Source organism: Lutra lutra, chromosome 3 (assembly GCF_902655055.1).
Source record: "Lutra lutra chromosome 3, mLutLut1.2, whole genome shotgun sequence".
NCBI lineage: Eukaryota > Metazoa > Chordata > Mammalia > Carnivora > Mustelidae > Lutra > Lutra lutra.
In genome coordinates, this window is record NC_062280.1 from 54,416,688 (window position 1) to 54,488,776 (window position 72,089).

A 72,089-nucleotide genomic window follows, 5' to 3' on the forward strand; every position below is an offset into this window, starting at 1 on the left:
GTCCAAACGCTGAGCCCTAGGACACTTATGTCAACAGTCTGAAAAGAAGAGGAGAACCAATAAGGGAGACAGAGGAGTCGTTTCAAATAGGGTAGGAGGAAAATCAGGAGAGAATGGGTTCCTGGAAGAAAAGTGAAGAATGTGTTATAAGAAAGAAGAAACAAGAAAGGGGCAACAGGTCACAGGAAGATAGAAAAGATGAGATGAGGACTAAGACTTGGCCAACCTGCATCCGCAAGCAGCACTTACTGCTTTACCAGGTTGGAATGCATGGAGACAGGACCCATCTTAAACCTGTATTTAGCACTTCTGTGCCAGACGCTGTGCCATGTCCTGGAGAATACAAAAAGTATACAGCAGCAGAAGTCCTAGAAATTGTATATTGGAGCTTTTGATGTGTGGGAAAAGAGCGAAGACAAGGAATACAGAGTGGCCCTAGATCTCAAAATGCACAAAAATGCTTAAAAATAATAGAGAGGAACGACTCAAAAGCAGGTCCAAATCCAAGAAGGAAAAGCACACACACAAAATTGACAGATTCAGAGAGAGCACATTTCTTAGAACAGGGGAACGTGACAGGGATGCCCCAGAAAGGGAGGCAGAATCCCACTCATTCATTCACTCATAAAATGCTTCGAAGCACATGGTAAACTAGGTGCTGTGAAGTAGGCATACAGATATGTGGCTGGGTTCTGTCGTATCATATCATATCCACGTACTAGCTGTTTCATATTTTCTTCTTTTGTTCTTTAAAATGATAGACTTTTTAAAACTTTGTGTCATTGACATAAGTGAAAACCAGGAACACTTGCCAGTATATAACTACAAATTCAAACATTGCATACCAGAAAGTAAGTTCCTCAGTGAAAAGCATAGAACTATTTATGACCAACTGTTAATTAGAGACTATTAACTGTGATGCCACTTATTTTGGCACAACATGAGATAGTCTCTGTCAATAAGATTATTTGATTTTTTACTCCATATCAAGAAATCCCAAATCCTGTGGGTATATGGAAGACAAGTTCAAAAGATACTTACCTTCCTTCAATGAAATGTGAACTGCTGGGGCACCTCGGTGTCTCAGTTGGTTAAACGTCTGCCTTCGGCCCAGGTCATGATCTCAGGGTTCCTGGATCCAGCCCCGAAACTGGACTCCCTGCTCAGTGTCCCCGCCACCTCCTCCCCTCCCACCCCCTCTGCTCCCACCCCCCATTCCTGCTCATGCTCTCTCTCTCTCAAATAAATAAATTTTTAAAATCTTTAAAAAAAAAGAAATGTAAAATACTGAGAATTAATTTCCAACCAAATTAGCATTGCTCAATAAACTAAAGGCTATCTAAAATGACCTCCAGAATTTATTCTTCTTTGAAAATGTTACATATTTTAGAACTTCCCAAATTGTGATGGGAAAGGGCTTCTTATCCATTCACAGCTGTCATTTCATTTGAAAAAATACTACAATGAGCTTTTATCAAATCTTTCAAAATATTTCCAGTGAGTATTCCAGATGGCTATAGAGTCAGGATGTTAAGATGATCAAAAAGTTTCAGTGTTTGTTGGTTGGCTGAATGGAAAAAGGGCCCACTTCTAGGACTCATTTCCATCTGGATGCATAATGTCTAAACACAATAATAAAAATGTCTATCATTTATTTTCTGCTAACTATGAATCAGACACTCTTTTTATTTTAGTAGTAGTAGTAGTAGTAGTAGTGAGAATTGTTATTTTCACAATAACTGTATAGAGTGGATATTACTATCATCCCCATTTTGGAGTTAAAATGAATTGGTTTCACAGGAGTGAAGTGATTTGCCCAAGATAATATGGCTAGTAAATTGTAGAACTTTGACTTGAACAAAGATCTGCTCCCAGAATATCTCTTGAGCCCCAGCTCTGCTGTATGGGAATTGGAGGCCACAGCACTTCCAGGCTTCTGACTGCAGACTTTAAGTACCTGATCTTGGCTATGTATCATGCCCTCCTCCTTAGGCACTTGGGCACTCTGGCCCTCTAGAACATTCCTGGGGATTATCACCTGTACAGGCTCAGACCACCCAGAAATCTCAAGTGTAGCCTAAGCATTTGAAGTCTCATGGGAAGGGTGTGATGGAAAGAGGTTGCCATCAGTACTAAGGATCTGTACTTTCCTTGCAAGGAAAAGAAAAAGAAACCACTACAGCAGCTGCCTGCCAAGACCCATTCCCTCATAACACTCCTTTACTTCGGTTCCATTTTCCTCATTTCCTCTTCTCCCAAGAGCCTCCCCAAATCAAGTCTGCCTTTACTTCTAGCCATCTCCACCTCTTTTCCCAATCTTAAACTAACTTAAAGAATCACCAGTCTTGCAGGGCCTTAAATAGTATATAAGCCTATCATATTTGGGCAACAATACACCAAGAGAAGCTGTCTCTCAACATCAAAGTAAGCCACATATTTGTGGATTGAAGAAATACAGTAACCTTTAATACATTATTAAGGAATAATTAATAATCCTTAGTGATAGATTATAGAAGATAGAAGTGCTAGCTTATAGATTATAGACAGCTGTGAATGGATTAGAAGTCTTTAGTGATAGATTGCAAAAAAGAAAATACAGACAAAAAGACATGGGAAAACCATCCAAGAAGGTGTCCTGGGGTTGAGCTGATTTGGGAATAGGTAGGGCCAGTATACTGGCATGCATACTTAAACATGGTTTAAATAACAACATTAACATCTGTATTCTAAGATTTTGTCCCCAAAGCTCTGGAATAGTGTCCCATCTGTTTTATTTTCAAAAATTAAAAAAAAAAAAAAGCCTTTAACTTTCCAAGACTTGATTCATTTAGCTAATGCTGTAGCTTGTTCTTGCCTTGTGATGTTATGACATCTTGGCTTATATGCAAAGAGTAGATCCACAGTTAGTGTGAGCAAAAACTCTAATCCAGAGCCCTCTCTGCTTAACCCAATTCTAGTCTTGTGATTTTAATAAAACTTTCTTTGGGAAACTTTATTCTTGAGGTTGATGATATGTATGCTATAACACAAATCTAACATGAAGTACAAATTTGAAAATCAACAATCACAGATTAAATGCTTTGTATCTACACCATACACATTAATGAAGAGTCTGGGGGCACCTGGGTGGCTCAATTGGGTAAGCATCCGACTCTCAGTTTTGGCTCAGGTTGTGATCTCAGGATCGTGAGATGGAGCCCGACATTGGGCTCCGTGCTCTGTGCAGAGGCTGCTTGAGTCTCTCTCTCCCTCTCCCTCTGCCCCTCCCCTTCCTGCTTCCTGTCTCTCCAAAATAAATTAAAAAGTCTTTTAAAATTTTTTTAAATTAAAAAAAAAGAGTCCGAAAGCCTGTTGTCAGTATTCAGTTAGCTGCAGTTTTTTGTTAACAGATTCATCAAGATAGAATTCACATTCTATACAATTCACCCATTTAAAGTATATGGTTTTCAGGTTATTCACACAGATGTGCAACCATCACCACAATCCATTGTAGGATATTTTCATCATCTCAAAAAGAAAAGCGTACCTTTTAGCAATCACTTCCCAGTTGGCCTATAAGCCACTTTCTGTCTTTACATATTTGCCTCTCCTGGACTCTCATGCTAAGCATTCTTACCACAAGGGAAAAAAAACAAGCAAGGGGACCGAAGAAATCTCTTGGAGGTGATGGATGTATTTATTATATTGTTTGTGGTGACAGTATCATGAGTATATGCATAAAATCCAAACCCAAAATATATACATTAATGTATATATATTAAATATGTGTAACTCTTTGCATATTAAATATACCTTAATAAAGTTGTAAAAGTAAATAAATATGGCTTTTAATTAAAAAAAATAAAGACTTTGTAACTATTGAAAATTAAAGGGCATTAAGAACCATAAAACCTACCAGTAATGTGTGATCAATAAATCAATATCCTTTCTATAAAGGATATTATTACAACATTTGGCCACAATTTGAATAAGGTCTGCTGATTAGATAATGACATTATATCATTGTAAAATACTAAAATTGTGTGTGTGTCCACATTTGGATTCTTAGGTAAAGGACGGAACTTTCCTTGTTGTAGCTATTGGACCAAAATTTGATTTATCGATTAATAATTTTATTTTTTAGAAGGACTGTGTAAATGTCATCCTTTCTCTTATTATGTGTAATTGTTACCTATTGCTATAAAACAAGTTACCTTAAAACTTGGTAGCTTAAGACAAGAAACATTTTATTTATTTATTTATTTTAATTTTTTAAAAGATTTTATTTTATTTATTTGACAGAGATCACAAGTAGGCAGAGAGAAAGAGGAGGAAGCAGTCTCCCCACTGAGCAGAGAGCCTGATTCGGGGCTCAATCCCAGGACCCTGGGATCATGACCTGAGCCAAAAACGAAGGCAGAGGCCTCAACCCACTGAGCCACCCAGGCGCCCCAAGAAACATTTTAAATCTGAGTTTTTCAGGCCTACGTGTTAAAGAACAGCTGAATTGATGGTTCTGCCTTGAAGCCCTTCATTTTGTAGGGATCAACATGATGGCTGGGGCTGTGATTTGGGACTTGGGCTGGAGAATCATTCTCCAAGGTAGTCCATTCACATGAGCTGAAAAGTTGGTTCTAGTTGATGGTGGGAAATATAGTCACTCACCAGGTGGGCCTCTCCACAGGACTACTCCATTGCTCCCACGAGTTTGCTGCCCTCCTCCCAAGTGAATGATCCAAGACAGAGAGAAACTCTATCCTTTCAATGACCTAGCCTCAGAAGTCACTTGGCATTCCTTCCACTTCTTATTCATTAGAAGCCAGTCCCTAAATCTGTCCTTTTTCCAATTGAGCCAGAGGCAAATGACATATTATGCAGAGGCCCATTAAACAGATTAACTTGATTGGAAAACTAATTACTTCACACATGGGCTCCACCTTTTGAAGTAGGCAGTGGTGGTCGAAGAAGTGGTGGACATACTTTAAAATCACTGCATGATCTATTTAACTTCCAAGCCGAAATACTTTATTTGAACAATCAAAAAATCATGATACTAAGTATAGTTCCATTCCTCAAAGAATTTATATATAACTCAAATGGCTCTAAGCATACTTATTTGGATTATGGACAAAATGACAAATTTTATGGAAGATGCATAAGAAGGTGTTTGCAGGATTCTAAATATAAAGTGACCAGGATTTGCAGATGGTTTGGGGATGAAAATGAAGCAGAAAAAAAAAAAATCCTTGCAAAATACTCTGCACAAAAATCACCAAACCTCACTGGCTTTTGAGGCTTTTCCACCCCAACCTCACCTTTATATAATTCATCTAATCATTCCACCACCTATCACATTTTATAGTTGAATTTTAATTACATACATAATTATTTCCTTGTGTATCAATTAGCCTTTGCTGTTAGCTTAGTGAAATAAAACAAAAACAATTTATTATTTCTCATGTTTCTGTGGGGGTCTTGGCAATTCTGGTCTAGGGTAGTTAAGCTGAGGGCTGGGTGGTCTAGCTTAGCTTCACTCAAATGTCTGGGGCTGTGGCCATGATGGCCAAAGTGGCTGAGCCTCTCTCTGCATGATGTTTGAATGAAGAGAATGAAGTGCTTGAGCTGCTCTCTCTCTCTCTCTCTCTCTCTCTCTCTCTCTTTCTCACGCTCTCTCTGGTCTCTCACCTAGAATAGCCCATGCTTCTTCACTTGGAATTCTCAGGGTTCCCAGAAGGGAGAAAGAGTAAGCCTCTACAATGGGGTTCTCCAGGAAAACTGAATCAATAAGATATATAGAGATACATATATGAGAAGATTTTAATAATAAGAATTGATTTATGTGGTTACAGAGAGGGAGAAGCGCCACAGTTTGCCATCTGTAAAATGGAGAATCAGGAAAGCTAGGAGTATAACTCAGTCTGCATCTACAGGCCTGAGAACCAAAAACAGGAGAGGATGGCTGTCTCTGCTCAAGGAGAGAGTCTTCTTTATTGTTCAGTTAAGGCCATCAAGGGTTTGGATGATGCCCACCCACATTGAAGAATGCCAAGTCTTCTGCCAATTCAAATGCTAATCTCTTCTGAAAACACCCTCACAGACACACCCAGAAATAATGTTTAACAAGATCAGTAGACATCCCTTAGCCCAATCAAGTGACCCACTAAACAGCCAATTGTCATAGGCCCCAACATACAAAGACTTTTCAAACCTCTGCTTGAGTTACCTTTACTAAGCTTCCTTTGTCCAAAGCAAGCTACAAGGGCAAGTCCAGATTAAATTGGTGAAGAAATAAAGTTCACTGATTGAAGGGACCAGCAACGTCACGTCATAAAACCATCTCCATATAGGAACAGGAGGAGTTTTTAATTATCTACTATAAATTGTTTCTACCTTAGTGATTATTGCAATTTTCTAATCTTCTATTGAACATTTTCCTTACTAAACTTTAACACTCTGGACTTAAGAGAATACTACCAGCTACCAACATGTGCCTGAAATACAATGAGTGAGCATTCGAGAAATGTTCTCTGACTTGATAACTCCCATAATTTTGCTCCAAGTTTTCTATGAGGATGCAAATGTATCCTTTTCTAATAGCACTCTTTAATATATACCTTTTCTAGGGGCACCTGGGTGGCTCAGTCAGTTAAGCATCTGATTCTTGGTTTGGGCTCAGGTCATGATCTTAGATTGAACCGGGTGTTGGGTTCCACTCTCAGTGGGGAGTCTGAGATTTTCTCTCTCTCTCTGCCCCTCCCCCCTCAAATAAACAAATAAAATCATAAAATCATATATATATATATATATATATGTATGATTATGTATGTATGTGTGTGTATATATATGTGTGTGTATATATGCATGTATGATATAGAAGATATATATATCTTCTATATCATACACCAAGCAAACAGGTGAGCATGAAATGGATTTACTTGGTTATTTTCCAACAAGTGATCCATACTTCTTGGCTTCATTTACCTACTTGAATTAATCAGCCCTCAAGTTTCCTACCTTTGAGGATTTAATGAATAACATGTATGTCCATTTTTCACTTTCTTGATGATGTGGTAATACTGGCAAGCACATAGGCACACTAGCTATTTAAATGCTTTATAGCTTATTAATGAGGTTGTACTGCATTCCATTTAAGATTTTAATTATGTTATTTTTCCTTTTTGCTTCCAGCTTGTTTTGGCGAATAAAATTACCCACAGCTGCTTCAGATTGGTCATTCCTTCTGGGAGGAAAACCATATGGAATACTTAGAGCAGGTGCTTGGTACTTGACCAGCTTCTTCCATTTAAACAAGCTTGACTGTGGCACCTGACGTTGGGGCGCCAACATACAGATGTGTTTGCAAGAATTGGAAAATTGCCTCTTATATTACAAGAACTGGTGGACAATGGTTAAAAAAGAAAAGAAAAGAAAAGAAAGAAACTTTGATTCCATATAAGAATTTTCTCAGTCAATGTGAGACCACAGTGCAGTAAATTTGGAAACATTGATAGTATCTAAACTGGCAACTGTGTATGGGGAGAAAACAACACTCGGGTCCCTCGGCCACAACACTCGGGTCCCTCGGCCCTCACATTACCATAATGCCAGGCACGTTAGTCTGTCAACCAAAGGGCAAAGACAGAATTGTTATTGTCCAGGAAAGCCTGCAGTAATGGATTTTTACACCCTTGAAAGAAGCACTTGGAAGAACTGGAGATTATCCAGAGAAAGGCAATTAGGGAAAAAAAAAATGCTGGGGGTTTTCTGAGGAGTTACAGCTTCTTAACCTAGAGGGGAAAGTGAGTCTGAGAGGTTTCTATATTAATGAATTGAAATTATGAAAAAAAAAAGTGTTGAGTGCTGTTTTCTGACTCTATGCAGCACTGCCCTAAAAATAATAATAATAATAATAATAATAATAATAATAATCATCTTGACAGGCAACAATAAATATATCAGTGAAACATAATACAAAAAATCCTGACTCTAATTATTGTTAATCAGTGAACAGTACCAAAACCACTTAGACAGCCTCAAAGACTAAAAGAAAACAGAACAAAACAAAAAACAAGTTGAGTTTTATAGTATATAGTTCTGCCTCAAGGACAGTGGCTGGACTCTATTTCTTCATTTACTAATCAAAATAATAGGTTGTGGAGCCTCTACCATATGTCAGACACTTCCTGTGAGCACAGAAGAGAGGCGTGGTCTCATTCCCAGGCTTCTCCCTGGAGCACAGATGTCTTACACACCTCAGGTTTGTGCTCTGCACCCAGGGATCTCTAATCTCCTCTGGGTCAAACATTTCTCTGACTTCTTGGCTAGAATAAAATTACAAGCATATGTGCATTAATGATCAAATGACAAGGAGGCAGAGAAGGAGGCAAAGCACTGGCATGTGGGCGTGTTTGAGGACAATAGCTGGTCTTTATTTTCTTCTCCTTGAAATACTAATGAACCAGAATAGACTACCTTCTATTCTTGGCTGCTTTTCTATTTCAATTAATTTAAAACCCTGAGCTTTGGAGATCAAAACTGCTGATTTCTTGCCCAGAGAGATCATTTGGCTTCTAACTCTGGCCAGCAGACCCATAGGTACTGCTGGTCACAAGCAAGAGTGAGAGAGAATTAATGAACTCAGGCACAGCCATAACCTTTCATTTGGCCCAAATTTCACAGCAGAAATATAGGCCAAAATATGAGAATGTTGATAACAGACGATTAGGATTATATGAATCTAAGAATCCAAAAACACATCATTCCTTCTGTTAAATGAGTAGAATCCCCCCGCTTTTTTAATCCATGCACACCAAAGAAGCACTCATATCAATATTTCAGTAATTTTTCCCAGGCTTTTGATAAGGAGCCAAATTTTAACAAACTTTTTTTTGACTCATCCAAAATTCTAATATGATTAGTATATTATTATAGAATATAATATAAAATGTTAGTGAAAATATTTTCAAGAGGTTGAGGCTTATCCTTTCAAGAACACTGAAATGTGGACATACTACAAACATTTTCTTCAGGAATATCAATACCTTTCTTCAAAATATTATGTAAGAAAAGATATCTCTGACTTTCAAATGAAGACAGATAATTTTATTTTAATTCAACTAGTGTTGATCAGATGTTTACCAGGTGACTACAGGAAATCAGTGGGTCAGTGGTTATGAAAGATGAGTACAAGGCACAGTCTTTACCCTCAGGTAGCTGATATCTAACAGAGGAGCTAAAAAATTGCCAGTTCTGTGGGGCACCTGGGTGGCTCAGCCAGTTAAACATCTGCCTTCAGCTCAGGTCATGCTTCCCTGGGTCCTGGGATCAAGCCCCACATCAGGCTTTCTGCTCAGTGGGGAGTTTGCTTCTCCCTCTGCCGCTCCCCTGCTCTCTCTCTCTCTCTCTCTCTCCTTTCTTTTGCAAAAATAAACAAACAAAAAATATTTTTAAAAATTTTTCCAGTTCTATGATACACTGTACAAATTGGAGTATAATATAGACCATATATCAGGACTACTGCAGATGACTAAAACTGGCTTAAGAAAAAAAAATGTGGAGAAGAGAAGAATATATTGCTTCACAAATGGCAAATTCTTCAAGCATTAGGAAGTTCACACCCAGCTGGCATTCAAATCATGTTAACAGAAATCTGTCTTTTGGTTATATCTTGGCCCAGAATTGGCTTCATTCTCAGGCAGGCTCCCCTATGTGGTGGCAAAAATCACCATTCCAAGTCCCATACTTTTATCCTGCCAGATCATCAAACCCAGAGATAAGCAAGTCTTTTTCCTAATAATTCTTTCAGTAAACCTGGGGTCACTAATTTATTCACTTAGCAAATATTCAGCACATAGTAAGTATTAAGCAGTGTTCCAAGCTTAGAGGAGACAGTAACTGTAAACAAAATAAACAGGGTAGCTGCCCTCCAGGAGCCCATAGTCTAGTGGGGGAAGCACACATTAGACAAATACAGAAATAAATATGTAAAATTATTCATGATAAGGGATATTTAGAGAAGTAAAGCAGGGTAAAGGATCGAAAGTGACTCACCCACCCAGCTTGCATCATCTGTTCATCCCTGAAGTATTTAGCAGAACTGTTTGGGCAAGACTAGAATCCATGACTGTGTCTATACTAAAGAGAGTGCTCTTGGTACCCCCCAAATCACCCAGGAGAAGAATATGGAATACAAATAGCTCCCCCACGAGAAACTCCCGATGCTGTTATGAGAAGGAGGCCTAGCTTCTCAACTGACAAAATGAACCAGACCTCACTGGGTTATAAGAACTATCCAATGTAAACCCTTCTCACGGGCATGAAATAGTTCACACGGCCTGGGGATAATAAAAGTTATGTGCGCCAGGTTTGAACGCCCATGTGAAAAGGGCCTGGAATGATGGTTAGGATTTAGATAAAGATTAGGAAGGAAAATAGAGTGATAGGAAAGGGACCCAAATCTGAAGAGTTTGGTGTTTGCAGGAGTGGGTCTATAGGGAAAATGAGCTCAAGATTGTAAATGAAGATGTGGTTTTACTTGGAAAGACATTGAAATGTTCATCCGGTAGGCAGAGAGGAGACATTAAGGGGTTTTCGAGAATAACATTACTGACATCTGCTTCAAACTTCCAACAGTGCCCAGGACTGGTTGGAAGGGAGAGTGAAAGGAAGGAAAGACAGCCTGAAAACCTGTTGTAAAGGTCTAGGTGAGTGTCTAGGTGAGAGTCAGAGTTACCATGTGGTATATGGGAATACGGGTCATATGTGTTTTTGATGTTTCAAGCGGGGGTCGTTGGGAAATGGTGCTGCTCTTCCCCGTGGAATGCACACGAAAACCAGGAATGAACTGACTAGTACAAAGGGGTTGACAGAGAATCAGCAACATAGTATATCGGGTTAGAGATTCTGCCAGAACCAAGTTATAAAGCCCAAATAAAAGCGAAAAATGCAATCCAGGGCTTGGGGAGAGGTTGGAGCTGGTGACTTAGCTTTAATAATTACCTGAAGAAAAATAATTGTTAGAGCCATCAGAATGGGATAAAATCCCAGCTGGCTTCTTAGGCCGTTGCAGCCCTCAGCTCCCCAAGCTCTAAAGGTGAAAATGTCCCAGCGCTCAGTCTTTGTAACCCTTCTCACATCCAACCACACTCTGGTGACTTGATTCAAGCCATACGGTGTTTTGTTTTTTTTTTTTTTTAAAGATTTTATTTATTTATTTGACAGACAGAGATCACAAGTAGGCAGAGAGGCAGGCAGAGAGAGGAGGAAGCAGGCTCCCTGCTGAGCAGAGAGCCCGATTCGGGGCTTGATCCCAGAAACCTGGGATCATGACCTGAGCCGAAGGCAGAGGCTTTAACCCACTGAGCCCATAACCCATAACCCAGGTGCCCCCAAGCCATACAGTTTTAAATGTGATCGATCTCAGACCATGCCCCTGAATACCAGAATAAGATATCCGACTACCTGCTCAGCACCTCCCCTTGGGCATCAAATAGGTCTTTTGAACTTACCTCCAAAACCAAGTTCATTTTCCCCCAACCCTCCTCATCTCAACAAATGGAAACTCCATTTTTCCAGTTATTCCAACCAAAGATTTTGGAGTCATTCTTCACTCTTCTTGTTGTAATATAGCATACATAAACCATCATCAAATTCTATTACCTATGCTCCAGCCAACTTAGGCTATTTCATATAAATGGAATCATACCAGATGTGGTCTATTGTGTTCTTTCTCCTAGAATCATGCTTTCAGGGTTTATCCACATGGCAGCGTTGTCAGTACTTTGTTCCATTTTGTGACCAAACAATACTCCATTAGGCTGATATAACACATTTGCTTTATCTGTGTATTCCTTGATGGACATCCGTGTGTCTTCCACCTTTTAGCTATCATGTATAGGGCTGCTATGAACATTCCTGTACAGTTTTGTTTGAACACCTGTTTTCAATTCTTTGGAGCATACACCTAGGCATGGAGTTGCTGGATCATATGGTAATTCTAGGTTTAACTTTTTGAGGAACGGTCAAACTGTTTTCCACAGTGGTTGCACAATTTTAGATTCCCACCAACAAGATACAAAGATACCAGTTTCCCCACATCCTGCCAATGCTTACTTTTTTTTCCCACTTTTTTTTTAAAAGACTTTATTTATTTATTTGAGAGAGAGACAGTGAGAGAGAGCATGAGCGAGAAGGTCAGAGGGAGAAGCAGACTCCCCATGGAGCTGGGAGCCCGAAGCGGGACTCGATCCCGGGACTCCAGGATCATGAACTGAGCCGAAGGCAGTCGTCCAACCAACTGAGCCACCCAGGCGACCCTTTTTTCCCCCCTCTTTTATAACCATTCTAGTGAGTGTTAGAGATTTCACTGTGATTTTTATTTCCATCTCCCTAATGATTAATGACGCTGAGTATCTTTAGTTATAGTGGCCGGCAATTTGTATATCTTCTTTGGAAAAATGTTTACCCATTTTTTAACTAGGATGTTCATTTTTTTTTGTTAAGTTGCAAGAATTTTTTATATGTTCTATATATTAGACACTTATCAGATATATGATTTGCAAATATTTCTCCAATTCTTTAATTATATTTTCACTATTTTGATAGTGTCCGTTGATGCATGAAAATTTTCAACTTTGATGAAACCTAATTTATCTACTTTTCTTTTATTGCTCGGGTTTCTGGTGTCATATATAAGAATTCTTCACCTAATCTGAGGTCATAAATATGTATTCCTATGTCTTCTACTAAGAGTCGTATAGTTTTAACTCTCACATTTTTGTTTTTTGATCCATTTTAGGTTGATTTTTTTTATGATGTCAGATAGGAGTAATCATACTATATCCTGTAATTTAGTTATTTACTCAGTTTATGTCCCATATCTTCCCCTAGAATATAAGCTCCACTAGGGCAAGAAGGTATTTTGTTCAATCCTCTAGCTCTAGCCTGACCAATAGTAACTTGCACATAGCAGAGGCACATTATTTGTGAAATGAATAAATTAATTGGCCAAGGAATGTTCCAAAGGGATGGCAGCTAAGATGAACTTATATCAGTATATTACTATGTAAAAGATTATCCCCGATGGAAAAAGTTCAATACATTTTACCACAGTTCTACAATAATGTGCTATAAACACAATAGCTCATTTGATTTTTGTTCTATAAAAAGCAAAGTCACTTGAGATTTTTTTCAAGTTTCTTTTTTCTTATAACTTGGGGGGGAAAGAAAAGAAGATAAAAAATCTCATACAACATTTGGAGTTTGCGTCTATGTATTTTTTTTTATTTAACAGTTTATTATAATTTATAAGTGTCATTTAAAAAACATCATCAAACGATGCAGAAATAAGTATGTAAAAAGTCTGTAAAAGAAAACATACTTTAAACATGTTTAAGCTGGGGGATTCTCTGAAATTCCAGATTTTTCAGTCCCTTTGTTATTAGGCTATGGAAGCCAAGCAATGCTTAACTTCAATGGGAGTAAGCCTCCTGGATCTGGCATTGCAGATTCCCACCTCTGTGCTGTCTTCTGTCATTTGCCCTTAGAACTTTCCTTTAGGGTTAATCTGGCTGTATGATTATCATTTTCAAGTTCCAGGTCTTCATTATATCTTTTCTAGAGGAAAGTCTTCCCATTGACGTAGTTCTTTCCCATTGCTGTGGCTTTCCAGGCAAAATAAGCTCCAGATAGATCTGACTGAAATAAATATGGTTGCCCCCGATTCCAACCACAAATTAGTACAGAAATTCCAAATGGATGAACACTACCTTAGTGTATTCTTACATCGCAGAAGCTACTCTCTGTACCAGTTAAGCTGTGGGAACAGGTTCTTGGTAAATGAGATAGTGTTGCTGAGCTAGTTTTCGAGCTCTGTACACGAGCACTCTGTCATCTGGGCCCATGCCACTATACACCAAGCCTATACGGCTGGTAATTGGTTCCATGTTGTGTATACTTTACACATCTTACAGAATGGATTTCTGTTTCTTCTCAGTTGCTAATACCACACCATTTACAGCTTTAATTCCCACCGAAGGAGCTCCTCAACCTACACCAGCCAAAACATTTTCAGTCTGGACAGGTCTACCAGATGGGCTGAATGTAGTCTGAGAAAAGCTGTAATGCACTCCATCTTTACCTGGAGTGCCCTGGAGTTTGCTTTTAAAGAGCCTTGTCAAATTGCATCTTGATCACCTTGGATCTTCAAGTGCCCTAGAAGGATCCATTGGCCAATAACTAGACGAAAATTTGATGTTCAGAGTCATAAAGAATGAATACGTAATTTTGGAATTTCATTCACTGTAATTTTTTCATTTACTGAGAATGTGTCAGATACTGTGATAGGTGCTGATGGGAAAACACAATTCAAGCAATCCTCAAATTTTGTCCTAGTGTTCACCACAGGGAAGACAAACACATGCATTATTAAGCTATGTCCTTAATGTTAGGAAGAATGAAAATATGCAGTCCATTACTAAAAACACTACACTGGACAATAAGACATGCAAAGTGCCCAGGAGCCGGTGCAGAATATAGATGTATGCTTGCCATTCCCTCTCAGGGACAGTTTCCTGTGGACATTGAGGATCACTTCCCTCTCTGAGCACTCCTCTCCTTGTCCTCTGAAATCTCCTTGCACTTTATTCCCTCTGAATTCCACCTAGGTTGAGCCTTCCTCCACTATGCTTTGACCTGTGTAGTCTATCTACCAATGACCTGAAGAAAAGGGAACAGACTTCCAGATTCTGGAAAGGACACAAAGGAAAATTGTCCTTACTAGTCTAGCTTCCATGAAAATAATTTATAACACAAATCAAGCCCTTTCCTGCTGAGATTGGTTGTCCCCATTATATAACTCCTCTGTTATTATACTACAACAATATCTTTCTCTTTTGTCTGCATTAGCAAGCTAAACAGAAAGCAAGCAAAGAACTCAATTTTCCTAGTTATATATGGCCCAGGACCTCGGAAATTGATGGGTATGTGAGCCTTTCCCCAAAAAGTAAGTAAAGAGTATCAGAAAATCCCGTTTTTCATAATAATATCAACTTTTGGTGCAACTTATGTCAACTCTAATAAACAGTAAATCAAGCTGAAGTTATTTACCCCAAACCAGGGCTAATGATCTGCTGGCCCTAGTCCAGAGAGCCATATTGGTTCATTTCAGTCTATGGTGACTCTAACTGATTGCTAATAAGACGTAACAGTTGATAAACATTTTAAATACTGCTTGTGGATCACCTTAAGAACACAATTTTTGGACGATAGTTCTCCAAAGAATTAACATGAAAGAAAAAATGAAACCAAGCCTTACTAGGATAAACTAAATTTTATTGCTAGAAATTTAAATTTAGTTTATTGTAGATACTAATAAAAGATCTCATTTACCCCATTTTCTATGGAAAACTCTAAAGCAATTTTGTTGGCACTAGGTAACTAACCCACTGAGGCCATGAAAATCTATCTAGGCCTCTACTTTCTTTACACAGTGGAGAAATTTAATGCATTTGGAAAACAAAATGGAATCCAACTCTCAGTAATAAAACTAATCCCTCTTTAATTGTTGAAACCACTATCTCTTCAAAATCCAAATGAGTCTTAAAAGTTGATCAATAAGGCATAAAAAGCTCCAAGTACCTAAATTAACTGAACATCTATTGTGGAAACTCTTTCTTAAAGTGAAAAAAACAAAAGCAGCTCACAGATTTTAATAAAACTAGATTACTTCCACCTATAAAGAATCTGGTTTTCCTCTGAACTCAAATCCACTTCATTAAAACTTTGTTAGATATCTTGTGTTATATTTAGTACCATATGCATATATGGAGGTGAAGGGGGAAAAAAAGAAACTGATTTTATTGTGAGAGGGATCCAGAAGGAAGAAAGGAATAAAACACTCCATCTTACCAAATAATATTAATTTCATCTCCTCTGGTTCAGAATCATCCATTTCTGGTAATTATGAAAATAAATCAACCTTCAATTCCCTTTCAAGGTATCTTTTCCTTCCCAAGATGGTAGCTGGGTGCAAAGAAAAGCTGGCCACCCCTCATGGCATTGTAAAAAGGATTTTGTGCTCTACTTCCCTTTTGGTGTTTCATCCTACTAGCCTGTAAGGAGCAAGCAGCCTCTGTCCTCACTGGTTCATGCTGAAGCGGCTGCAGTTTAATTTGCCTATTCTGTTCCCTCCTTAGGGAAAGGAATCGTAATTTCTCTCAGGAAACTTGTCCACTCCAGGATCTCCTTCTTTTCTCATTGGTGTTAAAAATCTCCCATGGCCTGGCCCTGATGCCCGTTTAATCCCCAACATTAATATCATCCTTCTGCACTCCTCAATTGGAGATATGTGGAATTTTTCAAATCCTTTCCATCACATGTGAAAGAAGGAGACTCATGAGAATTATTTTTGGTCCCTCTTTACCTAAATATCCTATGCAACCATTTCTGTTCTGGGATGAGCAGGTAGTCAAAGACACTATATTCAAGAATTACAGTTGAGCAATGTACAACTCCAGAAATGCACCTGAGATAGACTATAATTTGACTAATATCCCCTAAATTTGTGTAATGCTCACAAGTACATGGTGACCTATAGTGACAGTCTTATTCCCAGAGTTCCCAAGAGGAAAGGAGGCACAAAACTCCATAATTTTGGTTTCTATCTCAATTATATATTGTCTTCATTTCTCCCATCTTTCTATAAGTAGGACCAAGGCTAAAGAGAGCTGCCTGGGATATATCTCTTTCCCCTGGTTCTTTAAGGTTTCTATACTTTCATACCACCAGAACAAAAAAAAATTTTCCCCTGCTGTTTGGATAAGAACTTTTTTTACATGTCTTGTAATCTCCATACACTATCCTTTATAAGACTCTAAGATCTCCAAATATATATATATATATATATATATATATATATATATATGAAACTATATTTACATATATATATGAAACTATATTTACAGTTATATCTAGGCAAACTTCTGAGACTTTGAACACTATTTTCTTTCTCAACAAAGTTTGTTTTTTAATACTATTTTTCCTTAACTTAAAATTACTTTTGAAACTTAAGCATGAATTATTACTTCTTTGTTTTCTCTGAGTAGTCCACAGGTTCCAAAGATAGTGGAATCACAAGGCAGAATGATTGATGGGATATAAAAAATAAATAAAGTAAATATTTTTTAACATTTATTATACTGGACTTTAAACTTCTTGAGGATAGTGTTTATGATAAATTTGTTTTGATGTTAACCTGAGTATGTATATTGATTAAACCTGGATTAGTGTTCAAGGGAATTAAAGAAACATGTTCTTTCTTAACCTAATCTAGATTCTGATCTTAATAAAGACTGAATATAGAAAGAATTTTTTTCTCAGTTAAATGCTGTGGAACCTTTGTATGTACACCTATAGGAGAAGAATTTGGATGAGAAAGGCTAGAGAGAGAAATTTCATGTGAAATAAAAAAGGACAGAAGATACTCCAGTACCCAGGACTTGCTGATATGGGGAGAATGAGAAAATTGAATAGAACTTAAGAAAGAACTACTTGTTATTCCTCTGTGCTAGATCTCTAAGCAGACCAAGCTTTTGTAGGAGAAGGACTATACTTGAGACATGGCTAGCAGGATTTCCCTTTTCTTTTCATCAAACCCTCCAAGCTTTTGCTGTTTTAGGAAGTTTGCACTAGCCTTTGCATAGCTCACTGCTATTTATCCTACCGGTTTTCCCGCAAATGTCACCTCCTCCTAAATTCGTCCCTAACCACCTGACACATTATAATCTCTGCCCTCCTGTGCCCAAATTTCATTATTCTGTCACATCACTTATTTTGATTCTTTTTTACATGTACTAGTTTTTCATGTACTTGTTATTTGTTTGCTGTCTCTCAAACTCCTCAACTCCTACACACATCATTTATTAGCATGTAATATAGCTAATTTAATGTCTAAGCTAGTTATTTTATCTGGGAGAACATGGATAATAATAGTACCTGTCTCAAAGTGTTGTTTAGAAGACATTAAGGAAATAATACATGTAATACAATTACACATAGTAATTTGACACATAGTAAGCTCAAAAAACAGCTATCGTTACATAAAAGAATGAACAGATGAATACTGTTTATGTCCATATCCAATAGTTCTGTGGCAGAGGGCACAGTCTCTGAATTTTTCCTCTGTTGGGTGTTCCTCCTCCTAGTCATTTTGGTGAGAGGCAGTTGAGGGGATTTATAGCTGAATATATCAACCATGATCCAGGTAAGCTGCGTCCTCTCCACTGATGTCTTCTGTCCCTGTAGAGATCCAGAAGTGTATAATCTTACATGTTAGGCTGATTTCGTGGGTGTTCAGACTGTTCCGGTAGATATTTAGCTCACTTTAGGGGACCGGTTGAAACAGGGTCTCCAACTTCTCCGCCATCTTGTTCTTCCCCCTGAATAGATGAATAAACAAAACAAACAAACAAACAAACAAAAAACATTGGAACAACAAACTATACGTTCTGAAACAATATGAATTAAAAATTGTTTAAAATCTTTACATCTCAAACCAATTTCTCTTTTTTATAACATCCCAAATTAGATTCTAGTCTACACAAAATCACAAAGACAACAAAACTGTAAAGTTAGTTCTTTTTCTGCAGCTAAATATGATCTTTCTCTTCAAAATACAGAATCTTCCTCTTCAAAAACCCTATCCTTTACCCATACCCTCTCCATCTCCCATACTTTTGCTGGGTTCAAATGTTAATGGTTCTGTTAATAGCCATATGTGTTATCCTCACAGGACTTTCTAGGAATAATGAGCTAATGATAAGGCACCCCACTTGATGGAAATTATAGTGCTTATTTCAAGAGACTCTGTGATGAAGGAAGTTTTATAAGTCCAGAGGGCCATTTGGATGCCCCTCAACTATAGCACATAGGTTCCTGCTCATAAAGTCAGTGTAGACTAAACTGTGGAAACAATTCATGAAGAACTGAAATGTAGTGTCTAATTTAAAATTCAACATAAATCTTATAATATCATCTTAATTCTGTATACAAAGTACTCCAAAATTACATAGCTTTTGACCTGAGATCATTTGAAAAATGATTAAGAAAGCAATAGGTTACCCAGTTTGGCACAGTTTAGTAAAACACAATGACTTGCTGAAAAGAAATACTGTGTATTTGTAATAGTAGATCAAGAAGGAATTATGAAGCATCATTTACAAAACAGATTTATAACCCTGAGTGTGTTCAATCATACCAAGATCACAGAGACTTCACTGTTGTTCTAAAGTATAGAATTTAGAAAATCTGGCAAAATACTGCTGAGAATTTTAATGGAGGAACAATTTCTTTTGCTAGAAACAATAGAGTATAAATATAAACAATAATTTCTTTTTTTAGTAGTAGTTGCCAAAGGACAGAGCAAAGGTTCCAAACAGAAGTAGAACATATAAAAGACTTTCTTCATAACTTACAGTAAATTTAAGTTAATTTATTCTAGGGCCCAAAACTTTCAGATGCTATCTTTTACTTAACTCATTAAGTCACATTAAGAGTCTAAAATGAGGGCGCCTGGGTGGCTCAGTTGGTTAAGCAACTGCCTTTGGCTCAGGTCATGATCCTGGAGTCCCAGGACCGAGTCCTACATCGGGCTCCCAGCTGTATGGGGAGTCTGCTTTTCCCCCTGACCTTCTCTCCTCTCATGCTCTCACTCTCTCATTCTCAAATAAATAAATAAATAAAATCTTTATTTTAAAAAAAGAGTCTAAAATGAAAAGCTGCTTAATATTATTGATGAGATCTTATATCTGAATATTATTTTAGCTAATCTCCTGAAACTCATCAAAGCAATCATTTTTCTTCTCTTTCCATTCTCATTCAATAATGTGATTTTATTCCTGACATTAAAAATAATGTCCTCTAGGGGCAGTGGAATTCAGTGTTATGTGAGCAATCAGCATATGCCCCCAGATGAAGAGTCAGCTATATGGGGAAAATGAGCCCCTTTGGTTCATCCCCAGCCTTGACTCTCAGTTGCCTTCAAAACCAAAGCCCACGTTAAATTAAAAACAGGAAAGTCTATGCTGGTTCCTTTCTTAGTAACCAAAATTTAAAAATAAATAAATAATGTATTGATCACATTTCTCAACTAAAAAAATTGAATATATTCCAAAATATTTTGTAAGAACTGGATCTTTAGAAATGCTCTGCGGTTTTGGGCACAGCAGTAGGATACACCCTTCCAGTAAACTCCAGTCATTTAGTAGATATGATTGGAGCTTCCAAAACCTTTCATTCTTTGTAATCCTTTTCTTAATATTTCGATTTCTTCATCTACACTACTTCCAATGTCATCTATTGTTCCTGTCACCCCCAAGACCCATTTCTTTCCTCTGCAAATGTATCTTTATGTTTCCTAGAGAGTCATCTTCCTTCACACTCAGTTCTTGTGGTTCAGTTTATACTAATCCTCCTTCTGAGTCCAAGCATTAGGCATAGGACTCAAGACAGAGCACACATTCCATTGACAACACAAATTGAATTAGGAAAGGACATGTGATCCAGATGTTACAACTAGGGTATTTCCCTGTCTGGCCAGAGTCAAGGATGGGCACAGGACCCTCGCAAGTCAATGAAACTCAACCAGAACTTTTGGTGGCCTTATTAAAATGTAGATTATCTTTCTTTTGGATTGAGTTTAGTAATAAAGCAGCCTTGAGTGCCTGAGAGCTATCTAACCTTCCTGTTGGAAGGACATTGTATCTAGCTATTCCTGAAGACCTCCTGCCCAATTTTTGGTTACATATATGAACTAATATTTCCTTTTTTCTGAAGACTGATTCAGCTGAGTTTGTATCATCTGGGACTAAAAGATTATGTCAGTACATTGCTCCATTTATTTTCCAGAAGGTCCAGATCTCATGTCGTAATATTCAAACAGACAAAAACAACGTTCACTGAATTATTTTGACAGAAAGTAGATTGGAAATTTTACCTGTTAATCCAGAGATTAGTGAAGGAACAACTGCATTAACTTGGTTAGTCATGGCCCCAGAGCGAGGCTATTACAGTCTCCCTGGGTAACAAGACGTATAGTAATAACATTAACATAATTAAATAAGTGGCCACATATGATTAAGCCATGTGCTTATTCTTTAAAGACAGACATAAGCCAATCAAAATAAATGCAGCAAATTTTGAACATTATAGTTATTTTAGATTTTAAAGTTACATAGGTCAGTCAACTCATACTTCAGTGATATTTTCAGTTGTCTGTTCACTCATTCATTCATCCATTTAAGGAATATTTGCTGGATACCAACTGTGGGCCAGTCATTTTACTTCTTGCTGAATGAACAATATCTGCATAAATTAATAAGCACAATACTTTGCCTCTTAAAACCAATGGGTTATTTAAGTATTCATCGGTACTTTCAAGATGAATAAAAAAGAAAAAAAGAGATGAAAATCTTTTCAGTTATATGTCATCACCTGTAAATGATTTTACTGGTGGCTGAATGGAAAAGGACTTTCAAATGAATGAACAATGAGAAATTTGGAGATTATTTGTCCTTTCCATTTTCCTCTAATTTCCTTCTCACCCATTTTAATAAATCATTGATAATTGGCCATATTCCAAGTGACTAGATTTGTCAGAAAGCTTCAGTTATGATGTTCCTTAGAACTATTTAAAAAATTGTCATATTTTTTTCTACACAGGAATTGGAAAGTGGGCAACTGTATATAACTATCTGGATAATTCAAGTCAAGTGTCCTAGTTATTGATGCAGAGTAAGGTTTTTGATGATCATAACATCATAACAAATTTAATTTGGGGAAATTCAATAAGAGGAAGCAGTTTGAACATTTTACCATGAACCATGGTTCCAGGAATCCAAAATTTGAATCTTCGTCACTTTGCCCCCAACCATTTGAAGAAGGGAGTTACTTAATGCTAATAGTTGCAATCATTACGTCTAAAGGCAAAGAGAAAATACTGTAAACAAAGCAGGAAAATATTTTTGGTGTATGGCATAAACACACAAACAATTATCTTAAAATGTAATCTTCATGTGACTTATTAAAGTAGATTACATTTTAATGTGCATTGCAATTTGCACATTATAGAAAGCACTCTATATGCAGCGTTAACTGTGTGACCAGCCTGACAACCTGCACAACTGAAGATATAAAAAGAGAAAAAAACCCTCTGCTATCTTTCTCTAAATGGATGTATTTGGTGTTGATAGTCAGATACAGTTTTCACCTTTATCCCAGCTTGTTTCTGACCCAGTGGGTTAGTGTTAATCACCACGGTAGGCACCAATAATTTCCCCATATGTGGAATTTGATAAGTTAGAGCACCCACTTCAATTCAAGAAGATTCCAGCTGACTATCCAGTTATCGCTATGGACAGCTTCAAGCACCTCCATGGCTGGCCTTGTATTCTTAGCTTTATCAAGTGCTTTGCACTTTTTGTCTTTTATCTCTTAATTGAGACCTGACTGCAAGAAATGCCTATCTCTTCAACTAGGTTGCATTAAGTATTAACTTTAACTGCTTTGGGTACTTGAGGTACAGAAGAGGGGGAAAAAAAAAGCCTTAAGAAGCTGTGTAGAGTGGAAAATCTTCCCAAATCTCTATTTATAAATTGTGTAAATGCTACAGTGTTTTTTAAAAAGTAAATAAATCTTTATCTCTTTTCCAGATTTAAAAAAAAAAGTGTTTATATTACCAACTGGAGGAAAGTTTATGAATCCTCCATCATATTTGGCGGTAATAATAATCCTACAATTCTGGCCAAAAGAGATAATATTTAGGAAGAGTAAATAATTCAGTAATAATAGATGAGAAAGAACTTTGTATTTATGTCTCTAGACTATCTAGGGACTGACTATTCTCCAAAGGATATGGAAATAGGTTTTATTTGAGCCAAGAGCACACCAACCCAAGGATTCGGGATAGCTGGTATAGGTTCCAAGTCTTGCAATTTCTTTTTCTAAATATTTCCCATTTCTGAATATCACCCAATTTGTACTATTTTGTGAAGTCCTTGAGGGCTCTATCTGTGCCCTTTGCATCTTTTCATCCCAGTTTCATGTATATGGTAGACCTTCAACTTATGCTTATTGACCTTAATCACATTCACATGGGGTCTCTCTCAGCATTTATGGAACCTCCCTGTGACTCCTCTCTGTGTTTCTCTGCCAGAGATCTCTAACTCCCCTGGCTCTGTGGCCCCTCTGGTTCGTCCTCCTCCATGACAGAAACAGAAGCATCACTTGGAAAATGTATGTCATGAACAAAAACAGTCGCTTTAGACAATAGCCCTGAAAAACTGAAACCCAAGAAAAATGGTGATTTATTCATGGGACAGGGGCCTGATTCTTGCTTATTGAAATGGCACTCCTCATTTTTTTTTTTTTACCAATACCTAAAAACCAAGAATAAATGCAAGATAGTAGTGTTGAGAAATCCCTTCAGTCAAAATGTCCTTAACTAAATCCAAGTCTAGACAAGAAATATTTCCCTAAGGGTCAGATTAAAGACAAAGCTCTAAAATTAATTTAGACCTAGGAAGATGCACAGAAACATGGAATAACAAGACTGTTAACTCACAGTACTTACTGCAAAACAAATTAATGCTACTAATTGAAAGTAAATTTCCCATATTATATGTAATACCAGTCAAAAACTCAGTGATAGACCATACGTTAAAGGGTGCGTGGTGAAAGGCATCTATCTTTATAAGGCTTATGTTATGTTTTGAAATTTTCATATATACCAATTAGTACTCTAGCCCACGTTCCAAGTAGATGTGTTGGTTACCAAAAAGCTGTCTAGATCTGAGAAGGGAAAAGAAAAAAGAAAAGAGACTCATAATTCTAAAAATAAATGAACGTTAAGTCCAAATGAGAAGAAACTCTATCCCCCACGGCTCATGTGATACCAGAGCACCGTAGGATGAATTAAAGTTTCATTCATTCATCCATTCATTCATTCATTTCACAAATTCCTGAGGACTTTCTACGTAGAGGTTGTAACAGAATGAATAGACTCTTTGTGCTCTCCTCTAAGCATGGTTGGCAGAGCACACTGCTTATTTAAAATTGAATCATTAAAATTTGAATTGGAAGGGCGCTATGAAGAGTGTTAACTGACAGCAAATAACACAATCTATTCACCACCTATACTACCTACAAGGGAATATGGGTTTTCCTTCAAGATTCCTAATTCATTTGCTGGTCAGAAACATTCATCCTCTCTTATACCCACACCAGGTCTCAATCCCTGTAAGAATCACAGTGTATCATCACCAACATTTATAAAACCTACACTTATTTTGAGGATTAATAATATTATTAATAAGAGTTTAATATTCTGCTTTTCTGTAGATAAGGAGAATATGTAAAAAGAAGCATGTTTTTCCTTCTATGCTTTTAACTTCAACTTCTAAAAAAGCCCCCTCCCCACTTAAAAGGCAAGACAAAATACTCTCATTTTATTGTTTTCTTATAGGCTCATAAAATTTTAGCTTTGTGTTACTTTTTCAAAGACTCTATTAAACTTGATACATGAGACTGGTAGGCTGCCACAAACTCATAAAAATCTTTTCAAAGAATCACTGCCTAGCAGTGGAAATTGAATGGCAATTTCTAAGAATCAAGCTAATGGCTTAAACTATAGAAAATGTGAAGCCCACTAATAGATAATTTAGGATTTCCCATCTCCCCCCCCACACCACCACTGTAGAGAACAGAACACGAGCTTGAATAAAATTGCACCAAGATCTTATTAATCTTCAGTCTGTAAAAGCTCAATTTTCTTAAGCAATGGGCTGTGGTACACATACCACAGTAAAATCTATGCTTAAAATGTTCTCCATATTTTGGAGCTGAAAGTTCTGCACCTTTTGACTATGTGGACACTTGTATTATTGTCAGTTTCAAGAGTTAAATATTCCAGCAGGAATTTGTTACTACACAGCGGTACATAATGCCTGAAAACCCCCTGCACCAATATTGCTCTCAAATTGGCAGCAAGTGAACAAGGGACATGAAGGATGCTTCAGCCCAGTAACCTATCCTTCCTTCTCTCCTGGGAGCCACTTGGCCAGCTTTCATCCTCATAATTATAATAAATTTGACATTTCATAGATAATATTGATTTCTGTATTTTAGCATTTCACCATAGGTGACAGTCTAGCGTCAAGAATGAAATTTCTATTGATCTCCTGCGCATTAATCTCTCATGTGTATGTGATCATTTTTATAAGACCTTTTACTGCACATAAATCAATATTTCATATTTCCAGCTATGCCAGAGGAGATGTCATATTTGTAAACTGTGAGTTGACACCTGCAATTCCTTCCTGTTCAGCTCCAACTGTTCAGTAACAGTCGATTCAGGGTTGGGAAAGGATCAAGCTCAAGAAACAAGGCAGATGAAAGGCACGAATGTAGACTAGAGTAATTAGCTTAATGAACAAAGAAGCCAGGTAGTGAAATAAAGTGAAATAATGTTTCTTCTGCAGAAACTGCTTCTGTGGATATAGCATCTGAGAGTGAGTTTTGGCTTTCCATGCTTGCTAGGGAGCTGATCATAGATTTAAATGTTTGCGTTAGTAAGGAACACTGAAATACTTTTAAATAATTGCTTTTAAGAGAATAACAAATCTTGCTGGGTAAGAAAGTCACCACAATGTCATGAATGTTTGACATAGAAGTGTACGATCTTCCTACCCACAACTCCAACAGGGTGCCAATGCTAAGGTAGTAGTTTTCAGCACTGTGATCAGTTTCCTAATTTTGCGAGGATTTTAGGAATTAAGTAAATCATTTGCATAGTCCCATCTTTACCGGTTTTCATATTCCAAAAATAAGATCTTAGAATTATAGATGGAGATACTGATGAATCAAAATATAATAGTATTATGAACAGAATGTGAGCTCTTCTTTGTATGAATTTTAATGAAGTGTGGGAACCAGCAGGTATTTTTAACAAGTAAATTCTTCATTCTAAAGAGCTACTACTCTTATAACTACTTAGGGATCTACTAAAGTACTTATTTTGCCAATTTCAGTGGCAAGTAAAAAAATTAGTGTGTATTTGTATATATATGTAATCTTGTTGGATTATTATTATTATTAAGCATTATTATTTTCAAAACTGTTTCCTACCTATTACATAATTGGAGTTTATCCATGACATATTTTAAGAACTTTGGGAGTAAACCACTGGACAAAGCTAATTTATGTGGATGTTTATGCTTCTCTGTATAAAATTTCTTTGCCTATTCTTAACATTTGCTGAGAGGTTACTGAATGCAAAACTCAATTTGGGTATGGTCTAGTATAAATGAAAAGGTATTGAGAATAGAATGTTATCTCGTACACCATTAACATTTATTCTTTAAAAGCTTGCTATTCCACATACTTAGAGAAGTTCAGAACCCAAGCTTTGCGCATTAGACGCTTTCAGAATCTGACAAAGATGCTTTTAATTCAATAAAATATGTTCTAGTTTAAAAAGAATTACTTCAATTTTTTTTTAAAGAACTACTTTTTCTCAGATAAAAGTGGACTTGGAAATGTCCACTTTCTAGCAATTTCCTATAGTCACTATTGACACACTATTATTTCAAATTATATGTCGTTTCACTAGAAGGAAATGCTACTCTTGCTTATTTTTTAAAGGCCAATCCTTTTTGCTGGTTTCTGAAACATGTTCATGGCCATAAAATATGTCAGCAAATGACTGTTTTAACATGATGACAGACACATTATCGGAGTGTGACTGACTAGTGTATGAGTGACTATATTTTGACAGTTGTGTCAGCTTTTGACTGAAGGAGCACAATTTAAAAGAGGGGGGGAACACCTAGACTGAATGGTAAGGTATTACTGAAGAAGTCAGCAGGTAGAATATATTTTTACAAATACTTTAGTTTCTTAAGTGCCAAAAGAATTAGGTGTGAACTTTAGGGATTATAAAATTTATTTCACTTGAGAACCAATTAACATAGCAAAGAACCAGGCAGCAGAACTTTGTGTCCTCAAAACTTAAGAACTTTGACTTGTAATGTCCAAGTTGACTGGATCTAATGTTCCTATTTTGTCTTAGTTGACTTTCGCTGTACATTTTGGCATTTTATTTCTTTAAGGTGAAAATTTCTGAGCCCTGAAATCTCAAAGCTGAAATGACCAACCATGTTCCTTACTAATCTCTATTCTTTAAGTAAATAGAATAAAGAAATACAGATTAATTCTCTTAGGGGAAAATACACCTTCAATTTTGTGAGCAAAAACTTTTAGCAATAACGGGGCGTATGAGATGATGCTCCCAAAATTATGGAGGGCATTTTTAAAATGTGTTTTAGCTAGCGCTGAGGATTTTGCTACTTCTTTGTGTCTTTTTCTTCACACTTGTCAGTTGCCTTTTATATTTCAGAATCCGTAGAGATTTCTCCCGAACAGAAAGTATCATTAGCTCTGTTCTCATGCCTCTCCCCTCAATAGCCTGAACCTAATATTTGTATTCTTGGTAAGGCTCGATGCACATCTCCTTAGTTACTATGACTCTCATGGACACTTTTGTCATTGTACTCAACTGCACTATTATTTTAAGCATTTATATTTCTTTCTTTTCCACAAGTTGAGAAATCTTTTCTTTTTTCCTGTGAGTATTCCCACTGTCTTGTACATAATATATATTCAGTATATATCACTAGATGAATAAGCAAATCTTTATGGAATGAATGAATGAATGAATGAATGACTAATACAATCAGGGTGCATTTAAAATATGATGTTCTACAATGAGAGGGGTCATTAATTCAATGATCTGGATTACCCAGAAGAATCCACTTCCTTATTTTAACAATACTATAAATTTCAGCTCTTTAATACCATTTTTTTTAAATCAAAAGACACTTAGCATCTGGCAGAAGCTCAGTAAATAACCTGCACAGTGTAGTAACTGTTTAGCTTTTGATTCATACAGAAATATTTTTTTAATTTGTAATGCACAAAAAGTTGTTCTGTAGCTTCCATATTTTAAAAATATGCATGCTGTTAGTGTTTTAATACAGGAAGAAATGAAGATTCTAAAATCTTTATAGTAGCAACAATTTTTTCTAAATACAGTATGAAAAATTATCCATTTTCTTTATGTTAACTCCCTAAATATTGATGTTGATTGAACATCATACATTTTAGGGAGAATTTGGCTTAATTTTTCAAATTAATTTTCCATTACTTAAAATGTCATATTTCATAAGTCAAAATTTCAAGGTCTAACTAAAAAATTTAAGAGGGGGGCGCCTGGGTGGCTCAGTAGGTTAAAACCTCTACCTTTGTCTCAGTTCATGATCCCAGGGTCCTGGATAGAGCCCCACAACTGGCTCTCTGCTCAGCAGGGAGCCTCCTTCCCCCTTTCTCTCTGCCTGCCGCTCTGCCTACTTGTGATCTCTATCTGTCAAATAAATAAGTAAAATCTTTAAAAAATAAAAAACAATATGGGGTGCCTGGGTGCCTCAGTGGGTTAAGCCTCTGCCTTCGGCTCAGGTCATGATCTCAGGGTCCTGGGATCGAGCCCCGCGTCGGGCTCTCGGCTCAGCAGTGAGCCTGCTTCCTCCTCTCTCTGCCTTCCTCTCTGCCTACTTGTGATCTCTCTCTCTCTCTCTCTGTCAAATAAATAAAAATCTTTAAAAAAATAAAATAAAAATAAAATAAAAAACAATAAAAAATTTAAGAGGAAAAATGTACATGACATTATTTGAAGTCATGCTTCAAAATTTCAAATCATGGTGAAATTTAGAACTGCCTAGAAAGCAAACATAGATTACAGAATTTTAAAGCTGGAATAATTTTGTTTATTTGGAACCAATTAGTTGTTTCTATAAATTATACATATGAAGTAACTGACAATAGTCCAAAAGATTCAATTTTCAAAACAAACTTGATGTCCTAAAATTATGAGATTCCCAATGACAACACGGACACTGAGAGAAAGAATAGCTTCTAGCATAAAATCTGAAAGGATGAAATTAATATCATGATAGGCTTCATGATATATGAAAACAACTAAAGTATTTCAATGAAATTCAAGAATTTGATATGCTATAGCAATAAAAATTCCCAGGATTAATATTAAAGAATAAATTCACCTTAAAAGGAGTTGATTAAATACATGTGAATTGAAATATATGGATATGTGCTATATAAATATTTTTACTAATGGATTCTTATGGGGACACATTTACCCAAAAATGTCTTCACTGTTGAGTAATTAATATCAACTACACATAACAAATTAAATTCAGAGTTCTGTGAGTTTTTAAAAAAATGTTTTAAAATTAAAATACTGGAGCATGTTAGGATTAAAAAGAAGTATTTAAAGAGACAACTATATGAATTAAGGATTCAGTGGGTATATTTTTGTGGACGTTTTTACCAAGAATAATATGGAAATTTTTATAGTGCATAAAAATGGAGAAAAAGGAAATGATTCAGTTGCTTCAGTTGCTTCTTCAGATCTAAAATTATAAGTAAAAGGAAGAGCTTTTATTTTAATTATAATCAGAACACAGTATGGAATTTTTTTGTTCATGTCATACTCATAGAATCTTTTAAGAAATTCTCACATTAATTCTGGTTTCCCAAAATTTAGAAGTCAAAAAGGAAACCAAACATGGAGGATTTACCCGTGAAAGTCTCAACTTAAAAAATAATGACAGGGGCGCCTGGGTGGCTCAGTGGGTTAAGCCTCTGCCTTCAGCTCAGGTCATGATCCCAGGGTCCTGGGATCCAGCCCTGCACCGGGCTCTCTGCTCAGCGGGGAGCCTGCTTCCCTTCCTCTCTCTCTGCCTGTCTCTCTGACTACTTGTGATCTCTGTCTGTCAATAAATAAATAAAATCTTTAAAAAAAAATAATGATAGGTCTGGAGAGAACCGACAAAGTATGTATTACTTTTTCAAATGTATGTGCCAAAATGTAATTAAAAGTGGTAGTCAAACCTAAAGAATGGAAGACTTCCAAAAATAACAATCATGTAATTAGACCTCCTTAATGTAGTTTAGCTTATATCCCTCTTACTTATAGTATTTTCTTGGGAAACTGAAATCTATTATTTCCCTTATAAAGTCCTCCCTGCTAACTTTTTGAGTGAAGTCAGGTACTGTGATGAGGGGAAGGGAAGTTTTCAATTTTCATTTTCTCCATTTGGAATCATTTTAATTTTCTACACATACTCAATTACCTCTTCTATAATTTTTTAATAAAAGAATCAATTGTTTAAACAGGATAATGGTAGCTTTTGTTTTCCCATCCCTCTCTGAAAATCTGTGTCTAAAAGCTTTCTTTAAAAGCTAATACATGTTAGGACATCCAGGTGGCTCAGTAGGTTAAGCGTCCCACTCTCAGTTTTGTCGCAGGTCAGGATCTCAGGGCCATGGGATGGAGCCCCACATCAGGCTCTTTGCTCAGCAGAGAGTCAGCTCTAATTTTCTCTCTCCCTCTCCCTCTGCCCCTTCCCCTGCTTGCACACACTCCCTCTCTCTCTCTCTCTCTTTCTGTCTAAAATAAATAAATAAATAAAGTCTTAAAATAAAGCTAATATATGCTATACACACACACAAGACTGAGAAACAAAAGGTCATATATATATATATATATATGCAAATATTAAATAGAAGAAATCTTCTATACATATATGATTTTATATGTGTGGGTAGGCATGCATGTATATATATCCAACCTGTCTAGATCAATGTGTGCAAACATGACAAAACAGAGTCATCACAAAGTTAACCTATTTTTCCTTATAGTGCCTATCATGATATACCCTTTTTTATCCTGGGTCTCTTGTCTTTCAATATTGAAGCTAACATATTTCCAAACCCCCATTACTCAGATTGGAGAGACAAAGCAGCACAGTGAGTTAAGAAGGCAAATTTTAGAGCCGAGTTCTGCTCTAGAGATGGGACTTCCCAGCGAGTCATTTAGTTTCTCAGTGTTTTGGTTTCTCTTCTGTAGAGTGAAGAATATTTCCTACCTCTAGGTTTGGGTGTTGTGAGGACATCACGAGTTAATATAAGTAAAGCCCTTAGAAGAGTAAACTGCTATACAAACATTAGCTAAGATTAGCATTCTCCCTCCAGATGTTCCCAAAGATTCCCAGGATGGTTTGCTCAGTCCAGTTTGACCAGATTGTTATTATCTATGGAAAGTCTGGTCAGTCAGCTAAAGAAACGCATTTTCTCAGCTTTGCTTCTGTCACTATCACACAGTATCACCAACAAATGTGGGCAGCCTGGGCAATCGAAGAAAAATTCACTGATTGAATAAAGATGCGTTGAGTGCCTTCTATGGACCAAGCATTCTCCTAAGCACCGAGAATACAATGGTGAACAAAACCAAGCCCTTGCTCTGGTGTGGGGTTTATATGTATTTTATTGACCTAGCTTATAGCCAAAGCTCCACAATTTAGCAGTCTAAAACTGAGGTCGCCGAGTAAGTTGATTTCTCCCAAACTATTCGAATTTTGAATGCTGTTCTAATGGGAAGTTAAATGGTTTCCTGACAGTTCTTCCACAAAAGGATTAAGTTAAATTTTTAATTTAACTTTAATGTCTATGGAAATGCTTCATATCCCAAAACCAAGAAAAGAATATGACACGTACAACTGCGTACTTGCATATATGTATGTGAGCAAATGTAGGGTCTACAGTATGTGTTAAGTGAAATCATACCTGTAAGCAGCAAAGTGAGAAAGAGACTTTCGTTTAATTTTTCTATTATTTAGATTTTAAACTTAAATCTTCTCCTTCCGAATCTTCCACTCCCGGAAAACACCTTGAGAAACACAACCATCTCAATGCACTCAGGGATCAATGGAAAATGTTAACCAAAGTAAATATTTTGTAATCAACACTAAACCCTTAAGCTTAACTGCAAATGTGTAAGTATATAAGGTTTTTGCCCCCAGGAAATGTAAACATATTGCATTCTTTGTCCATGGCAGCTATCCTTGAAAAACTGATTCTACATGCCAGTGATGTAATTTCACAGAATTCAGGGAACAATGCTGATCAACAAACCTACCAGTAAAATTCTAGCCCTGACCAAGTTGTTTTATAATTCCATCACCATAGAAAAAGGAAGAATACAGAATATTGGTGCATAGCAATCCTTAATCAAATTTGCATTCCTTGGAAGAAAAAGATTCAGTTTTACAGGAGAAAATCTCAACCAATGGAAAAAGGGGTATCTACCTATCGATTAAGTTGAAAACCCCTTATGAGCACAACCAGATGGAGATTACGCAAATGCTTATAGACTTAACGTGTTTTCCCAAGTGAGGTTAAATTTCGCATTTGAAAAAGGGAGAATCACAGAACAGCATTCATCTGGAAAATGGTATGCTGTGATTCGGTACATGCTATTGCCTCAAATGGGACTTACTTCAACATGCCTTTGTTTATTCTACACATCTGAAAACAGGCCTTTTTCATAATCCATATTCAATATTTTAGAAATCATTTGTTCTTATGGTGACAGATGCTAGCACTTGAAACTTGAACTCATGCAAGTATACTGTTTTTGAACTCCACATTTACATGTTTATATAATATATATTCATTTATTCAAAATATACACTGATCTCATGGTAGATACCCTATATAGAGCAGTGTGTAAGACATATGTCAGCCTTACCCTCATGTAGTTTAAAGTATTATAGGATGGAAAGTAAATACACAAATAAATATCTAACAATAAATTCTGATGAGAGCTTTGAAAATAAGGAAGAGGAATGAGACCCACTCCAAACTGTGTAGTCAGGCAAAGTTTCTAGAAAGAAGACTGAAAATGAGACCAGAAGAATAAGAAGCTTTTTCATGAACTGGGGGACAAGAGCATGTGTGAAAGCTTTGCTAAGAAATTATTTGATTAATTTATGGAACTAAAAGAGCCATAGTTGAAGTTGGTGAGAAATGGGAAGAATAATTCCAGAAGAAAATGAAGAGAGAAGTAGGAGACATTGGATGCAGGTCCCCAAGGCCAGTTGTTTTAATTAGGGGAATGACATTTTCAGATTTAGGACATGAAACAATCACACCAGAGAGAGTTCTGAGGAGGGCAAGTAGAGAAGAAGGGAGACCAATGGAAACAATGCCAGCTGTGTACAAAAATGCTATGAAAATCTTGGTTTTCTTCTGCTGACAATTTTAGACATCTTTCTTGAATTGGATTCTATATAATTATTAGAAACAAAAATTCATTTTCTTTGGAAAACTTGTGAATTATCAATAAACAAAACAATAATAAAATAAACAATTAAGTTTGTCTAGCCATATTTCAAGCATGCGATGAGCTTATGTGTGTTGTCATGGGATTCTAACTGAACTCTGAAACACTTCCATATGGGAAATGTGTCTCATGTGAATGTCAGGGATCATGGTTAATGGGCATGTGCTCTGTTCCAGAGGGGAATCCACTGCTCATCTCCACCTAATTTTTGTTTGTGTAGGAACCAGGGTTCAGTGTTGATAAATTTCTAGTTTTCCAAAATAAGCTAGGAATCTGGATATTTATGTGAAAGCTTTCAATGTTTTACATTGGTTCCATTTTTAAAAATATATATTTATGTTAATTTCCAGTCTTGTCAGCAATTGAAGTTTTGACCATTTGAAAGCTCCTCTGGCTTATGTGGTGAAGTAAATAGAGATTATTTCACATAATCCACAAAGTACTTTTCTAAAACTTAAACTAGTCTAAGGAATCCTCAATATTTAATAGTTTTTCCAGAACCCAAAAATATATACATATGCCTTTCCTGTGAATGAATTTTATGAAAAAAATAAGCATTCTCAAAAATGTGCATTGCACCCAATACCTTAAAATAGAGATTAAATAATTTAGGATATTCAAATGATCATTTGTTCACTCATTCATTCATTCAACAAATACAAGGGTTCATCATTGTGTTTGGCCCTGGCACAGAAAAGATACAAGATAAAACCCGTGTTCTCATAAGGCTTGTGGTCACTGGATGGAGGAGTTAAATAAATAGGTAGGTCCACACATTGCAGTGTAGTGAATGCTTTCAAATGGGAGAGGACATATGTAGAAGAAATATATAACCCACACATGGTACTGGGAGGTGGGGGAATGGGCTAGAGAATGTTCTTTGTAGAAGTGACTTAGAACAGAAAGATAAATATGCATCACCCCAGGTATGAGTAAAGAATGAGTATGTTTAAAGACCAAGTAATTGCAAAGAATAAAATGCTTTCAACAAATTGTTGAATGGCAAACAGAAGTAGGCCAACAACAAAAAGAGGAATACAGAGCATTAGTGAGACACAGAAGTGCTAGCTTCAAACAACAAGGCATTTGTGAACTGTTGGAACAAGTTGCAGCACCAAGATCCTCCAGATACGTAGCCATGAGAAAGAGACACTCTGTCCAAACCAGCACTCCAGGTGACCACATGTTTTAGAGTTAGGAGAGTGTACAACAGGTTCTTCAAAGATTCCTGAAGCCAAGCATCAGCTTCTCATGCATGCTGTATAATAAGGAATACCCACTTTTCAGGGACACCTTACATGAAAAAAGCACAACATCTTCATTGGAAACGAACCAGAATTTAAATCAGCCTGGAACAGCCATTCGGTAATCCCCACCACCCCAAAGATACTCAGCCCTAATAAACTACCCTCCATCTTTTATTGCAACCCTGGAGAACCCAGATCTCCCCCATAGGAACTCCCATAATTACTGTGACCAGTTATACACTATTATGCGATTTCTTCTTCAAATGTTCTAAGAAATTCTCTTCTCAGTACTTACACTCGATTTCAGAGGGAGGAAGTGGCAGAAATAAATTCAAAAGCTACTCATCCTTTGCTTATTTCACTTGGGGATGTCAGGAAAGTCAAGATGCTGTGGGAATGTGGTTAGATAAAGAATGAGGGAGAGAAGGACTGGGATCCCCACTGCAGAACGTTCTGGTGAGGCAGGGAATAAAGGAATGACTAGCTAGATCCTGGGGAAGACAGCCCAGGAATTCAGTAACTGGATAAAGGAAGAGTAAGTCTACATAGAGCTGTGACATTCAGTTGATATATACACAGTGATTTCGCTATCTACCAGGATGTATCCATTAAGAGTCTTTTTATTTATAAAACCCAATTTAAACTGGATTACACAAAGATTATTTATTGGTTCATATAAATGAAAGGTCCAAGGAGTATGTTGGGCTTCAGATACAGCAGGAGTTCAGAAGTTCAAATGATGTCATCGAAACCAGGTTTTTCTCTTTTCCCTGCCTTCTAGTTCGCTGGCTTCCATCACTAAACACAACACGTCGACTTTTGACAGCTTTGGGCTTACCCTGGTGGCACTGAGGTACTGAATTTGGTGTTCAGTTTTATGCCCTCATTTTAGTTCTTTATCTTAGGTTCACATTTGACCTCTTTGTTTTTTTCAATTTTTGTATTGTGTGAAAATGCACATTAAATAAAATTTACCATTTTGACTATTTCTTTAGGGTACCATTCAGTGGTACTAAACACATTCACAATGTTGTGCTAATGTCACCACCATCCATTTCCAGAACTCTTTTCATCTTGTAAAACTGAAGCTCTATACCCCAAGAGCATCAATTTCCCATTTCCTCCTTTCCTCTAGCCCCAGACAACCACCGTCATTTTAACTACTCTAAGTACCTCTCATAAATGAAATCATACAGTATTTGTCTTCCGGTGACTGGCTGATTTCACTTAGTGTAATGTCTTCCATGTTCATTCCTATTGTAGCAAATGTCAGAATTTCATTCCTTTTAAGGCTAAATAATACTCTATTATATGCAGATACCCCATTTTACTTATCCATCCATCCATCAATGGGTACTTGAGCTGCTCCCACATCTCACTTCTTGTGAATAATGATGCTATGAACATACGTATACAATTACCTTTTCAAGACTTGCTTTCTTTCTCTTGGATATACTCAGAAGTGGAAATGCTGAGTCAGATGGTAATTCTTTGGGGGTTTTTGTTTGTTTGTGTGTGTGTGTGTTTTGTTTTGTTTTTGAGGAAATGCTCTACTGTTTTCTGCACCAGCTGTATCATGTTACAATTTTACATTCCCACCAATAGAACACAAGAGTTCCAATCCTTCTACATTCTCACTGAAACATTTTCTATTCCTTTGTTTTTGATCAAAGCCACCTCAGAAGGTATTAGTTGGTATCTCATTGCAGTTTTGATGTGTACTTCCTAATGATGAGTGATGTTGCGCATCTTTTCATGTGTTTGTTGGCCATTTGTATAGCTTCCTTGAGAAATGCCTATTGAAGTCCTCTGCCTACTTTTGAATCAGGTTGTTTATTTTTGTTGTTTTTGTTAAGTTTTAGGATTACTCTATATAATCTCAATGTTTAGTCCCTTATCGGTGTGTGACTTGCAAATATTTTCTCGCATTTTGGTTGCCTTCTTACCCTACTTATAGTATCTTTTAGTGTAATTTTTAAATTTTTTCATGAAGTACAGTGTGTCTCTATTTTTCATTTATTGTTTGTGCCTTTGGTGTCACAAGGTGTTTAATTTTTATTTTAAAAACGGCAAAAGACTCTTTTCCAGGATTTTCAAAAAAAATTTTCATTGTCTTCCTGGCTCTGATGAGGTGCACACACATACCAAAAGTGATCACTGCAACTAGACCTATACTTAGACTGTAGACAAAAAAGAGACACATTAGAAAGAGGAACATATTTGGGGAAATGTCCTTTATCTGAAAAGTTCTGGAATGGTAATTCACAATACAACACACAAAATTTCCTAAGGGTATACCAAACTGGGGATCAGTCTTTCTTTTGTACAAGCCCTATAAACATTTTAGCAAAAACATATCCCAACAATGAATCCTTTCTTTGCAGTCACAACTTGAAACATACTTACTATGCTACATTTTGCTGAACAGGTCAGTAGGCATCAAGAGGTACTGAAATACAGGGCCCTGAGTGTCTCAGTCCCTTAAGGGCCTGCTTTTGCTCAGTTCATGATCCCAGGGTCCTGAGATCAAACCCCGCCTAGGCTCTCAGCTCAGCAGGGAGTCTGCTATTCCCTTTCCCTCTGCCCCCACTTGTACTCTCTCTCACTCTTTCCCTCAAATAAAGAAAGAAAATCTTTTTATTAAAAAAAAAAAAAAGAGGTACTGTGGGCACCTGGGTGGCTCAGCGGGTTAAGCCTCTGCCTTTAGCTCAAGTCATGATCTCAGGGTCCTGGGATCAAGACCCACATTGGGCTCTCTGCTTGGCAGGAAGCCTGCTTTCTCCTCTCTCTCTCTCTCTCTGCCTGCCTCTCTGCCTACTTGTGATCTCTCTCTGTCAAAAAAATAAATGAAATCTTTTTTTTTTTTTAAGGGACTGAAGTAAAACACAAACACTTAAAAATAAGTTATATTGAATACTCCTCTAGAATACTTTCTTTTCACCTCAAGAATGATGTTGTAGAAAGAGAATAGTTTCAGAAACCAATTAAAACACAAATTGAAGTCAGAGAAAGAAATAGTTCTCAGTCTGCTCAGGCTGCTATAACAGAATACCATAGCCAAGGAGGCTTATATACAATAGAAATTTATTTTTCACAGTTCTAGGGCTACAAAGTCCAAGATCAAGGTGCTGACAGATTAAGTATGCAGCAAAGCCCACTTCCTGTTTCACACATGGCCATCTTCTCCCTGTGTCCTCACATGGCAAAAGATGGGGGAGCTCTTTAGGGTCTCTTTTAAAAAGGCATTATTCTTATTCATAAGAGTTCCATCTTTATGACCTAATCACCTTACAAAGGCCCACCTTGATCACATTGGGATGGGTTTCAACATAAGAATTTGGGAGGCATGCAAACATTCACTGTACTAAAAGGAAGACTTAATTATGCTTTTTTGTATGAATGACATGTAACTAAAAGAATGTACTAGTAAAACCTATTAACTCATTATAAGTATAAAAATATTAATTGAATATAATTATAAGTAGAAGTATAAAATATTAATTGAATAAACATTGGTTTAATAGGAATCTAGGATTTGTTGAAAAAGCATGTGCATAGTATAAGAAAGAAGTTATGAACAACTTTAATTTGAGAGGTTAGTTGATAGCCGTGATTTTTGCATAATTCAGAATTAATAGGGCAAGGACTATTCATTGAAAATCAAGCCCATTAAATTTAGAGCAAACTAAAAAGAAATTGTACTTACCTTGGTAAATAATAAATATGAGGAGCTCATTAGAAACTCAAGAAGTGGTAAACCTGAAAATTTAAATGAATCTGAAAATATTTTCTTTAATTATGAATTGCAGAACTATTAAGTGAAACTGGCATGAATAGGACTTTAAAGATTTCATAGATAGTAATTATACGCTCTCTTAATTTCATGTTCACCAATATCTTGGTCATTATTTCACTAGGCAGCATATTCCATTATAGGAAAAACTCTGGCCATTAGAAAGTCCTTCTTTCCTTTGAACTAAAGCTTATAGTTACTTCTGTCCTACCTTAGAATCACTCAGGAGAAAAAAAAAAAAGATTTATACTCAGAATTAAAACCTTTGATCTCTATGTGATCCAAGCAATACAGACTAGAACAGAAATATGCACTCCTCCTTTGTTCGGGACACATATCTTCTACTAATGCCCCAAAATAAAAATTCATTAACTTTATTGACAACTTACTGTTACTGAATTCTGTGCTGGATATTGATTGTTTTAGAGCCAGCATTCATTTTCACTTCCTTGTACGCTCTCCCCTATACTGCTGAATAATCCCCCTTCCACCCCTCACCCTCCTCACCTCCAGATATCCACCTCCTAATCCCTGGAACCTGTGAGTGTTACCTTGTCTGAAAATAGGGACCTTGTAGATGTTATTAAATTAAGAATACTGAGATGGGGAGATAATCCTGGATTATACAGGTTGACCCTAAATGTAATCATGCATGTCCCTAGAAGAGAGAGACAGAGGGAGATATGAAACACAAGAAGTCAGTGTGATGAAAGGAAATAGGAAGAGAGAAAAAGGTGGTGTGATACAGGGTCATGGAACAAGGAATAGGGATGCTGTTCAGAAGCTGGAAAAGTCAAGGAAATGGACTTGTCCCTAGTATCTCTGGAGGGAGCATGGCCCTGCTGACACCTTAATTTCAGCGGGGTGAAACCCTTGTTAGACTTCTGGCTTCCAGAGCTATGAGAGAATAATAGACATTGAGAGTTATGAGAAAATAATAGACATTGTTTTAAACCACCAAGTGTTTGATAGTTTGTTACAACCACAGAAAACTAAAACACCCTCTCTTTGGAAGGGGGCAATCCAGTCCCATGAAATTTGGAGCTTGGAAGAGAATCCAAGCCATTATTAACCTTCTAGCAGTAATGTCCAGGCACAGAGTATTTGTCAGTGGCTCCCAGGACCTTTCTACTGCTCAGTTTTTCGTACTGAAGGCAGCGAGGTTTATTGGCAGTGGGAATCTGCAATTCCCACAAATTTCTGATTTCCTGAAACCTAGCAACAGCTTTTCATGACTTCCACCACATCCTCAGCTCTCCCAAATGATCTTAGCTCCTGAATTTAAACCCTTCCTAAAAATACAAAATAAAATAAACTCTCCCTGTTTGAATCACCTAGAGTGCTGTTTTCCTGACCAAACCTTGACTAATAACACCCAAGCTCTGAATGTCCTACAGCTTACTTAGAATAAACAGAGAATATTTTGCTTCCAAAAATTGTATAAGGTTCTCATTTCTGTAATTAGCAGTCATGGGAAGAGTTAATTGTTTTCCAAAGCAATATAAATAAATATGCATAAAGAGAAAAGTATAATATTTAATATTGACTTATTCCTTCATTAATTCAACAAATATATATTGAGCACGAGCTCTGTTGGAGAGGCCATACACAATATTAGAGATGCAAAGATGAGCAAGCTAGGTGTTATTTCTACCAACAGAGTTGGTAAGAGGAGAAAGGTGCAAATATATTGGCAGTTGAAAAGAGAATAACATTCTGTGAAAAGGTAAGTTCAAGGGGCTACAGAAGATACAACCTTAGCAGGATCAAGGAATGCTTCTTGAATGAAGTTATACCTAAGCCAAGATCAAAAGTGTAATGGGAATTACTAAGGTGTTATTCAAATGGAACAAGAAATAATCCTTCTCTCCCCCACTTGGCGACATCTGCCATTTGTCCCCCCCCTTCCATCTATGAATCCCCGTGGGGCTCAAGCCGGCTCTAACTTCTTTCCAACCACACCGACACACAGAAAATTATACTGCAAGTGAAAGCAGATTATTATTGAAAGACAACGAGCATATCCTCCAGGTATGAGTTTCCGAAATAAAAGTCTAGAAAACAGGGCAGTCATTTGAAGGGAGAGTTTAACAGAAAGCAGAGGACAGTTCAAATGTAGAAAATGGCTCCCGCAGCTGGGGCTCGCTCGCACAGCCGCTCTGGGGACTCTGGCACTTATTTGAATGTGATGACTGGCCAGCATAGGACTTTCAAAATTTCTGAAATCAAATATCTTTATTCAGAACTCTGCAATTTACTATGGTTCTATTGTTTGGATTGAGTACACCTATTTCACTTACCAGGTCTCTCAAAGCATTTCCTCATGAATCTTCAAATCTTACTTTAAAAAAAAAAAAAAAAAAAAAAAAAAATATATATATATATATATATATATATATATATATATATATATATATATTTTAAAGTCAGTCAAACCTGAATTTAGAGTTCAGTTCAGCACTTGCTACATGTGTAATCTGAGGGAAACTACTGAAATCACCTAGTCTTCTTTTTATTAATCTGTAAAATGAATATAATGATCTCTAACCTTCTGTAGATATAACACCTGTGAAATGCCCAACTCAATGGCTGACCTGATCTTCCTACCTTTCCTTCCTTCCTTCCCTCTTTTAAGACAGTGCAGCATGTAATCATATTGCAATAATTATGTGCTAGCATCTTAGATATAAATTAAAACATTTTTTCCAGCTCGACTACGAGCTTATAATCAGCAAAGTCTCAAGACTTGAGATTTGAAACAATCTGTCAAATGGCTCAAATAAGTGGGGACACTTGGGCCCCGACTTGCCCTTCTTCCACCCTCAGAGGAATGTCTTCTCAGTTAACATGGTCCTCTTTTCTTGAATTATTAACGGCAACAGGAAAGATTTCTTCCTGGTTAGATCAGTAAATCCAATTTTCTACTGCCCACTTTAAGCATTAAGTCAAGCTCCAAATAATGATAGCATTATATCAAAGTAATGGACAAAATAGTCTATATCATGCAAAATTAAAATGTGAATTAATTTCCAAAGAAAAAAATATTTTCAGTGATATTAGTTCTTTCATTCTTATTGCCTACTGGGAATGAAGAAAACTGCTCTCGAATCATGTGATGGATGGGTCCCAGAACAAGCAGTAAGAACTAATTCACCAATTAAGTTTTAAAAAATCCAAGGAACTGAGCACATGTCTAATAAAAAGAACATGGATCCCTGAAGGGAAGAAGAAGAAAGAGAAGGAGGAGGAGGAAGAGCAGGAGCGGGAAGGCACTGGGTCACCAAAAGAAGGCTAACGAATGAAACATTGCATTGAGCATAGGAGGAAGTGTGTTCCGTTGCCGCGTGACACTGAAGGAGACAAGTGCTGCTCATGTACCAGGGTCTGAAAAGTACAATGGAATATAAGTGACTCATCAAGAAATACTTCAGTGTTCTCTGATGTTTTATTGATGCTATAAAAATGGCATAATCTGCATTTTCTTAATCTACTTTGTTTTAGGAGGATTTATCATTATTAGTCACAGATTATGAGAACCCAGCAGGCAAGAACCACCCCTTTCCCAATTTTTGTGTCCGGACAATCTTCCTAGAAAAATGTTTAAACAAACATACGTATGTCACGTGAAAGGGAATCAAAAGCCAGAAGCGCACTATTCTTAACACTTAATCAAATGATACAAGGTTTTGCCAATTGTCCATGTACTGGGACAATTATCTGGACAATGTATTTGTCCAGGAAATTATTTTATGTCCAGGAAATTATTTTAAGTTTGGAAGATATTTATTTTCTTAAACAAGGTCATAAGAAACAGGAAACAGAGTTGGTCCCATATATCAGACTATGCAGGAGATCAGGGATGGGAAGTCATTTGCTGGAAAGTTGGAGGGGGTCACACATTCACCTAAGACAGTCACAAAAAAGATGGGCTTCAGGAGACTGCCCTTGGAAATGGCATATATGGGCAGCAAGGGAGGGAGGGCACAGTGCTGTCACGAGGGAGGGCAGCGGATGAGGGAAGTTGCTGGAGGAGGGCCATGCTATTATGAAAAGTGATATGGAAATCACAAATGGCAAAAAAAAAAACCCATAAGGAACATGAAATGTAAACACTACAGCTATGCAGTATTGGGATTATTTCCTCCAGTGTTGGGCTGGGGAAATCAGCTACCTGTTGGATTCTTTAGAAACAGCTATTCTACTCGAGTTACCATAACATATGCATTTCCCAGAGTCAACTAACAAGCCAGGATGAACCATCCGCATCTTTTCTCCCACATTAATGACATTCAATATCTCAGATTCAGGAAAGGAGGTACATGCACCAGGTTTCAGACAGGTTTGTCGCTTCTGGCCACCAAAAGATAAAAACTATTTTTAAGACACATGAGAACATAGCTTTAGCTAGGAGTGGGGGTTGTTTGATTGTTCGGTTTGGTTTAGCTTTTTATGTGACTGTCTCCTTCACTCTAGCCAGAATTCCTCGAAAGTGGTAACTTTGCTACAGGCATCTTTGTTTTTACAGCTCTGACCACGGTACCTGGCATACTGAAGAGATTCAACAGAGGTGAGATGGAGTTACGGGTAGGAAGATGAATGGATAAGTAAATATTCATGGATGAGTTGTGGCAATGACAGGTACTTAGAAATATCCTTTAATTAAGAGACATGACTTACATCCTTAAGTTCCCAGACAAAATTTCTTTCTTGAAGCATAGAAATTCCTAAGAGATTTCCCGTACTGGAAGATGGAGAGGTTTGTGCTCTCCAGACTAAGCTACAGAATACCTTAGAGCCGACGTATTAGCCTAAATACCAAAACCCTAAAGCTCTGAAATGAGGGGACTAGAATAGAGTGAGTGTAGAATCTGTGAAAATGAACTAAAAAATAACACTGGAGTTTTATCAAGGTTAAGTGCAAAGTAATTCGATTACAAATCTGAAGTATAAATAGAAACATTGAGAGCTCTGACTTGGGGGCCCTCCCTTCACCAAGTGCCTTCAAGTCCTTCTCCTTTGCATGAAAAAAAGCAGGGTGTTCAGGTTTAGTAATTGTCCTTATGTGGGGAAACACATGGCTTAGGTTTCCTATCCTAAAAGATTTAGTCTCATCTCAGCTTGGAAAATTCCTCCCTAGAAAAATAAAGAGGCAACTAAATGCTCAATATCTCTTAAGAAAAGAGAAAATATATAAATACATTTGCTCTTTAATTCTGATTAATTGAAAGGGTAATAACATAAAACTTCATGCTTTTAAAGCACAAAATCACCAAGTTTCACTAAAAGGGAGACTGCTCTGGTCTTCACACGTTAAAGTATTCACTGTCACGTGATGACTACTCCTAACCACACCGCATGTGTCACTTAGATCCATCTTGCTTAACCTTGCCAACTAATTATGGTTACACACCAGAGACAATGAAGGAAGGAAATTATTCTAAAGAGCTAATCAAAATATAAAAGCCACATGTCATTAAAAGTGCAAAATTAACACACCAATAGCTATTCTTAGAGTTGGAAAAAAAAATTGTTCTAAAGATAATCATTTGCTTCACATTTCAAAGAAATATTACTGTGACCACAGGAATGTCAGTAAAGGGATGCCTGTGACTATAACACAAAGCAAAACAATGCTTTTCTTAGGTGTAATGAATTATGGATTAATCTGTAAGATAACTATTTGAATGGATTTATTTCTTATCAACAAAAAGTGGTTTCTTTTCCTTTAGAATCCCGTCATCCCATCCTGAAACTTTTTCAGGAGCTCATTGTTGTTTGGGTTTTTACTTGTTTGTTACAGAGACACATTTTTAAGAATTATTTTCTCTTAATAGTGGGCATAATCACTTTTCCTCTTCCTCCAATGGCTGAAATATGTTCTTCTATTGGTAAATGTGGCTCAGGAAAATGACTGACCTTTTCAAACGAAATTTATAATTTTAGAAATGTAAAACTTAACATTCTTTAGTAATCCAATATTAAAATACATTTAGGTTGATCTATAAAATGCTCTGATTTCAACTATTCTTTTTTTGAGTGTGCAATAGAGAAACATTAACAATGCGTGTGGTTTAGAAAAATTCATTTATATAGCTGTTTGCCATGTCATGATGTATTTTAAACAAAAGAGGTACAGACAAAGGTATTGATTTTAGGGACTTAACTAAATAAACAGTATGTAAATTGGGTCTTTTTCTATAAAATTAGATCAGGACACACATATTACACTGCCTTTTTCTATAAGAATGACAGCTATTGAATTTGGCAGACATTGGAATTTGGTTAAAGAGTTACAGACCTTTGATCTTTGGATTACAATTAAATGAAACCATTGTAAAAGGACAGTGGTGGGCCAGCCAATTCCTCAAGCACACCACAGCAGCCAGGAGGCGATACCGCTTAGTGCTGTCAAGAAATCGACTGCACCCAGGTCTAAGCCCCATGCCTGCTGGTAGATGATGAGAATGGTGATCATTAGAATACACAGAAATACCTTGAGAACGCAAGTCTGTGTGCTTCCTCCCCTTTAGTTTCCATCATATTCCCATGCTGATCTATTACACTTCTAAGTAATGATATAATACCTGGGGGGAACAGTTGGCTCATTTATATATATTTTTCTCAAGACTCTATGTGGGGTTATTTTTAGAGCCAGTAGAGAGAAACACAGAATTTCGGGTTTGAATTCCCTGGAGTTTTAAGGAAAATGAATGGAGGGAAGGAACTTAACGTGATTGTAGCTCTCCTTACTTCCTCATTTGTAGAAATACTTGTTTTGTTCTCTTTTTTTTTGTCCTTTCTTCTCTTTTTCTTCTCTCTCTCTCTCCCCCCCTTTAATAACACTTTCCTAATCAACCTGACTGTTAATAAATTAACTTTCACAGTCATACCCAAGGGAGTCATTCCCTTCAAGTCTTTGCTTTTTAAGCTAAATTCTCCAAGTTACAAATAACACCATTACGCCATAATGACAACATTTGACCACCATCTTTAAAAAGAGATTTATTGATAACCTTTTGAATAAGAGGAATGCTCTGTCCCCAAGTTCCCTATTAGTTCACATTCTTCATCTATAATTATTCTTAATTCTTGCAAGAAGTACCCTAATAAATGGACAATAAACAGTGACTTAGCAAGTTTTCCTCATCTAAAATTATATATTCATAGCAACAAATAGGGAAGTTAGCTCTCTCTCAGGTCTTTTTATCCAGCCCACCAGATCTGTGTTCCTTTTTTTTTTTTAACCTTCTTTGTTATGTCATTCCGCAGACAGAGCTCAGGCTGTTTCCTGTCACCCACTGGAGCAAACTGCTCAACAGAAAGCACAGTTGGACAGCCCTTAATTAGTGCTACTTGGGATAGTCAGTGTGCGAGCTTGTGTCAGCATCTCACTTAAACAGGAATAGAGCAGTGAGAATCAGCTGACAGTTTGAGATGCAAGACACGGGGTCTTTCACTTCCACCTACAGTCATATATTGCGTGCTGCACGCCTGTGAATGGTATGAAAAATGTTGGAAATAATGTTCTGTATGTAAATTGGAGTCAAATTATCCCATCACATCTTACAGGGTGTTTATTTCTTTAAGTGATCTGGTACGTATTCTCCGTCAAAGTCAAATGCGCAAAAAGAAATAAAATAAATTCTGAAATCACTTACTCATGATGAATTCCTAAAAATTAACCAAACAGACCTGCCACAGTTTTTTAATATTAAAAAGAAAAAAGAAAAAACAGAGACTAGCACTTTATAATTAGTTAAACGGAGCGACAGAATGCAATTAACTTAAAATCAACTGAACGATAGCCTCGGGATTTGCATTTTATTTTGCATTGGTATCCAATGTGCTAACATGATCATTGACTATTATGATATCACCTAGGTAACTTAAACGGAAATCAAACTGTACCCAGGTAGACTAGATAACTAACATACTTCTTAGCCAAAATCTGAGCTTTATCAACTTAAACTTTACGTATCTGTGAACAGAAAGATTGATTTACAGCTTAACAAATCTCTTGTGGGATAAAAACCCGAACACAGAACTCTACCATCTGCTTGCACCCCTCAAGTTAACATGACTAGCTATTTTGATATTTTATTACAGTTTCGACTCAACAGCCAAGCCCAAAATTTGAAACAGAATATGGTTCAGTTCTGTGACGGTGGGATTTTCTTTGTTGTAGAACAGACACTGTTTAGTCTGGGTGAAAAATGAGATCAATATATTCTAAACCTGTAACTTATTATAAACATAACCTCCCCCAAAAGTGTTTTAAATTAATATTTTTCTAGTGGCTAACAGAGTCCCTTTAGGTTAAACGTGAAGGGAGTCTACCATGCATGTTTTCGGAGGGTAAACAGCCACCACTTCCTTTCTTTTTTCTTTTTTAATCTCTCTGGAAGGTAGCTATTGTACTTTATACAGTAGACTTTTTTAGAAACTGTTCTTGCTTTTTGTTGTCGCAGTTCAGTGGTAGGATGGCGTTTCGGGGCTCATGGCAGTACAGCCTTCTTTATAAGGATGAATGAAGATGAAAAGCAAGACAAATAGAAGCGAAAGAGACACTGCTTTATGTGATTCATGATAGCTTGCCGTAAGCCTGTTAGCCTCTGCCTGGCTCTCCTCCCCGAGAAAATAATGGATAGTTACAATGTGTATAGTGACACTGTCAAACCATCAGGAATTGCTGATTATAGTGCTAAATATTGATCTCTGCTTCACATGTGTCAAAATTCTTTCTTCCCTTAATTAGAACTTCCCTAAGCACCATACAAGAACAAACTGAATATATCAGATCTCTGTGAAAGGGAGTGTGATACCAGCATATAATTGTGACCTCTTGTCTTCTCCTTTTCTCTTGAGTTCCGAGATGACTTCGGCTGTCTTTGCTGCCCTTCCCAGCCCATGTGATCATCATGCTCATTTTTCCCAATCTAACCATAGGAAGATTTCTCCCAGTCTCTGCTTTTCATCATTCTGAACCACTAGGGTAGTAGTCAGATGGCAGGGAGACTTAAAGTGCCAGAAGGTGCCTTTTTCTATTTGTTTGTTTCATGGTACACCGCACCAGGCAATGACCTGTGGCAAGAAAGTCATACAAAACGGAGACAGGTTCACCCAATCAAAGGGAGCTTTAAAATTAATACAGATCCCTTCATTTCTTCATGTGAGATCTGGGAAGGGCAATTTCAGGGTGCCATAGTCTTCCTGATTATCAGTCCCACTCATTTTAAAAATATTTTTAAGAAACTTTTGTTATGGAAAGAATCCCTTTTTAGCTCCAAATTCCTCCATCAACTGAACCAGGGTAAAGCCCCCTACTAATTTGATATTACTATTCAATCAACTTCCATATTCTGTACTCTAGCAGTAATGCAATATAATGAAAGGTTGTGATATATGGTTTCAATTTGTACTGCAAACTGAACACTTAACTCATTTATCTTAGTTTACCTGTAATATATTGTTATTTTTTAATCATGACACCATGGTACATTTGCCTTTAGTTTGATGTGCTTGATAAAATCAATATTTCATTAAAAGATTTTCAAAAATTGTTTATTTCCAACACAGAGCCAGACCGGTTTGGCAGCCGGTTTCCTAGGAGCAATGTCCCGCCGACTCTGTGAGCACCCCTGGCCCCATAAATACCTGGTACGGAGGATCTTCATCCGCAGTCGCCTCCCTCGTGCATTGGCAAGGTCCACACTCACCATATGGGCTTTCGAGGGACAATAAATAGCAAATTTCATTTTTGACCTTTGCATGATAAACCTAGAAGAGGGTGAAGGAGGGACGGTAATATTAAGGCTCCCCACTTTTTTAAAAGCATTTCCAACAGGAACCTCTCTGTCCCGTGCAGAGAAACCTCCAAATGTCCCACATGAACACAGGTCCCCTCCCATCGCTGCCCTGGTCACCTGGCTACATCTCACCGCGGGTGCTCTGCGTCACTGGTAATGATCAGGTTGGCAAAGTGCAGAGAACTGAACTTTAAGTTCGGCTGAAGAGCCTCAGACTGCAATGGAGAGGTGCCAGCATTTCTAATACGCTGGTGCATGACAGTGACACTGAATGCTCGTTTTAATGTGGCATAGTTTGCAAGTAGAGCTACTTACATGAGAAATGTTAACTAATGGCAACCGTCGACTTCTTCTCCCTTAGCTTAGGGATGTGGGAAGAAAAATGATCATTGGGCTGTCTGGTTAAAACACACATTACCCATTTTCTTAAAGCCATTCAGCTCACAGAAATCACACTTTTGCCTGTTTTCCCCTCTGTGTTACACATAAAATATAAATTTATCACTATAAATCAATATCCAGCTATCTTCACAGGCTGCATTTATGCCCTTTGGAGATAAATGTAGCATATGATAACTGAAGCCAATATACCATCTCTGGATAGATATTTGGCTATTATATAAATACAAGGAACATGGTGAAATATAAGCTTATATTTGTAGATTTAAACAAGTTTGTTCTGTATGATCAGGAAAGTAGAAAATAGTCACGGATAAAAGTACATATATTCATTGAACTGTGTTCCTTCTGCATGAAGGTGACAACAATTTTGTAAATACCAAAGACTGATGAGTTCGTTGACAAGTACACATAGAGCCCTCCATCAGAAACAATCACGGGTTGAAATGACTAAATCACCTTCTCCTTCGGTAGTAATTGGATGGAACAGGATTTGCAAGGGCTGGTGTGCATAATACTTTACAGCCAATAGCACCGGAGGACGAGCCACTTTTCTTTAAAATCATCCCAAATGTGTATCACCCAAAATCTGGAATAAATTAGTCATCCTTTTATCTGCAAGAAATATTCATGACAATTCACAGCTGAGGCAGATAGGATATGGTCAATAAAGAGTCTACTAGTCTTTATGTCCTATTTGTGCCCTTCCCATGAATCTAACCCAAAAGAAGTAATAAGGAAGTGGCACATACGAATAGTACCTTTAAATAAGCAAGTGAGCCTTCTTCAGCAACAAGCAACATTCTCGGGATATCAAAAATAATAACTGGTTTTGCAGCAATACAGCATGGAAACACGAGGGTATAAGATATACTGTACTTTAAGCTCTGTTTGATGAATCTGAGCACAGTTCCTGGGGGATAGATTACTTTAAACCATGCTCTTTTACTTTCTAATCCTGACTTGATTTGATTTGTACTTTAATACAGCTGCCTGGCAATTCAACAGCAAATAGAGACTATTTATGTAATCAGATTGTAAGTAGTGGGACAAGAAGAAACTCTCTAGAACCTTTTTGGAAAATAGTTTGTTGTACTTTTTATTTATTGAACAGCAGGGCTCCGGGCTTTCCAGTGCTCATTATAATTGGTTTTCTGCTTGAACTTTCAAAAACTGTCATGTCAATACTCAAACAGAATTTTTTTGCTTACTATATGGCTGTGGGCTCTATTTTCTCATGTGCAACTTGACAAAGTTTCTTGTAATACCTCAGAGGCAAAGTTCTAGAGTTTTGTTTGCTATTTAAGAAAACCGGGTATCAGAGGGCTTTAGCGTTTTGCACCCTTGTGTTCTTATTTTGCAATTAAATGCCTTAGTCTAATATCTGTTTCCTTTTGTGCCTACCACTGCCTATTCACGTGTCTCTATTGTTCTGTGGAAGGAGAGGCTCTGTTTTTGTTTTGCCAGCCACCAACAGGCTCTGGATCCCACTACCTTGAGGCACACTCACATGGAAGTAAGGTTGTTTTTCCATTGATGTGTCCATAATCACACTTCATATGCTAATTACCGTTTGATTTAAAAAATTCCCCCTTTCCCAAAAGCGTTATTTCCTGTGCCATTACCGAAAGTGCAAATGAATTTTATATTCTCCCAAACTCTCTTCCTTTGGAAGCTCTAAAAACTCACCCAACCACTATGCACAAGAACCTCAAATGAATCTAAGACAAAGTAAAACATTTGTCCAAACTGAAAATGAATTTTTAAACTCTGTCCCTGGAAACAACCTCTTCATGTAAATACGCATATGGATATTTTCAAAGAGGTTAGCCATATCATATTCTACTTTTTAACTAGCTCGAGGTCACTTGATTATTTGTAATAATTCTTATGTGGCCAGAACAGAGATAATTGCAAGACAAAGGATTTGTGCTGAAAATCAGTGCTCTCTGTATTTGGTTTCATTTCCTTTCTTTCTACAATTTCATACTATTTAAAGCAATCATCTCTTAGGAACTATGCAATGAATGCATAGTTTCTCTTTATGTTAAAAATGCAGGACTAAAATTAAGTAAATGAAGACCACTGAATAATATCAACAATTCGGTGAGAACTTTTTAAAGTACTAAAACAGTCTTTGCTCGGACTGGACGATAGCATTGCAGACAGAAGTTGTCCTGTTTCAATATTTCTCTTAATTACGTGATGGGCTTCCTTAAGAATATGTCAAGAGAGACACTGTGCTATAAAACTAAAACTTTGCATTCGATGTGGTCCCATTGTCTCCGAATTTTGTCCTGGCGGTGGTTAAACGTGTGATTATGGAGCTGAAAAGCATTCTTCTCTCAAAAGCCAACCCAGGTACTACCTTTTCAAAATCCAAACGCTCACTGAGAAAGCAGCCATCTACAAACACAAGCTTGACTTTAAACTCAGGCAAAAAGAAAAGCATCTGTAAGGGAAAATATGCGTCATTGAAATGCCGTAGCTGCCGCTCAGATTTGCAGCCATATTCTCAAGTGCGATCCAGAGGAAGCTCGCAAGGATGCGAGCTGGGGCTCACCCCTACAACGCTCTTGTGTTCTTTTAACCTCTGCACCAGGAAAAATGGAGCCCGCCAGCGTTAGGTGGATCCTTACGCACCTTTTGGGGTACATCAGGGTCGGTTAGTACCGCGCCTTCTGAACTTCTCATACTCAGCCTCCAGAAAAAGATTGCCATCACATCATGGGTGGGAGCTAGGCTGAAACTAAGAATAAAAAGAGAGTTCAATATAACAAGGGTGTGAGGGGGAATGAAGAATGTTGCAGAAGTTTAAGAAATGGAAAAAGAGCTGACAGTGCTTACTTGAAACAATAATCGGCATGGAGGCTCTTACCGAACTCTATTCTTTATTTCAAATATTTAACTGGAATGGATTTGTATATTTATACAATCAGATCTGTGAAGGTAGTCATGTTTAACCACAGAGTATGACTTTGCAGCTTGATCCTGGAAATATAAGTTTGCCGTGCTAGAGCACAGGTTTAAGGTGACTATCAGAATCAAATAAAAATATGAAATCCATTACATTCTTAAGGTAAAAATCCTTCCCTGTAACTCAAATAGGAAATTGCTTGTGGATGGCAGCTTTTTACTTTCATAATTTTATGTCCACGTGCTTCCCTATATGAGTGAATATATCATTTCCGTTCCATGTGAACTGAAAAAAAATTATCTTAATTCTTTGAAAAAATATTCTGGAAGATATATACATGCTTATTCATACACGCATATATGCATTTGTACATACCTATAAACTAACAAATCCAGTCTGCTGATTATTAGCAAAGAATTCATTTTGTGTTTTCCATACGGAATATGCTCAGCTCTTTTAAGAAACTGTATGATTGTATTGTATTATCTATTCTATTATCTGTTTTGCCATTGGCGGGGGAGGTGCGGACAGTGCATTTGTTTCATCGCATAGAACAACCAGCTGAGATTTGCTGTCTCTGTACACTAAACTCAGAAGACAGATCGGATTCTCTGTCTTTAGCTCCCAAAACTACATCAAGGCTACTCTTTTAGTCAACTTGGAAATTTATATACTATACACTAACCCTCCTTTAATATCCTCTCTCTCTTTCCTCTGGGCATTTATTGCTGTTCTTTCTAGTTCAGTAACCAGTGAGCAGAAGGTTCATTAAAACTAATTGAATTGGAAACTTGTCTGCCCTGGGAAATATTAACTCTTTGTTGTTATCTGTAGGAAATTCCTTTTGTTATGTTCCTTTGAATTGAATTATTGGATCTTCATGTTACAAACGCCGTGTTAAAAGTAATTTCCATCTTTTTGATGGTCTAGACAGCAAGTTCCAGGAAAATGTCCTTATATTGGATTGGGTTTTACAAATAAAGCAGCATTTTATTCAGTGATGTAAACAAACAGCAGTATCGCACACTGTTCAGAACTGGAACGGAACGGTGTTACCCTGTTAACTCTTGTAGTTCTCCCAGTTGCTCGAAATTAAAAAAGAAAAAAAAAAAGGAAAAAAAAAGAGGCTTCTTTTATGGCTCATTTTCACTCAGTGACACAAATAACACAACCCCAGGTGAGCAAGTCAATGTTAGTAGAATATAGATTCTCACAGAACATTCATCCCACAACTGCCACCATTCTACCCATTAGAAAAAAAATGTCAAAATGAGAAGATTATAATTATTCTTAATGATATAGGGAAACTCACTTCAACTTGTCATTTGTAATCATTTGGAAAGAGTGCTGAAAGAAATACATTTGAAATAAGGGTTTAGGAGGCTATGCATGTTCTGGAATTGTTTAGAGCAGAGAAATATTGACAAAATTGGGAACATTTGATAATAGCCACAGTGGTAGGTTTTTGCCAGCTTTAAAAATCAATTGAAAATAACAGGCAACCCACTGTTGCTAATAGAAGTAAATATTTATGACTGATTTGACTGTGCTTCAATACCAGTCAATCACTTTCTAAAGAATCTTTGCAATTCATTAACCTCTTTTTACTGGTCTTGTCCCTGTTGGTATTAACCATTAAAAAAGAATAAGGGAGGGGGTTTTGATTTTTCTGTTCTCATCATTCATAGCTTATTTGTTCTTTCCCCTCATTCCCATACATTGCGGCTAAATTGATTGTCTGTTTAGTCATATGAATGATAAAGTAGCAGTGCCAGCAAGATTGAAAGCCTCCATTAATTTCTGAGGAAGGTGAGTTCTTCAGCTTCAACCACAACTGAAAACAAACCCACTTCTCCTGGTGTCTTCTATCACTAGTAATTCCTGTGGTGATAGGGTCCATGTAACTGTCAGACTTCCTTTTTGGACTTCTCCTTGAGCAAACTTAAAAAAAAAAAAGGTATTTATTAATATCATCTCAACATTGTCTGTCCTTCTATGTTTTCAGCCTGGCTGTGATCTTTATGTACAAAAAGCTACCATCTGTAAATTTTTATTTAAACATTAAAAGTAATGCTTAAGTTGTATTTTTTTAAGATGCTACCAAATGTTTTTCATTCAGCAATTCATGTACTCAAAGGTAAGTCTTTCATGCAGTGAGACATCTTCCTTTATTAAAAGTGCTTTTTAGAGCTCTTCCATGACACAGTTTTAGATTTCTGAGATCTGTGTTTAAACATAATAGCACTACACCTTACTGATTTTTTTTACTTCTTAAAATATTCATAAAATCATAACCATCTAAAATTATCTATAGCAACTGTGTTTCCTTACAGAGGTATTCTGTGATGTATTATGGTGCTACTTTAAGTTGTTTTAATTGCCGTTGTAAGTACATATTTTGTCACTGAATTAACAGACTGAGAAGACATGTAAAACCTGCATAACTTACCAGTATGTGTAAGTCAAAGCCACCTCTAGGTACCCTTAAATTATAATCCTGTACAGAGATCGATTTTTTTTTAACTCTTTCAATGGTGTATGGGTTTATCTCCCCCCTTATTTCCTTGGGACTTTGTTTATAGTGACAGCTGACACTTATTGAGCCATAACGCTTGTATGGCAGGTACTGGGTTTTAAAAAGGGAACTTCAGTGTGATTTCTTGTACTTAATCCTCCCAACGACTCCACGAGGAAGATCCCATTTAACTGCAATTTCTCAGATGAGAAAACTAAGGCTGCTAGAGAATAAATAATCTTTCCAAAATCACATACATATTAAGCAATAAAAACTGATTTGTGGGATACTTGGGTGGCTCAGTCAATTAAAGCGTCTGCCTTTGGCTCAGGTCATGATCTTGGGGTCCTGGGATGGGGTCCTGGGATTGAGGCCCAAGTTGGGCTCCCTGCTCAGCATGGAGACTGCTTCTCCCTCTGTCCCTCCCAAACCTACCCCATGCCTGCTTCTGCTCCCTCTCTATAAATAAATAAATAAATAAATAAACTGAATCTGCAGAACGTTCTGAAGCCAGAGCCCATGTTCTAAACGCTATCCCTCACCTCTATTGGACCATCCAGCATGGTCTGCCCTGCACAAGAAATACTTGTAGATATTTCTGTTTTGCCATCCCAGATAATAACATCCCCCAAACACTGGAATATCTTATTCCCCTATGATCCCTAACTCTGCCTCAGCTTGGCCCTTTGCATATGGCGGGTGCTATTGAATCACCAGAATGTACATACTATATAGGAATGAATTCTAATTATTTAGAATTCTTGTCTTTCTTCCTTTGTAAAGGCTCCAGGCACTATATGAAAAATAATGCTACAGAGGTTAGTTTCAAAGAAAGAAGTAGAAATACATGCACTCATACATACACACACACCAACACACAGGATGGACATAATGACTGTGGCACAGTCGCAATACAGAAAGCAGGGTTTGGAAGACCTGTCCCCAAGTCTACCCAGTTACTTTCATATTTAGGGTTCTGAGTGTGATCTGTGGCTTAAGATCTGTACCATTGTTCCTGAAAAAACCTGAGTTATTAATTTCATCCACACTGGCACTCTGGGGTCCCATATGAGACAAGGTTTCTGAAAGTCTCTTCATCAGCCTTTCAATGGAGAGTCAACACCATTGAAGTCAATTATTAATGGAACATTTCTGGCCTTAGATGGTAGCATTTGGTCCCCGGCAGTCCAAAGTTTGGAAACGTCCTGTCCACAGACTGTCACTTAAATCCATTTCAGTAGAGAAGACTAACCTTCAATTGTTCTCAATAATGGATGCATGCAGGGCATTGTCTTCTCAGACTTTAGCTAAGGCACAGCAGGGTCTTGTGTGCAGCAGAGAATCCATAGGATCAGACCCAACTGATCCTGGGCAACACATGCATTCTAGGAAACAGGATGAAGAGATGACTTCAAGGAAAGTTAATACATCTACCCGTAAGACTAGCACATCCCATTCGTGGCAAGAATGGAAAGAAGGGGAAGTAAGCTCCTCCACAGATACAAACCAAAAGCAGAAAGTCCACGGTTTTATTGGGTAAGCTTTACTTATCTTTCAAAATTGTATCCACACCATAAAAAAGGAAATAGGATTTCTTCAATGGCGACTTCTGAAAATGGATACCAGATTCCTCAAACGATGTAAATGGCAGATGAGGGCAAAGCACTAGAGAAAGCTTCTACGGTGAAGCCACATCTTTTAGCTCATTGTGTTTGGGGAAAGAAAAGTGACCTGAGAACAGATATGGTAAAGGCAGGAAGTCTGGGTATACTGGCATTCCATTAAGGATTAGAGTGTTAACCAACAATTTCTATGCTGGCTTTTTCAAAAGGGGTACTAAAAATGAGTATAAAATAATCATTAAATTAAAAGAGTCATTGTGCTGAGGTTTAATATTTTCTTCAGTGTTAAATTATTTTTTCTTGTTATTTTAAGAACATGCTTTTAGTAACTTATAGATGTTTCAATGTTTATATTAAGAAATTAATAATATTTGACATCTTGAGGGAATGTAATAAGTTCACAAAAGTTATACGGTTTTGTTTATTTTAGCACTGAAATATTTTACTGGGGAATATATCCATAGACACATTATTTACCTAAAAGATTGACAATTTTTTTCCACACTAAAAATCTATCATAACTCTCTTTGACAATGTTGACAAAATACCCTTGAGAAGAGTAACGCAGCAGGTGGGTAAATTTTTACATTGGGAATAAGGATGGGGAGGGGGGAAGCCCAAAGCAGCAAAACCAATCTGTTGATGACAAAAGGTTCCATTGAGATTGCCTACTCATAAGACATTCGATGTTAGCGATTCTACAAAGTTGGCCTTCATTTTGGCAAGTGCCCCCCAGGGAACAGTTTTGCATCAGGCAGGATTACAAAAGTGTGGAAGTCCTAGTAATAGCTATCTTGAGCATGATTTAGAGCGCTTTAGATATCCTAGGTCAGGTGCTTCCATCTTCCATCTATTCATCCTTGCATACAAGCCCCGAGAAAATTATCTACACACTTACTCTGAGAAGCAAATAACTATGAGTTTCACAGCATTCCACCCAATGCATGTCTTCCTACTCTACTGTGTTGGAATCACTAAAGTCACTCATTAATGTGGGCTCACAAACTGCCCTTGTATTTACCCCTTCTTTTTTAGATACAATGCTCTTTAAGTGGAAACCAGTTTTTAATTCACAGTTCACGATGGTTTTCAAAATAGTAGCAAAGAACACTTATATCCCAGAAGTGTTTTGCTAAAAAGTTTTAAAAATGAATGACAGGAGATAATTTACATATTTAAAGATATTTAAATTATTTTGAAACATACCTGCAATGACACTTGGATATCTAGAAATGATAGGTGGTACCAAATTAAAATTTTTTGTGACCTACATGTTAAACCAATTAATAATGATACCCCCAATGTCAGTCACTTACTCAGATGCCTTATATTGAAACCCTGAAGAGGATTTAAAAACATATCTTTAGGGAAGTCATCTAAAATCTTCGGATCTTAGTTTTCTCTTCCGAAAATGAAATGACTGAATGACTTGATCTCTTTAAATCCCTCACAATCCCAAACACTTTGACAAATTTCCACAGAGGAGGAAGGAGGACGACTTGAGCTACCAAGTGGGCAGGTAAAAAGGGAAGACTGGAAAGGTCACTGATGACAAAATTCATAATTTGGTGCTAAGACTTGGCCTGGTGAGCAGTGCTGAAAACTGGTAAATGTTCTGAGCTTATCTTCAAGATTAGGAGCCAGAGTCAATCAAAAAGATTAATTTTTGTAAGTTTGAAGGCCCCTAAAAAGAAACTAGAAATTCAACCCACTGATCCTGAGACACCCTGTTGCCCTATGATGGTATCTGTCTCAGAGGGAGGGGTCAACGCCCAACCTTTTGTGAAGGAATCTTCCTTGTGTGCCTCTCTCCTACAGCCAGAGTATAACCTTTGAATTTCAGAAGGAACAGGACCTCTGGCCTTAAATAAGACACCATGAGAGCCCAGCCACAGATTTCTGCAGCATGCAGCAACTTCTCACACAGAGAGTATGCCCCTCACTAACACTTCTTGGTACACAGCCCGAGCAAACTTGGTTTGAAAGGTTTACAAAAGGGTAACTTTCTCTTAATCCCTCTTATCCTTTCAACTCCTAATATGGAAGTAAAGAACCTGGATTCTGTGAGGTTCACTCAGGAAGTAAGGAAGTAATAGAAATACGGTAACACATCAATCCATTCATAGATATGTTGGAGAAATTTGTATGACCTTTAACTCCTGGGAAGATTTTTGCCAAAGCCAAAGTCATCTAGAATTTCTCTCTTAAAGGTGTCTCATACAGGTAATTTTGTTTTTCCCTCTCTTTCTCTTAACCTGCCAGAGACTTTGCCGTTTGGATCATCTTTCTCAAATGTTGGGTGTTTCCTTTGCTCTCCTTGAGAGGAAAGATGGACATTACAATAAAAAATCATGTTCAGGAGATTTCTTTTTAAATACACTTTGGTGGGTTCTGGATACTTTCTCTCTTCCTTTTTAAATATATTTATCACCAATTGCCCATGCTTTTAATGAATAGATGGAATTATTGCATTATTGTAAGAGAATTTCAAAGTTTATTACTTTATATTCTCTGTTATTGGGAAAAGTCATCAGCATTTACTAAATGTTAAGGTTGGAAAAGTCCTGAGACAACATAAATTATAACCCTTAATTTTCAGAGGAAGAAACTGTACATTAGAGAAATTAAGACATCCAAGATTGGATTTTTTAAAGATTTATTTATTTATTTATTTTGAGAGAGACAGAGAAAGAGAGAGAAAATAATTACAAGCAGGAGGGGCAGAAGAAGAGGGAGAGAGAATCCTGAGCATACTCCATGCTGAACACAGAGCCTGATGCTGGGTTGGATCTCACAACCTTGAGATCACAACGGGAGCCGAAACCAGGAGTCAGATGCTTAACTGACTGCACCATCCAGACACTCCCAAAGGTTGTTAATGACAAAGAACTCGATCTTTTGACCCATTTTAGGTGAAATCATGGGTTGCCAAAGCTACTAAGGACCTTGGAGATGAACCCAAAAAAGAAGCTAAGGACTCCATAGTGTCCTTCAGGGTCCCTTTGCTCACCATCAGGAAAGATCTATCTGACAAGATGAGGAGATACAGACCTTGAGGAGAAATGACCCATGAGCACACAATGACAAAAGGAAACCTGCCTCATCATCCATATTAACCCCACCACTCCCACAATGCATCTCTTCCTGGTACCCTCACTTTAAAGGAGTATTTAATTGAACTGTGGGATTTCTAGCACAGTGAGGACCAAGGAGATAGAGATCTTTAAGGTAAAGATGTATCTTACCTTAATCTTTAAGATAAAGATTAAGGTAAGATAAAGATCTTTAAGGTTAAGATGCTTCAGCCCATCTCATGTAAACCCAGCTCATTTCATCTCTGTGAAAGACCTACTTGGGTGTGATCATAACTTCCTTCCTAGCCCTGTGCCACCCCAATACATAGATAGGTGATAGATAGATAGATAGATAGATAGAACAATCAAAGTCAGTATTGGTAATGCTGATATAGGAATTGTGATTGCCTACAGGTAAATAGCCAGAGACAAAACCTAACTGACTTTTTATTGGGCCATTATAACATTCCCAAAGTACAAGTGGTTTATAGAATACAACTGATTTCTATTCATAGTATGAATTCTGTTTTCTCATTCTTCCTCTTGTGACTCTAGTTACTTTCTTTCATTATTGAGATGAAGAATGTACATTAATTACCCATACACCACTAAGCTCAGTAGTGGACTTGGAGTGTAGTTTTGAACAAGACAGGCAAGATCCTTGACATATTTGTTAAAGAGTGGAATTTCAGGGTGGTAAGGAAGCATATCTCATGGAGGACAAAACTACTAGAGATTTAAGGAAGACCTCCCTAAAGAAGCAACATTTAAACCAAACTTTGAGAGAACTAATAAGAGCTGAAAACTCACTGAGCAGGAGGAGGTATTCTGAGCAAATGGAAGAGCATACATAGAAGTCCAGAAACAAACAGAGGCATGTGAAAATGTCTTTGCTACCTATTTAAAGAACTTGAAAAGATCGATACAATTGGAACAGCAGGAATGTCGATGAAACACCTCTGGACTATGATTGTCTAGGAGAAACTAGAAGAAAGAATCTAGAGGTGCTGTTGGAATCAACTCTGCTGGTTTGGTCACCTGAAGATTTGCAGTGGCCTGTGCACGAGGGCTGGTGCTCCATGTGGGCACAGGTGCAGCTGATCCCTCCTTCCACCGACACTTGTGTCACCAACCTCTTCCAACCTAGTGGGTAGGCTACCTCCCTGCTTCTTGGGGAAGGATCATTCGTCCAGTCCTCTTAGGTGTGTCTTCAGCCAATCACATCAGGTCTGGCCACTTTGTATAGTCTGCAGAAGCCTGGAGGAGCAGACCACTTTATATAGACTGCAGGAGCTCCGGAGAAGCAGACCGTGCGGTGCTGTTCAGCTTTTCTCTCTTCCTGACTTTTCTCTCTGTCTTTTCCTCCTGCCCAAGTAGTCGCAGAGATCACATTAACAGAAGTCTAAAGAGGACCAGGATCCTGATCTTTGTTTCTCTTGGGCACCTCCAGCTTCTATGAGTAAGTATATTGAAGTTCCCTCGCTTAAGTTGGATGAAGAATACTTCCCTTCTCTCTCCTATGAGAAGAGAAAAAGAATAAAAACCTCAGTTCTCTCTCCTCCTCAGATTCATGAATGACTCCACTTCCCCAGATTTCAGCCATCAGCCCTGTCCCCTCTCTTCTCTATCTTCTCGCTCTCCCTAGTCCTCTGCTTAGAAATTAGGAAAGGGGAGATGTTATGCCTACAGAATCCATGAAGCGTGAGGAAAGTTCTGATTATAGAAGTAGATTTCTTTCCTATCACCATCTCCCACTGGTTTATTACCAGAAGGTAAATTTATCAAATGCATATCTTTAAATCCTTAAACTCCACATGGGAGGCAGCACTTGACAATGGGCTGTTCCTTTAAGATCTCATGCCTCAAGGACCGCAGAGATCCACACTCAGCCATTTTAAAGCAATCTTGATTCCAGAAGATGTTGACCCCTGGAATTAGTTTCCTTTTAAACTCCCCTTCTGCCCCCTCATTTGCCTCTGATGTTTCCTGACTTTGATGTGTCTTCAGGATTCCAATTCTGGTGTCCACGCCATTCTGCTCCTGGAGTCTTCTGTCCTGACACCCTGTAATTGAACTTGGCTTAACCCTCCAACTTTTCCTCTGCCAGGGCATCATGCTCTCTTCTCTTCCCCTGGTACTGGCCCCCAGGATATTGCATTTATATCTTAGTTATATAAATTCTTGATATTAATCTTCAATACTAGGACACAGAAAATTCTCTGGGATTCCCCAAATCATAGCATTATGTATTTTCATAAGATTTTATGTGCTTTTAGTTAAAAAAGAGGGACCAAATAATAAATAGCAAATCATTCTTCTGACTGAGGCTTTCTATTAAACTTTGGGAGGTTTTTTTTTCTGCTAACAAAACATGGTGTAACAAATGCATGACTTGCTAATATTATGAAACAATATATATTATAAAATTCAGTAACATAAAAATGATCTCTCTCTGATATAAACATATGATAGTTGAAAACTTTAAAAGAAATCAGGAGTACAAAATACCAATAAAAATCCCTTTTAAAAAAACTAAAAAACATTACCATAAAGATTTAATATTTAAGAGATGCTACTCTTAAAATGAAATTTTAAACATACAAAGCATTAATTACCCTATCCAATAGTCTTGACCTTTGTTCCATGACAAATATTAAAGATGTAGAAAAGCTTCTTTCATTTTGCAATGCTAAGAGTACATCCAAAAGTACATTCAAGCTGGGTGTTAGGGTGTAAATTACTTCATGTGAACAGATTCCTTTTTGAATGATGAAAATATTTTGTCTGCTTGCTCTGATTTTAGTTTTGCTGTTGGAATTGATATTGCTTTTGCTAATTTAGATTTTAGATTGGTTTTTGACTTCTTATCTGAGTACTGAAATCAGTTCTTTTCCTCGTATTTTTTCTGCTAAAGTACTTACAAAGAACTGTAGTCTCCAGCAAATATTCAGATTCCAGGAAACTACAGAGAACATTATTGGGTAGTATTCAAAGAAGGAAACATTTGCATTACCTAGCCAGGTTAATAGCACTACACAGTCTCACAAGTCAAAATTTCCAATTTGAAGAGTTATTTTCTTCTAAAACTTGTTATCTTGTGGAAGACCATTCACAGGACTCATTTAAAACATATTATGTGCATGGACTTATCAATAATTGTTTTATTCACAATACTGGCTGTGTCGGCAGCAGACAGGGCCATAAACACACACCTAGAACCAGGCAACAACTCCAAGCAAGACTGACTGATTAGATGGTGACCACTGCTCTCCTCCTTTCTTCCATTCCAGCTTCTTGACACTCCAACTCCCTTGTCAGTGTATTGTGTTCTTGCTTTTGATTTAACATCAGTGGATTCCTTCAAACCAGTAATGTCTTGATTATTAAGCTTTAATTCTCACAGGAGAATCATAATTCCTCTTCCCATTTTTCTGAATTCTCAACTGATTTTTCTGAAGATTGAGGATTCAAAAAAGATAAATTACCTGAGAAATGTCTGAAAGAAACTCCTTCATGGAAATTAAGTCTCGTTATGGCCCAACACATAGTCAATACATGTCAAGGTTTTAAGTGATATAATAAACTATAGAGTTTTATTTTCTAGTAAATAGAATTCACTAAGTAGATATACTATTTTATATATGTGTGTATATATTTGAGAATACATATATAATTATATTACATATAATTGTATATACTAATACATATAGATATAGATGTATAGAGAGATATATCTATCTATTCTCAAATTTAAAACATCCAGTTTTGGACCTGAAAACATATACGTGCCAAACTCTTTCATGTTGTGGGACACATAGGAAGTGATTGTATTTGCAGAACATACTGAAGTATCTGGAGGAGGCTGCCCTGTGAGGTCTGCCACCCCCAGGCCATCCAGCCTTCGTGGAGGCTGAGAAGATAAAGTCTAAGCAGACCTTTCAGCCACCCCTACCATGTGACCTGGGTGTTTGCGCTTGTGGGGAGAGAAATGACAGTGACAGCTCCCCGTGACCAAACTAATGTAGGCAGCCCCCCTACCAGCTCAAAACCAAGATGGAGGCACCTGAGAAAGAAATCAACAGCATGGGGAGGGGGAAAGGCAGTGATCTCACAGGGGGAGATCTGACAGAAACTATCCATTGCTTACTCACCCAAATGTATATTGCTCAGACGTTAATGGATTACAGGGTTAGGATTTTGTTGTTGTTGTTGTTTTTATGGTTTTGGTTTTTTGCATGTGAACACATTACATTGTCATTAATGCTTTATGATGTTGGCATACCATACTTGTATCTTCAGTTGGCCAGTAAATGATGATCAGACTTAACTGCCAAAGGGAGTTGAGAAATAAATGAGTGGCCTGGACCCTGGGGATATAGAGAGAGGTGTCTGCAAGTATCTGAATAAAGCTGGGAGCCGACCCATAGATTCTTTTCTCTTAACTCTAGTCAGACACTAAAGCTTATGGGAGTCCAAACTGGTTTCTCTCTATTCCTGGGAACCTAAAACTCAGAGAACATTTCCCATGGGGTAATCACAGGCTCTGTTTGCCCATGGATTGGCTTTTACCCAGCTGGTCAAGTCAGCTCTTTGGCAGCACACGCAGAGGTCATCTCATACCTTAAGGTGCACCTTGTGAAATTTAAGTCCTGGGAGTCCACAGCAATTCCTCAGATGATCCTTAAGCAGAAAAGTCCAACTATTTGGGAACAACTTTCACTTATACAGAAAATCATCAGAAATGAGTTGATATTTCACCAACGAATAGCTCACTAACTAACCAGTGGCTGTACATTAGAATTTCTGGAGAGTTTCAATGTTGATACCTGGGCGCCATATCATCCTGTTCTTCAAAGAATCATATTAACTAATGGGGCGCCTGGGTGGCTCAGTGGGTTAAGCCGCTGCCTTCGGCTCAGGTCATGATCTCAGGGTCCTGGGATCGAGCCCCACATCGGGCTCTCTGCTCAGCGGGGAGCCTGCTTCCTCCTTTCTCTCTACCTGCCTCTCTGCCTACTTGTGATTTCTGTCAAATAAATAAATAAATAAAATCTTTAAAAAAAAAAAGAATCATATTAACTAGTTTGGAATGGAACTGGGGCATAACAAGTTTTTTTTGTTGTTGTTGTGTTTTGTTTTTGTTTTTGATGCTATTTTATTCAAAGGGAAAAAATCGCCTGGGTACAAAAACCTCAGTTCTCACTGTGATGTCCCCTGACATAAGGGATAAGAACCTGAGGGTTTAGACAGGATTGAAATCCCCACAAAAAGTTTTCCCCTCAGACTTCATTTAAATTCAAGTTAATTAACATATAGTGTAGTATTGGTTTCAGGAGTAGAATTTAGTGATTCATAACTTACACATAACACCCAGTGCTCATCCCAACAAATGTTCTCCTTAATATCCATCACCCATTTAACCATCTCCCCATGTACGACCCTCCAGCAACCCTTAGTTTGTTTTATATCATGAAGAGTTTCTTCTGGTGTGTTTCCCTCTCTGTTTTTATCTTATTTTTCTTTCATTTCCCCTATGTTCATCTGTTTTGTTTCTTAAATTCTACATATGAGTGAAATCATGTAGTATTTGTCTTTTTCTGACAGACTTATTTCACTTAGCATAAGACACTCTAGTTCCATCCATGTCATTGCAAATGGCAAGATTTCATTCTTTCTTAAGGCTGAGTAATATTCCTGTGTGTGTGTGTGTGTGTGTGTGTGTGTGTGTACCATTGCTTCTTTATCCATTCATCAGTCAGTGGACATCTGGGCTCTTTCCATAATTTGGCTACTGTTGAAAGTGCTGCTATAAATATTGTTGGTTTTGGGGTGCTGAGTTTGATAAGTTCTTTCTAGATTTTGGATACTAACCCTTTATCTGATATGTCATTTGCAAATATCTTCTTCCATTCCACAAGTTGTCTTTTAGTTTTGTTGATTGTTTCCTTCCCTCTGCAGAAGCTTTTTATCTTGCTGAAATCCCAATAGTTCATTTTTGCTTTTGTTTCCCTTGCCTTTGGAGATGTGTTTGCAAGTATGTGAATGAAGGTCAAAGAGGTTGCTGCCTGTACTCTCCTCTAAGATTTTGATGGTTTCCTGTCTCACATTTAGGTCTTTCATCCACTTTGAATTTATTTTTTTTATGGTTAGGAGAGTGGTCCAGTTTTATTCTTTTGTATGTCGTTGTCCAGTTCTCCCAACACCATTTGTTGAATAGACTATTTTTTTTTCCATTGGTTATTCTTTCCTGCTTTGTTGAACAATAGTTGACCATACAGGTATGAGGTATCACAAGTTTTTAAAATCACTCCAAGTGATTCTATTATATAGCCAGGATTAAGAATTCCTATGGTAAGGATGCCTGAGTGGCTCAGTCAGTTAAGCGTGTGACACTTGATTTTCACTCAGGTCCTGATCTCATGGTTTTAAGATAAGCCCTGCATCAGGCTCTGCACTCATTGTGAAGTCTGCTTTAGATTCTCTCTCTCCCTATCCTTCCCCCAATCACTCGCTCTCTCTCAAAATAATAAATAAAATCTTTAAAAAAATTAAAAAAAAGAATTCTTGTGTTAAGTCATAAGATCTTTAGAAGGAGATGATGGCCTTCCCCATTATGTAGGGAGTATTCTCCTTTGCATTTCGTTCACACAAATGTATTTGACAGAAGCACTAATTTTACTCACATATTTAACGTATGTCAACATTTCACACAGTCACGTAAAAATATTCCTTCTTCCCTTAAGAAACTGACACTCTAAATAACAACTTTTAATCAGTGACAAATTGTAGTCAACAATAGGTGCAAAACTGGAGCTTCTTGGAGTATATATTAGAATTTCTGGTCAGTGAATTTTCTAAGATGTTGGACTGTATTACAAAAAGAGCCCATAGAAACTTCTCCCCACAAATGGTAGAAAATAGGCTGTGGACATTTTCTTTTTTTTCTAATCAAAATTTGAGGGCAAGCCCATCTAAAAAACAGGAGCCTAAAGAATTCAAATATGCAATAATTCTGACAACAATTTGGCCATGGAAGGTTTTCCCTCCTGAAATATCCCAAGAGCTGACCTATAGATATTTAGAGTCCAAATCAGACTCTAAATATATCTATTTCTATTATATTCTATATATCAGAGTCTATATCAGATATAGATATTCAGAGACTGTGGATAAATTGGGAGGCACACTTGTCCAAATAAGAGGTCCTTACCCTTCAGATAACAGATGCCTCAGAGTTATTGTTCTACACATGTAACACCAGAAAATGTTGAGATGCTAAACTTCAAATGACTAGGGTAGTTTTGTGCAAAATCAGACCTTGTCTCACACAGATTCAAGCAAGAGCAGCTGATAGAAGTTTAAGGAATATTTATAGAAAAAAGAACTTAAAATTGAAAAAGGCTATATTTATCACTTTTCTGTGTACATATTGAGGGAAGAAAAGTCTGGAGGTTTATTGAGCATAAGAACAGAGGGATGCTGGAAATTTTTAGGTGGATATAAGAACTTTAGGAAAAGAATATACAAAAGTTCTGGAATGAACACAGGCTTAAGGAATAAGGGACATAATTCCATGTTAAAATTAAGCCAATAGCACGTCAGGTGTATTTCTGGTTTACACATTCACTGAAAAAAAAAAAGTCATTGGCCTATTTAAGAACTACTTAGGTTTACACAAATGGTTTATTGAGAGAGCCCTCAGGAACTAAATATTAGTGCTGTGGGAATATCTTCAATCTGTAGATACTTTATATATCAGCATGGCTAGCAAAGTAAGAGGAGGACATGGGAGGTGCAAAACTATAATATTCATATGAAAAAAAAAAAGTACATATTGTGAAAAAACCCAAACAGAGTCTACAAGGATGATGAAGTAGACAGAAGCGGTAGTCAGTCTAGGTCCCATGGGTCTGGTGAACTCTGGTTGGGAAGGATGCACTAGGGAAGGTAAGTCTGAAATGCACTCAAGTCCAGACTCAGGCGTCCCAAGAACTGTCATCAGTGACCAAAGCAGCAAGAGCAATCTCAGATTTTATGCAAAATATTACTTGGAGTTGTAGAGAAAGATAGGAAAGTTATACAAATTGAAAACTTCCTGCCTCCAACATGAATTTACTGAACAGCTTATTTATAAACTTTGGTGTTAAAATGAAGAAAGAATCGTTGCTCTGATTGAAATAACTGAATTATTTTGTTTCATGGATGATAATTCTCATTAACCCACCCTTTGGTATGTGTATTACACAATCAAGCTATTAATGCCTTTTTCTGGTATCCAGGGGAATTGTGATGAAAGGCAAAAATTCAAGATATTTGGATTTGTTAATACAATTTTCCTCAATTACAGGAAATATCTGTAGAGTCAAATGGAAACTGGAAATCAGCATGTGTCAGATCTATTCCTGAGCTGAAAAAGCCACTCAAATTTCAGTTTCTTGAGATCTTAATCTGTAAAACTGTAACAATAACATATGCCTCCCTCTTCCATTGCCTGGGAGAGTGAAAATTAATGAGTTATGTCTACAATGCTCTATAAGATTTTTTAAAATAATTATTAAAAAGTAAAACATAAAGAAAGTTTAAGAGCAGTATTCAATAATTCTTTTCTAACTAAAAACAAAATTCTCTTCTATTTCCAAAGCAGACACACACACACACACACACATCCATACCAATATATACACATACATATAGACATATATCTTTACTTGTCGAGAGACAGTAAAGAAAGGAAGAAGAAAGCCAATTTTCCTCCCAGAAAGTCTTCTGTGGAGGTAGTTGGTTCAGTTATGGAAACCTTCATAAAAAGATGCATCTCAATCTTCAATTGTCACCTTATCAATCTGTCTGAAGGGGTGTGGATCTACTGAACTTAGAAGTTCAGAGACTGTTGGACCTTTTGCTCCTCTGGTTCAAACTCACTTTGACAAACAAGAAGTATAAGGATCTTACAAAGGACCCAAGAGGACAATAATGGAAGAAGTCTGTTTAATCGAAGCCTTTTTCTTCCTCCACTACCAACCTGTTCATAGTTCTGATGGAGCTATGATTACCAAAATACCTATCCCATCTTAGGGTAAATTAAGCTCATATTGTAAATCTTTTATTGCGTATTTCCATCTCAAACATTAGCCTGAGGGATTATGCTAGAGCAAAGTGATATTAGGAGACTAGAAATTCACCAGTGTCACATTTCTAAATGACTATTTTAAAAGGTGCCCTTTAATTTTATTTTGTCCATCATTAATTTTTATGGTACTTCTCATCCAAGGGGTAAAAGTTTTCAATATTATATCTTTTAGCCTTCTTACACAACTCATCAGTATCATGATCCCACTTCTTTGAAGTGACATGTGTTAAATTCAGCTTTGTGTCCTACACTGAGCCCAAGAAAGTTTTGCACATAACAGGTAATAAATATAATCTTTAAAACAACTATTATTAATGAGCACCTGTATTAGTGTGAGTCTCCAAGGAACAGACACCAAGATGCAAGGGTTTTATTAGGAGAAACATCTGTGAGAAAACATGAGGAAGGAGCTGAGAAAGGCTGGGAGAGCCTTCAGACCTCAATGCAAGTAAAAGAGAAGGAAGGTTAGATGGAAGTGTCCAAAGCTGCCTTGCAGTGTGAGAAAGATTCAACAAGATCAAAATCAAGGTGTCCTTGAGCCAAAGCAACCCATGCTAAGGAGGCACCTGTCTTCCAGGAATAAACCTGCCTTACTATCCCTGATACACCAAGGCATTGGCTGGGAGCAGCCTACACATGGCTTCCTTGTCAATATGCTAGTGAATTTCAGATCACAGAAGCTGATGTTCTTGATCAGAAATGTTTCCTGCAGCTGGAGCTCTGCAGGTTGCTTTCTCATGGCTGCTCTAGCACCTGTCATGTGGTAGACCATGGATCAGGTAGTGTATTCACACATGTCCTTCTACACCACAACAGCCTTATAAGGTAGTAAATGATCATCTCAGGTTCACCCACAAGAAAATTCATAGTCAGTGAGACTCACTAACTTTCCCAAATGAAAGCCAGTATGAAGTGTAGCCAGGATTAAATTGCAGGCCTGTCTGATTCCAAAACTTACACATTTATTGAATGAGTTAATTAACGATTTAATAAACGAAGGGGAGTAGCCTAGATTTTTGAAAGGCGTAAAAAGACAAGTGCATTTGGAGGTTTAATGCTGATGCACTGAGAAGTACACCATAAAGTCACTCAGCTAATAGGTCATAAAAATATATTTGAAAATACAGATTTCCCAACTGATTTTTCTCTACTAACTTCTAGCATTTTTGTGTAGTGGGAGTTTTTATTGTATCTATACATACATATTTTATGAGGGAAAATGAAGATCTACCCCACAAGAAGCTCAACTTTGTTCACAGTTTCAGTCCTACTTATAAAACTGAATAATTAAAATTATATGCAAATTCACCTGTGTACTTCAAGAGAGGAAGAGTTCCTTACACTATGACCTATATTTGTTCAGCTCCATGGAAACCATTTCATTCCATTATCCACACACAATTTACATAAAACTGAGGGGAAAAAGGTAAGAGATATGAAGTGGCACAACCTGAAAGGAAACAATAGTTCAGCATTCATTGCTGAGCAGGGGAGGGGAGCCCAGAGGTGTTTGCCGAGCCGTCTACCTGTAATTGTGACGTTGTCTCCTACAGCAGGAGATTGAAGGAAAAGAAAAATCCACATTTCTCTGTTCCCAAACAGGCATCCAGGCAATTAGTATCCTCCTTAGCAAGTGGCTGGATCTTGCTTACACAAAAATAAGCTGTGTTAAACTGCAAAATAAATAATGACAGCGACTATATGCACACACAAAATGCACATCATTGTACTGCTCTTTGTGCCATCAAAAGAACATGGGAAAGGAAGGAATAACACAAACGACTTTGTCCCCAACCCTACCACTGTTTGAACTAGTGAAAATGAAAAGTCATGGAATATTGCTGGAATTACATAGTTACTTGCTTCAATTGTCCACTTCCTTATGCTGTAGACATCTGGCCATCCCACAAATAGACTGTCAACCATGTACTCAGGAAGGTAAACCTGGGCTGCCACATCCCCCTTCCAAATTTGATTATCCCTTAAATACGGATTGCCTAACATCTTCTCTTTAAAAAAGAGTGATCCTTCGAAATACACCCCCCCCATATAATTTACTGTTCCATAGCATGAATGAGTTCTATGCCTCGTTCCGAACAAGGGAAATGGTTCTTGCCATGGAAAATAAGGAAACACACACCTGACCTTGAGAATGTTTGCTCTGTGTGCGATTCCACTTGAAGTAAAATGGTCCTGGATTTGGATATCCCTGAGTTGAGAAACAGGCACACTGTGCCCTTAGAATAAAGCCGATTTAGCGGTGATACTTCCCTATTTGCTAAGCCAAAGCTGTTGCACAAATCACACACTGTAAAGGGGAAGGGGAAGAAAACTGCTTCATCCAGTTTTGTGGCCTCAGGGCTGAATCAGATACACTTCAGCTTCAATGGCAAACCTCTCCCAGGATGTGAACTCCTAAGTGTGACATCAGCAACCTTGTCTAGCACAAGTACATTTTCAAGGTGTGACAGCTTGAGGCACAAGTTATGACCCAGTTACCAAAAAACATAGGAAATTAGATACTTCATGTAATTTGATTTAGAAAGGGCTTCCTTTCCAGGTTATATTTTTAGTTTTGTCTGTTTAGGATATTTGGTGGGTAAGAGGATGCGAAAGATGTCGAAGTGATAGAGATTGTTGTTTTTTCTAATTGACCTCCATTAGCTTTTGCTTTCAAAATAAACAGGCAATGAAGATTGTAAGTGTCCATAAACATTTTTTAGCTTTCGGATTAGTGGATTTCTAAATGCCAATATGGCAGTTACCAAAACTATAATTCATTCGAACTAGTAGAAAAATCATCTGATCATAATCTGAGCATCATTTATTACTTCATCATTGTTAATTCTCCTGGAAAGACAATGATCATCTCAGCTGCAATTTTCATTTCAAATGAAGACAGCCATCCTAATGAGAGCAGATAATGTTTTATTTTTATATTTTAAAAGAAATTTAAAGAGTTACTGTCACAATAAAATGCAATTATAGTTGAGGACAAATAGTAAGAAAACTGGTCAACCTAAACTGATGAGCACTGAAGATCTGTACCAAACAGACATCGATTTCAAGTGAAATTCTAGAACCAATGGTTTTATAACGTATTTCAGAGCCAAATTATAACAAACACTCCACATGAGCAAGAGAGCAAATAGTCTTAGTCAACTCAAATGTTGTTTTCCCTGATTTCAAGGAGGATCAGTTAATCTCCTAAAGACAGTTAAGGAGTATTATTCTTTCCCACTGTAGCACGAAAGGACAAGTTTGATGCCAAACAAAGAGGTTTTGAATTACACTCAGTATGTACGAAAGGCCCATTGAAAGTTTTGGTGTGTAACAGCAACTTGGAATCTAATTCGATGATAATAAAAAAATAAATTAAGAGAAAAAGAATATAGAGGCATAAAGATTATTTAGAAAATTAGTGCAATAGTACTGATTTTAATTAAGAAAGTGCCAAGAGAAAGGAAGAGGATGACAGGAAAGGTAGTGGAAGTAAACTTTCAAGGACTTAGCAACTGATTACATGTAAGAACTGGGAGAGTTGGATATATGAGGCAGTTTGGGGAGATGGAGAGGAAGCTTCATTTTCATTATTTTGGAACATGACAATGTAGAGCCGAATCTCCATTGAGCTAGAGGCATGGCAATAATATCACTAATTATCCACTTCAAGCTAAGAGGTGTGAGTGCCTGATACTGTCGACATGGAAGAGAAGTAAGGAGACTGATGATGAAGACCTACACCTTGGAAAACACCTACTTTGGGGAATTTAGAAAATGAAAAGGAGTGAAACAATGGTTAACAGGTGTGTGAAAAACCTATGAAGGTACCATTTAGAAGTTCATTTGCAAAACTAAGGAATGATGGAGTGATGAGGTACTGGGGGCTGCAAACTTCAAGAACAGAGTGAGAGAGAAGGCAAAGTAGCTTGAAAAGTTTGCCTGAAGGACTTGGGTAATCTTCCACATTCCATCTTGTAGGATGGGGGAAGACCATTGAAAAGAGACATGAACATCTCTCCTGTCCTGGCAGATGCACTCCCTATAACATTAAAGACATAAATAAAAGGAAGAAAGAGGAAACACGTGATGCTCAGGACCAAGAAAAGAGGAGGAAAGAGTAGGGGGTTGAGTTGGAATGGGAGAACATTGAGTTGGGGAAGGCACTGAATATAAGCTGGGGTCTTGAAGTAAGTGAGGAAATGTAGAACATGCCCTAAGGGAGCCTAGAGTACTACAACCACTTTAACTGGGCACTTTTCTATCACTGTGTATTCCTACTAGTGTGGAGGCAATTTTCCCC

At 37.3% G+C, this 72,089-nt stretch overlaps 1 pseudogene; it reads right to left on the reverse strand.

Annotated features, from left to right (window-relative positions):
* Positions 1–13,417: 13,417 nt before the first annotated feature.
* On the reverse strand, positions 13,418–44,766 carry LOC125095537 (proteasome subunit alpha type-2-like; annotated as a pseudogene).
* Between the last annotated feature and the right edge of the window lie 27,323 nt (positions 44,767–72,089).